Source organism: Saccopteryx bilineata, chromosome X (assembly GCF_036850765.1).
Source record: "Saccopteryx bilineata isolate mSacBil1 chromosome X, mSacBil1_pri_phased_curated, whole genome shotgun sequence".
NCBI lineage: Eukaryota > Metazoa > Chordata > Mammalia > Chiroptera > Emballonuridae > Saccopteryx > Saccopteryx bilineata.
This window is the reverse complement of record NC_089502.1, coordinates 77,103,075-77,175,163: the sequence shown is the minus strand read 5'-3', so window position 1 is coordinate 77,175,163 and position 72,089 is coordinate 77,103,075. Positions and strand designations below refer to the sequence as shown.

Here is a 72,089-nt window from a genome sequence, read left to right as displayed (position 1 = left end):
AGATCTCACTACCCTGGGTTTCTTCTTTGAAGGCCTGGGTTTCTTTGAAGAATTCAACTCCTTGAATTCTGTCACAACGGAAAAGGTAACAGTTTGTACCCTGAAAATTGGTACCATCAAGCAACTGGCAGAAACCCAGGAGAAGCCCCCACAGCCAAGTCCGGAGCAACATCTACACATGACACTGTCCGTCTGAAGGCTGCGTACTGCTCCATCAGTCAGCATGAAATATTTTACGGCTGTGACTCAGAGCCAACAGAGTAAGTGGGGTAGGGCTCAGTCATAGGCACCAAGACCTACAATGAGGTCACAGGAACTACAATGTGTGTGTCAAGGTTGGACTGTGAGGGCAACTGAGGTGTGAGCAGTATAAGGAGCGCCCTGGCATATCTCACACACTTGCTTGGAGGAAAGTGTTCATGCTCTAGAAATCACCTTCACCCTATAAGAAGGCCAAATCTTCCTACCTCTGTCTAGCATCCATACTGCCAGTGGCTCTAGCCAGACTTCTGTATCAGTAGTGTCATTCACTCATTTACTTAAAAGATTTATTAAGCATTTTTTTATGTGCCAAAAACCAAGCTACACCCTAGGAGAGACTGAAAAATGAGTAACTGTCCTCCAACCAAAAGGTTCACTGTCTACTGGGGAGACAGATTCAGATGTGGGTGCTTTAGTACAGGTGGGGAGTAACAAGCATGGGAACCCAGGAGCAACTCTGACTTACAGCTTCCTAACGGAAGCAACAATTGGGCTGTGGTCTAAGAAAAACGGGATGTCCTTAGGGACAGAGAGCTCAGGGAGAAAGCACTGCAGGGCGACAGAACATGAACATTAAGCTTTAGGCGTTCCTCCTCCATGCCTAGAGATCCTCATCAGTGGAGTGGCAGCCTCCCTTGGCCACCAGGCAGCTGCTGAAACGGCACGGGGTTGGTAGGCAGGAAAGGCTGACCCAATGAGACAGACATATCCGAGAGAGAGGGCAAGGCAGGCATGGCCGGCACACTGGGCGGGCTGGGCACTTTCGGGGGCACAGGGATACTTGGTGTGACTGGCTTACCTGGATCTTCAGTTGCACATTTCTTCTTTCTGGGATGCCCCACCACAGGTACGAGCTCTTTGTCAGGATCATTTGGTGGCTGGCAGATATTTTCATCACTATGCCCAGATGACTTGCACTGGAGTGTAGAACACTGTTCCATCTCCTTTTTAATTGGCAAAATCTTTCCCTCTTTAATTACTACAGAACTCTCTGAATTACTGTCATCATCACTGGTGATTATTGGAAATTCTTGGGTCATAGGCTTCTTACCAGTATCAGGTATCACTTTCTGAATCTTATCTGAAATTCAAGAGGCACAATCACATATAAGCAGACTCCTCCCACCCCCACCCCCAACCCTGAGACACTCAACTTCAGATTAGTGAGCAGAAATTAAACAAGCAGGGAACTGTGACATTATGAATCACACTTAAAAATCAGTTATTTCAGCCTGACCAGCCGGTGGCACAGTGGATAGAGCATTGGACTCAGATGCGGAGGACCCAGGATCAAAACCCCAAGGTTGCCAGCTTGAGTACAGGCTCACCAACTTGAATGCGGGGTCACTGGCTTGAGCAAGGAGTCATAAACATGACCCCATGGTTGCTGGCTTCAGCCCAAAGATCACTGGCCTGAAGCCCAAGGTCTCTGGTTTGAGCAAGGGGTCACTGGCTCGGCTCTAGCCTCCACTCAAGGCACATATGAGAAAGTAATCAATGAACAACTAAGGTGCCGCAACTATGAGGTGATGCTTCTCATCTCTCTCCCTTCCTGTCTATCTCTCTCTCTAAAATAAAAAAAAAAGTTAGTTCAATTTCTGTAATTTAAAGGACTGTCCTTTATTTTGAGATTGTGTCCTCACTAAATTTTTGGTGCTCTTAACATTATGAAATTGTGGCAACAGTAGATAGTAGTTGGAGTATATTTCCATCATCAGACACAGTGAAAATTGGCAATTCTATGCTTGTGACCGAAATTTAATTCTGTAACTAGTCCACAAGTGCAAAGCTCTCTGAACCACTGATGTAAGAGTGAGAAGTTGGCCCTGGCCGGTTGGCTCAGTGGTAGAGCGTCGGCTTGGCATGCAGAAGTCCTGGGTTTGATTCCCGGCCAGGGCACACAGGAGAGGTGCCCATCTGCTTCTCCACCCCTCCCTCACTCCTTCCTCTCTTGTCTCTCTCTTCCCCTCCCGCAGTGAGGCTCCATTGGAGCAAAGATGGCCTGGGCGCTGGGGATGGCCCTTCGGCCTCTGCCCCAGGCGCTAGAGTGGCTCTGGTCGCAACAGAGCGACACCCCGGAGGGGCAGAGCGTCGCCCCCTGGTGGGCAGAGCGTCGCCCCCTGGTGGGCGTGCCAGGTGGATCCCGGTCGGGCGCATGCGGGAGTCTGTCTGTCTGTCTCTCCCCATTTCCAGCTTCAGAAAAATACAAAAAAAAAAAAAAAGAGTGAGAAGTTAAGCCATGCGGTCAGTACTGACAGACCTTAGGAACATTTGGGAGGTCACTGACCTCGGTAGAAGGTCCCTTTCCCCTGAAAATGACAGGTGGCATGTCTAACCCCACATGCTCTCTGGAGTTTGTTCAGAGCTCAGCTTCGAGGTTTCTATGATCCTGGATGTAAAAATGACAACCAGAGCATAGGCCAGATGTGAAAACATATCCATGGCACAAAAACGATGCCGTAAAATTGAAGATTTGGGAGAATGTATGTTGAGAAATGCATCTATTATTCAAATTAATTATCAAAGAACTTTAGATATACCAATAAGGAAAGAGAAAGGAATGGGTGTTCCTATGCTAAAAAGTCATTCTTCCTAGAAAATTTCAAGATTTCCAATCTGCAGTTGAAATTTTAAAAACAAAAACAGTAGAAACACTGCTTAATTTTTTTAAAAAAAAGTATCCTGCCCAATGACAAAGGTCACAGGTGAGGTTGGAAATATGTGTTAAAAGCTGCTCAGGCCTTTTTTTTTTCTGTAAAGTTACCAAAATTCATTATAGTAACAAAGGAAACGGCACATGGAGAACAGTACAGAGACAGACAGACAGTCCTCTGGAGCCTTCTTCACCTCCAGGGCTAAAACTGACGCCCAATTCATCTCGGGTACGAGCAACCTGAGTTGAAAGTCCACTTTCAAAAGACTGGATCTACTGATTCAAGGAGTCAGCACCTGGCGGCCTATGGTGGTAAACTGGTTTCTGGCTGTGTCCCTCACGCTCTGCTCTACAGCTAGCTTCCTGGGGGCTCCCTTTGCATTTCAGCACCTGGACACCTCTGTCCTGCTCAGGAGCATATACTCAGAGCGAGAGAAAAGGACAGAGAAAAGCAATTTGAGTGGACAGGTGCTGAAATAAGGAGACTAGGGTTCAAAGCCACCTCTCCTTTCTCTGCCCTGATATCCCAGGTTAGCTAGGAAACTAGCAAATGGTAGCTCTTGAGTAGTTACCTAAGAAGTAGCCAGTACTTTACCTAGGCACCTATGTATCATGCCCTACACCTGTACCAAGCAAACAAAGATGAATAAACTACCATCCCTGTTGCTTAAGAAGCTCCTAGTCTTCCTAAGTTTCATACCCTCTAAGCAGGCTCTGAGCTGGAAGTCAAGCTCCAAGCCCTGCAAGGTGGAAAGGGCCTCTGAATCCAAAGTAAGGATCCGCTGCAGGGAACAGGTTGTGAGAAAAACAGGAATCTCTAGAAAATAGAAATGGAGTCGTGAAAGGTGAAGACAAACAGCTAGATGGACAAAGCACGGATTCCTCTAAAAGTCACTGCCTGCTAGCCGTCGATCATCACCCACCCACGTGTCCACCAGTAAGAAAACAGGGACCCGTGCCTCCCTTACTCCTCTTTCCTCCCCTTTGTCACTTGCGCCCAGAGAGAAGGAAGAGCCACCTTCATTGTCCTCAGTCCCTGTTCCTAACTTGCTTCTCTCTGCGCAGTGCCAGGAGGGTGAGAACCCCACTGAGAGAGAACGCCCAACGGCTTCTCGAAGTGTGCGCTGCACTTACCTTCATGACTGATTTTGGAGCCCTTAGCTTGCTTTTCCTCAAGGGTGTCCTCATCATCAGAGTCCAAAGTAATCACCATGGAGCTGAAGGATGAGAGGGCAACAGCAAAGAGAAGCATGAATGCAACATTTTTTTCATGTCAGAAGCCCACCTTTTCAACACCACACAGGATCACTCGGAAGTTTGTTTGTTTCCTGCACTAACTCTGTTCCCCTTCTTTGGAGCTGCTCAGTCATCATTTCTAAATTTCCATCTTTCTACTCAATCTTTCCATCTGTCTAAACCCTTTCAAAAGGAGGTCCCCGTCAAGTACTGAGAGTGAAATGGGCTGTCAGAGGGTGTGTATTCAAACCATCTGGATGCAGGAGGGAAACCATTCCGGAAAATGTCTAGTTAATCGCCATTTTTCCATATCAACGTTGAGCTCCAGCTGCCTGAGAAAGGGTGAAGGCCACAGAGGGAGGGAGGGAGGCGGCCTCAGAGCAGGGTTTCTCCAGGCACCCAGACAGACAGCTATATGGAAGTCCACCTCAGCAGCACCCGTGCACCACCCAGGGTACTGGTGCTGAGCACAAAGCTGAGGTCCTCATTCTCAGACGGTCCTGGTATTTGGGTCAGTTTCCAGAAGGTTGAAATCTGCCACCTCTCCGTGTTTCCCAAATAGTATACTTTATGACGAGAGCAGACTTGTCTGTACCTGTTACAGAGACAAATCCATTAATCCCTTTCCATCATATTAACTACTTTTCAGCTGCCAAGTCAGTGGCCCTTAAAATTCTCTTTTCTTAGATGCTCATCTTCTTTAGCTATTAGAGAAATGCAAATCAAAACTGCAATGAGATACCACCTCACACCTGTTAGATTAGCTATTATTAACAAGACAGGTAATAACAAATGTTGGAGAGGCTGTGGAGAAAAAGGAACCCTCATACACTGTTGGTGGGAATGTAAAGTAGTACAACCATTATGGAGGAAAGTATGGTGGTTCCTCAAAAAACTGAAAATAGAATTACCTTATGACCCAGCAATCCCTCTACTGGGTATATACCCCCAAAACTCAGAAACATTGATACGTGAAGACACATGCAGCCCCATGTTCATTGCAGCATTGTTCACAGTGGCCAGGACATGGAAACAACCAAAAAAGCCCGTCAATAGATGACTGGATAAAGAAGATGTGGCACATATACACTATGGAATACTACTCAGCCATAAGAAATGATGACATCGGATCATTTACAGCAAAATGGTGGGATCTTGATAACATTATACGAAGTGAAATAAGTAAATCAGAAAAAACCAGGAACTGTATTATTCCATACGTAGGTGGGACATAAAAGTGAAACTGAGAGACATTGATAAGTGTCGTGGTTACGGGGGGAGGGGGGAGAGGGAGAGGGAGAGGGAGAGGGAAAGGGGGAGGGGCACAAAGAAAACTAGATAGAAGGTGACAGAGGACAATCTGACTTTGGGTGATGGGTATGCAACACAAGTGAACGACAAGATAACCTGGCGTTATCTTTGAATATATGTATCCTGATTTATTGATGTCGCCCCATTAAAAATAAAATTATTTTTAAAAAAGGTTATGTATGGATATCAACAACCCTAAAAAAAAAAAATTCTCTTTTCTTGATTTCCAGGATACTGTTCTGTTTTGGTTCTCTTTTGCACCTTTCCATCCACTTCTCACTCACTTCTCTCCCTCAACTCATTCCCAAAGTTTAGCCACAACCCTTTCACACAAATCCGGTCAAATCCTTGGGATTGCATGAGCATTATCTATCTGCCAGCCCAATCCACTCTATCCAGCCCAATTTTGCTTCTGACTTCTAGCTCCTCAATTCCAACTTCCTACCTGGATGTCCTGTGCGTAGGGCCGATTTTGACTCAGCATGCATAGGAACAACCTTCCCAACTGTTGATTGATGGTGTCTGTCCTGAGCACTCAGGCAGCCAGCCTAATACCTGTCTGTAGTCTATTGGTCATTAAATGTGTTAAATAGCAGCCCTGCCTATAAGCCCCTTACTTTCAACATGCCCCAGACCGAGTTCTCACTTTCCTCCCCAAATCTGCCTTTCCTACAGTAAGCAACCCATAGAGAGAAGCACCTGACATGAACCCAAGATCTGTGGGCTCTCCTGGCAGGCCCCTTAAAACAGATTTTCTTTACCTAGTCAAGTAGTGGCAGGAAGAAACCAATATTACTATTTAAAAATTAAGATACTTTTTATTTATCAAATAAGGACTTTATTATGTATAATATTGTAAACCATACTACTTCTAAGGATCTATGATAATCCATTTAAAATGTAAATGACAGTGATAGAAATATCCTGCATCTTTGATCATGATAATGGTTACACTACAGTATACGGTACAGAATATGAACTTTGTCAAAATCCATCAAACTGTACATCTAAAAAGTGTGAATTCTTCTGTATGTAAAACAAATTTCAATAAATGGGTCTTAAGTGTAAATAATAAAACTGATCATTTCCAATAAACAGCTTTATACAATGCAGTATTTGGTTCTAAAAGTTCAGCTGATTTCAACTGCTGACTTTGGATCACATGCTGCAAAAAATAATCAACAGAGATAAATCAGAGCTAGCTCGAGACAATTTTCCCACTTGACAGTGCTATTTGGCGTGGTGGTGGGCAAGGGTGGGACAGGGATTACCAATTCACATTTCTATAGAAATTTAAGGTGTTGATGTAGAAACCAGTCATCTAGCACCGCATTTCAGATTTATTCCAGTAATTATTTTAACAGCTCCTACAGTTTGGCAGCAGGGAAACACCTGTTCATCTACCTCTGGGTAGAGCAGAGAGTTCCTTAACAGGAGTAGTAGTCGATAATGCTAAAAGATACAAGAGGGTCAGACCACACAGGACTTTAACTACTGGGCGAAACAGCTTAATTTTTCTATGACAAGCAATTTAAATAGAGGATTGATATGGCTAAAGCAGAGCCACTTAAAATAGAATAAACTCTTGTACCAATGCAAGAGCAAAAACTGGTCAGGACCTGCATAGTGGAAACCAGAAGTTAGGAGATGGTTCACAGAGACATCTGGAAGAATCTGACATCAGATAATGGGATAGAATTAAGGAACCTAATACTTTGAACCTGGTTGTGAGATCAAGCACCCATTATGACCCTGAACATAGTGTTCACAGAGGAAAAGTGATGTCTATTCTGAAATCTTCTTACCCAGAACACTGTTTCTTAAAAAAACATCAAATTTCACTAATTCTCCTATTACCTCATGTTCTCTTTCTGCTTGTTCTTGCCAGCCACAACTAAATCAGAGGAAAAAAAGAGAACACCAGCCTGACCAGGCAGTGTGGATAGAGCGTCAGACTGGGATGCAGAAGACACAGGTTCGAAACACCGAGGTCGTCAGCTTGAGCGTGGGCTCATCTGGTTTAAGCAGAAGCTCACCAGCTTGGACCCAAGGTTGCTGGCTCGAGCAAGGGGTTACTCGGTCTGCTGAAGGCCCACAGTCAAGGCACATATGAGAAAGCAATCAATGAACAACTAAGGTATCACAACGAAAAACTGATGATTGATGCTTCTCATCTCTCTCCATTCCTGTCTATCTGTTCCTATCTGTACCTCTCTCTGACTCTCTCTCTGTCCCTGTAAAAAACAAAAACAAGGCCCTGGCCGGTTGGCTCAGTGGTAGAGCGTTGGCCTGGCGTGCAGAAGTCCCGGGTTTGATTCCCGGCCAGGGCACACAGGAGAAGCGCCCATCTGCTTCTCCACCCCTCCCCCTCTCCTTCCTCTCTGTCTCTCTCTTCCCCTCCCGCAGCCGAGGCTCCATTGGAGCAAAGATAGCCCGGGCGCTGGGGATGGCTCCTTGGCCTCTGCCCCAGGTGCTAGAGTGGCTCTGGTCGCAACAGAGCAATGCCCCGGAGGGGCAGAGCATTGCCCCCTGGTGGGCAGAGCGTCGTGCTGGGTGGATCCCGGTCGGGCGCATGCGGGAGTCTGTCTGACTGTCTCTCCTCGTTTCCAGCTTCGGAAAAATACAAAAAAACAAACAAACAACCAAAAACAAAAAAAACAACACACACACACACACACACACACACACACAAAGAGAACATCAGAAAGCATGACAAAATCTGCTGACCTATGTTTTTAACTCCCTAAAACCAAAGCCCATAAATTGGGGCTGGTTAAAGTTTATAGTGGACTCTTTCATTTCCCATGAGAGAGAGAGAGGAAATAAAAGTAAGGAGACCCAGCATGAAAAAGGTAAATGGAACCAATTAGAAACGGAGCACCAGGAGCTTCCTGTGCTCTAAGCAGCAAGGGGAGAGTCCCAGGTAAGACAGACCTAGGAGCAGCTCACACCCAGGGGCCCAAATCCCATTTCAGTCACATCTACGCTGATGTGGTTCAGTTACACCGTAAAACATAAATCACTGCTTTGAGTGGGCTCTACTTACAAGACTCAGACTCATCATCGCTGTCCAGAATAATAATGCTACCGAAAAAAATAAGACGTTATTTTAAAGGAAGGCTACTCACATCAAAAGCAACCAAATGTCAAAAATCTCAAACGAAGAGAAGCCCCAACCACAGCTTCTGAAATGCAAACTGGTTTTAAGGACTTATAAAATGAAGATCGCAATAGGGGAGTGAAGCAAAATTCTAAGCAACTCCATCTTTACTGCACAATCAATGCCAGTTGAAGATTATCAGCTCTCAGTGAGAAGCCTGTTTTCCGGCAAATAATTTCTACTTAAAGATATAAAAGTGAATTCTGAGAAAGCTTGAGAGGGTCTGATTATCAGGATCAGTAGGTAAACAGACAAATGCTAGAGTCCATTTCTTGGGAAGCAAGCAAAGGGTGATTTCAAAGCTGCAACTGATCCCTGCCCTGGGCCATGATGTTAGGGCCTCTTGCTTCTTCGCCTCACAATTTGCCAGGGCCCTCGCGCTCCTACCTGCCCTGTGGCAGCCCAAGTTGAGGCCAAAGCACATTCTGGCCCAGGATCCCTCAGCTCACCAGATAGCAGATAAGTTGTACCAATTTATATCCCCACAACTGTATGAAATTGCCTGTTCCCCTACAAATTTCCCAACTCTGCACATGATCAAGTTTTTTAAAATCCTTGCCAATCTGATATATGAAGTCATATCTCATTTAAAAGTTTTCATTTCTTTAAATATAAAAGTGGAATAAGTTTTAATGTCAGTGGGCCATTTGTATTTTTCCCTGTGAACTACCTTCTATATCTTAATTTAAAAAAAAAATTTTTTTTTACAGAGACAGAGAGAGAGTCAGAGAGAGGGATAGATAGGGACAGAAAGGAAGGGAGACAGATGAGAAGCATCAATCATCAGTTTTTCATTGCGACACCTTAGTTGTTCATTGATTGCCTTCAGCAGACCGAGTAGCCCCTTGCTCGAGCCAGCGACCTTGGGTCCAAGCTGCTGAGCTTTTGCTCAAACCAGATGAGCCCTCGTTCAAGCTGGCTACCTCAGGGTCTCGAACCTGGGTCCTGCGCATCCCAGTCTGACACTCTATCCACTGCACCACCGCCTGGTCAGGCCCTTCTATATCTTTTTACCCGTTTTCCATTTCTTTTTTCACCTCTTTTAAGTTATTGATATGTAAATTTTTGTAGATGAAGGAAAATAGCCTTTTATAATGCAAATATTGCTATTTGTCATTTTTATGCTTTTGTTTCGTATTAAACTTAGAAAGACCTTCTCTACTCCAAAATAATTAGAAACAAAATCCATCTACATTCTCTGTATTTTTAATGATTTTTTTTTTTTTTTTTTTTGCATTTCCCTGAAGCCGGAAACGGGGAGAGACAGCCAGACAGACTCCCGCACGCACGCGCCCCACCGGGATCCACCCGGCACACCCACCAGGGGCGATGCTCTGCCCACCAGGGTGCGACGCTCCGCCCCCCCCCCAGGCGCCGCGCTGCCCCACCACGACTAGAGCCACTCCAGCGCCCCAGGCAGAGACCAAGGAGCCATCCCCAGCGCCCGGGCCATCTTCGCTCCAATGGAGCCCCAGCTGCGGGAGGGGAAGAGAGAGACAGAGAGGAAGGAGGGGTGGGGGGTGGAGAAGCAAATGGGCGCCTCTCCCACGTGCCCTGGCCGGGAATCGAACCCGGGTCCCCCGCACGCCAGGCCAACGCTCCACCGCTGAGCCAACCAGCCAGGGCCTCATTTTTTATTTTTAAATATTTTATCCATGTACAATTTGTTCTGGTATAAGAGTAGTGAGGCAAGAATCTAATTCTTTTTTTTTCCAAATGGTCAGCCAATTATCTTCAAATTATTTGCTGATTAATCTATCTTTTCTCCACTGATTTGAAGTATCATTTTATCATGAACTAAATTTTTCATGTATTTGGGTCTATTTCCAGGCTCTGTGTTCTATGGTTTCTACACTCTCCCATATCATACACTTAAATGCTTGTCTGTGAAGGAGGAAAACAGGGCACTCCCAGGAGAAGACTTCCAGGAGGTAAGGTAATTATCCTCAAACGCCTGCTTGTCATGGCAGAAAAAAATACTACAAGTGCATACCTCTAGCGGGCAGCACTATGAATGGGGTGGAATTAACATAAGGAGAGCTTTCAACTTCTTCAGAATGAAAAACATTCTAGAAATTACCCTTTCCACACTCAACAGTGCCACCATGTTACCTAAAGGAGTTGTATTTTCCTGGCCACTAACAGAGATGTTATATAGAGGGCTTACGTATTAAGTAGAAGGCTGGACTCCTATGATTCTAAGATCACTTTTTATAATTCTCATTTTATAACTAACCAAGTTATACACTCTGCAGACTCTAAATACAACAAATACATAATTTTCGAGAAAGTCATTTTGCCAACAGTGTAAGCACTAAACTAAGAGAAAATACAATTTTTCAAATCTCACCAAGCATCTGGAACCTTCAATAGGCCACGCTTTTCTTTGGACATGTCCTCACCTGTAGTCAAAACAAAGATATACTTTTTTTAAAAAGAAAACCAGAAGGCAGAACCAGTAACACTGCATTTATCTTTGGGTAGCTTCTTCACCCTAATTTAAAGTCAAAACCTTGCTCTGTGAAATGAGATGTAAATTTCTTTTATGAAGACTGCCTGGATGGAAAAGACTCTAGACAAGGAGTACCACACCCCTCTCCCACCTTGCCAATCCTCCTCATCCGGACCAATCAGAAAGCACAAAGCATCTGATGTTAAGTCACCTCAACCGCCACGTGTTGTAGAGATGTGCAAGGACGATCATTCATTTGTGAGCCACCAGATAACTTGTCTCCATACCTTAAGCTTTTAGCATGCACTAACCCCAACTCAGTCTCAGGCCGAGTGCTTCTCCCTCCCAATTTCCTAGCCGCCCATACAGGCCCTCCACTCTCCCAACAACTTCATTGCCCTTACTCCTGCCTCACACTTCAAGAAAGTCTACCTACCAGTCCTCAAACCTTCTATCACTGCCCACACCTCCACCCCTCTACTCTTGCTCCCACTGTCTTACACAGACCAGACCACCACACACCCCACACATCTCTAACCATTTATCGCCCCCTTATCTTTCTATCCCATCTCTTCCTGGTCTTATACCAATCTGGCCACACTCCCTCCACCCCTCCATCTTCCTACTCCCGAATTCTGCCCAACCAGTCTTACACTACTCAGGCCTCAACTGCTCCACTCACACTGCCCATGATCCCACCTCTCCTCCTCAGGAGGTCTTACACCTGCAGGTCTGGACTCCTCCACACAGTCTCGCTTCTGCCTTTAGCCAGACTTCCAATTCTCCAGTCACACCCTCTTCATGATCCCCACTTTGGCCTCTCCACCTCCTCAGGTCTTCAACTGCAGGCCTGAAACACTCCCCCAACTCTCACTTCCGGCCTCTAGCCAATCGGGCCTAACTCCTCCCTCACCCTGCACAGGCCCCGACTCTGGATTCTCCTCTGCATGGGCTTTACACTGGCAGACCTAGACCCCTCTCCCCCTCCTGCTTCCTACGTCCAGGCAGTCAGGCCTTCACTCCTTCAGTCACACTGCCCATACTCTGCTCCTGCCTCTCCCCTTTCAGGTCCAACAGTGGCAGTTCTAGGCCCCTTCCCCCACTCCCAACTGCAGCCAATCAGGCCATGATGTTCCTGCTTGACCCGCCCAGCCTGGGCCCAACATTGTCCTCCCCGTTACATGGGCAGAACTGGACCCCTCCCACACCCTCTCCCCACTCTAGTCAATCAGGTCTCAAGTTTCCCACTCAACCCCGCCCTCCAGCACATGCCCCCCCCACCTCTCTGGAGATCTTCATTGGCTGCCTTGGACCCCTCCCCCACTCCACACTTTGTAACTCCAACCAATCAGGCCTAGACTCCTACAGTCAAATGCCCTCACACCCATGACCACTTTCCCGCCTTTCCTCTTCTGGAGGTTCCCAATGGCTGGCTTGGATACCTCCCCCTATCCTGCAGGGCTCTCGCCAATCAGACCTCCAATCCTCCAACCACCGCCCCCCCCAAACCATGCTCCCCCCCACCTTTCTTCGGGAGGTCTCACAGTGGCAGGCCTAGACCCCTCTCCCCCTCCTGCTTCCTACCTCCAGTTAGTCAAGCCTTGACTCCTTCAGTCACACTGCCCATACTTCACTCCCACCTCTCCTCTTCAGGTCCAACAGTGGTAGTTCTAGGCCCCTCCCCCCACCCCCAACTGCAGCCAATCAGGCCACGATGTTCCTGCTTGCCATGCACAGCCCAGGCCCACCATTGTCCTCACGTGTTACATGGGTAGGCCTGGATCCCTCTCCCATACCCTCTTCCCACTCTAGCCAATCAGGTCTCAAGTTTCCCACTCAACCCTGCCCTCCAGCCCGTGGCTCCCCATCACCTCTGGAGGTCTTCATTGGCTGCCTTGGACCCCTCCCCCACTCCACGCTTTGTAACTCCAACCAACCAGGCCTAGACTCTTTCAATCAAATGCCCTCACACCAATGGCCCCTTTCCCGACTCTCCTCTGGAGGTTTTCAATGGCTGGCTTGGACCACTCCCTCTGTCCACAGGGCTCTCGCAGATCAAACTTCAAATCCTCCAACCGCAACCCCAAACCCCCTCCTCACGCCCATGCTCCCTTCCCACTCCCTGCCTCCAGCCAATCAGGCCTTGACTCTTCCACTGAACACCCTGCCCCACCTCTCATACATGCTCCTACATTGCCGCCTCTCCTCCTCTGGAGGTCTTACATGGCAAGCCTAGACCTGTCTCCCACCTCCAGCCAGTCTTGCAAAACTCAGGCCTTGACTCCATCTTACACCCACGCCTTGACTCCATCTTACACCCACGCCTTGCTCCCTACCAGATCAGGCATCGACGCTGCCCAACCTGCCATGACTCCCACCCACTACTCCTGCCTTAACCATCCTGCTGTCCTTCCACAGGTTAGGCATCGACTGACCACCACATGCCATCCTCCTTCCCCCATAACCTCACGCCACCTCCCAGGGCCCTACTCCCTTATGCTCCAACTGCGACCCCCACATCCCGACCCCATCCGCCACCTTTGCTTTGGCAAAGTTAGTATCACTAACAAAACAAAATCCTTCTGAAAGCCCTTTTTTAAAAAAGGAAACAGGCAAAAGATTTTTACCTAAATCTCAGTCCCAAGATTCATGGAAAATGCGTACCCAGGGCATATAGCACTCTTGAATTATTAAGTCTGCTAAACCAGGATGAGCTCTCAAGATTGTTCCCACATCAGTACCCACTTAAGCCCCTTGAAGTCGCCCACCTGCTTCTGCCGCCTCTGCAATGGCCGACTGCCGCTCAGCGCACCAGCTTTTAGAGAGTTCTGGCTAAGTGGGAGGCAGGACCTATCGTGCTCCCGCCCTCCCAGTATCCACCTATCCCAATCCTCCCTGTACTACCCATCTATCACAGTCCTCCCATATCCACTTACCACAGTCTGGTTGCGAGGCAGATTTAAACTTCATGGTTATGAAATGAAATGTACTGCCCAGGCGCATTGTTTCCGGAATTAAGCCTATCACTTCCAGGGGTGTTGCTTATCTGTCCCGAAGGCGCCATTTCCTACAGAGCTCAGGGCCCCCAGCCCATTTCTGTAGTTTGGCAATCCCTAAATTAAGTTTTTGGGTAAAAGGAAAAAAGTGAGCTGAATCCTCCTGAAGTTCCAGCATTGTGAGGGCTTGGATAAGCAAACCCTGTTCTCTGTTCGTTCCTTGAACTGCCAAAACTTATAAGGCTGTTTGCCTGCCCTCCAAAGTACTCGGAGCGAGGAAGGTCGGCACCTAAAGAGCAAAGCAGCAACCCAACAGTGTTTGGCAGCACTGACGTTTCCTTCCAAAACCCTTCAAACCCGAGAGAGAAAGAGTTGGTTACTTGAAGCTTTTTGGCACATGCTCCAAACACAGGGAGAAAGGAAAAAAAACAGGGGAAGCAAATGCTCTCTTGATTGCACCCACTTCTCTGGCAGACATTAGTACAATTCATAACCTAACCACTTGGCCAACCGAATACAAATCGTCCCTGAACTTAAAGATATGAATAATATTGAGTTCGTTTCACACTAGGCATTGTTCCAAGTGTTTTCTGTATATTTAATCCTTTACAGCACTTTAAAAAGTAGGCAGTGTTGGCATGCTCACTTTGGTGACCACATACATGGCTGCAAAGTGGCAGGGCCAGGATTCCAACGCCAGAAGCACTAGTTCTAAAACCAAAACTCTTCCACACCAGACTGGCTGCACATGTACATATTTTGAGTTAATAGGTAATTGGATAAAAGATGCTTATCATATAATATTATCTCTATAACAAACTTACAAGTTTACCTTTCTACAAGCCTCCTCTATAGAAATGGAGGTTATAGAACTGTGTGTCTCAGAGCTTTAGACAAAGAACCTGAACGTTAGCTGTAATGTTAAGAGCCACGTGCTCCAAGTATCGAGTGGTTAGGATTGGAATATAATAAGTCTATCCAGGCCCTGGCTGGCTGGTTCAGTAGTACAGTGTTGGCCCAGCGTATGGATGTTCTGGGTTTAATTCCCGGCCAGGGCACACAGGAGGGGCACCCATCTACTTCTCCACCCCTCCCCCTCTCACTTCTCTCTCTCTCTCTCTTCCTTCTCCTGCCGCCGTGGCTCAATCCAGGCGCTGAGGATGGCTCCCTGGCCTACGCCTCAGGCACTAAAAAAATGGCTCCAGTAGCAAGGGCCCCAGATGGCAGAATATCACCCCCTGGTGGGCATGCGGGGGGGGGGGGTGAATCCCAGTTGGGGCGCATGCGGGAGTCTCTCTGCCTCCCCTCCTGTCACTGAACAATAAAAAAAAGTTTATTCAAGGTACACAAGCAATTCCTTTAAAAATCAATAGATTCTTAGCCCTGGCCAGTTGGCTCGGTGGTAGAGCATCGGCCTAGCGTGCGGAAGTCCCGGGTTAGATTCCTGGCCAGGGCACACAGGAGAAGCGCCCATCTGCTTCTCCACCCCTCCCCCTCTCCTTCCTGTCTCTCTCTTCCCCTTCCACAGCCGAGGCTCCATTGGAGCAAAGATGGGCGCTGGGGATGGCTCTATGGACTCTGCCTCAGGCCCTAGAAAGGCTCTGGTCGACACAGACGCGCCGGATAGGCAGAGCATCGCCCCCTGGTGGGTGTGCCGGGTGGATCCCGATCGGGCGCATGCGGGAGTCTGTCTGACTGCCTCCCCGTTTCCAGCTTCAGGAAAATACAAAAACAAAAACAAAAAACAATAGATTCCTAAAAACCAGCAGAGGGTGGGAGTAAGAATTTTTATGAGTAAGCTATTATTGGACACCTTTCTTCCATCACTATTGTTTAGGAAACAAACTAATCCACATTACAACGTGAGAATCATAACCCACAGAATTCAGTAGGTAAATTACCTGAAATTTTATTGAAAATTTTATTCTCATTTATATCTCTGAGAAAACAGGCAGCTAAGTAGCCTCATCTGGACCCTTCCTCATACCAGTAGTCGAATTCAAGCAGGACATAGAGCAGGAAGGAACAGTCCACATAAAGAATGAGACTACAAGGGTAGTTAAAGCAGAGCAGTCCTAAGCAAAACAGAAACAAGCATGAATGGGTGTGCTGGGAGATGCAGACTTTGTCATCTTAAAGAATCATATGCCAACCCCCCCCACACCACCACCACACTTAGCTGAGAAAACAAAACAGCTCTTGTCACAGCTGCTTTGGGGCAATCTGAGGTTCTGTAGTTTGGACTGTTCTAATGTAGGTTTCATCACTGGATGACCAAATTATTCTGTCCAACATTCAATCTAACAGTCTAATAGAACACAAAAGACATCAGTCATAGTAGAGGCAAATCATTCATTTATTAATTAAAGATCACAAGACAACATCTGATTTCTGTAGCACAATTTAAATGTTTTACTTTTTTGATAAAGCAGAGTACAATAGAAAAAAACAATTAGTTTCCAGTAATATCTATATCTATACTCAGAATTAAGTCTTCCATAGACATTGTACCTGGAAACCAAAGCCTGTTACAATAAGCAAAGCTTTAACCAGAGCGGCTACTTTTCGTGCCAGGAGAAAGTTCATCCCTGTAAGAGGAGTGATGTGCTATGTAAATCGGCTGTCTGGGCACAGCCCAGAGGGCACTAGAACTACATCATCCTACTCCACATTAAGTAGTTTGGTGAATTTCAGACATCAGTTTATCTGCAACCATGCTAGCGACCTTTAATATTTCAATCGGGTAAAAAATAAATTAAGAACTCCCTAAACTGATGTTGCTTGATTTACATTGTTAAAAGATACACATTTCATTAACATGTCATTCTGGCTAAGAATTATATTTGAGATTCCTTGCTCAGATTTTGGTTAACAGTAAGACTTTCAGAAATTCAAGTTATTAACCAATAATTTGTCAGCTAGGATACATTCAGGCATCAGCTGCAACTACAGAACAGGTACACTGCCTCAGTGCTTTGGAAGGACACTATAATCTAGAACACTACTAGCAGACAAAAAAGTTATGTTACTAAATAGCATAAGTGCAGTACAGCAAGACAGAAACATATTCATATGTTGGTTTGTTTAAGCCTCAAGTCCTCAATCCTTTGCTGAAATTCAACAGTTTTATTCCTATGGTTTTTAATACCAAGAACTCAAGCTCCAGGTGGCCTAAAGTCTAATTTGTATTCCAAACCAAATAGTACAGTTCGCTACTACTAAGGCTGAATCCACACAGACTTCAAGACCAAGTCCAGAGACAGTTATTATATAATATCCTAGAAGGGCTGAAAAATAATTATTCATATACATACTTGATCCTTCGGCTTTTTATCTATGACATGTTTTTGATTAAAGTTATTTAATGTATTCACAATAACTTCACTGATCAAATATTTGCATACTTATACTTACCTGGGGTTTCATTTCTGCTGACAGAAATAGGAAGAACAGGACTCACTTAAAAATAAAAAAAAAAAACCTTAGAAAGGAAGGTAAAAATCTTATCACACACTATCACTTCTGGAAGCAGCATAGAGGGGCAATCAAAGTAAAACACTGGTGAAATAGATCAAAACTAGGCCAAAAAGAAAATCAGTATTATCATCATCAACGACAGTACCACAACTGTACCCTTCATAATTAGTAATCATTCCTAAGAATTTTCATTTGGCACCAGATGATGTGTTTTACAGAAACACTCTGGGATGCTTTGAAACAGACTTGGTTTTGTTAGCTGAGTTACAGGAAAAATTTTCAAGTAGGGGGAAGGGAGGGAAAAAAATTCTGAGTCACAATCTAAACCAACAAAGCACTGATATCTCCAAATATTAGGTCAGACACTCAAATGACTGATATAGGCTCAAGTGGTTTATAAAACCTATAAAAAGACTACACCAGCAAAGTTCCCATTAATCTGTAGAGGTCAGAAACTAAAATACGGAGCAACATTTTAGCTTAAAACCTTATCTCAAGAGAATCATATACACTTCACATGAGTAAAAACACCTGAAACCAAATATTTTTAAAAGCTCCAATACCCAAAATATAAAGAAAAAATTCAGATGACTCAATCAAGCCATGGAATCACAAAATGGCTGGACAATCTAGCTCTCCCTTCCACATCAACCATCCCATGGAAGACCAAGAGAGAGCAGACCTTCCACACCTATGTACCACCTGGTTGCTGCAAAATTCTATGAAGATTCCTTGTAGAACAGCAGTTTTCCATCTCCTGTGTCTCTCCCTATCATGCACGAAGCAACTCTGGCTGTGCTGTTCTATTATCATTATTTGTCACCCATCTGCAATGTGATATTACTCAGATAAGTAAAAAGTACATGATTTCGTTCCTTCTCCTCCCAAAGGTTGAGGCTCAGGCAGAAGGGTAATTCTCCTATGCACACAGTTAGCATTTAGGCCGACTCAGTGACTTCAACAGGCTTAATCATGTGATCGGGTTTGTTGCCAGCTGCATAATGCTCCCACATCTGTAGATAGAGCCGCTCTAGTTCCATTGTGTATTGTTTGGTGTTGAACAGAGGGCTAGATATTCTCTGCTTCCAGACTTTGCCACGAACTTTCTTCAAGCTGAGTAATTTTAAGAGAGAGAGCGCCAAGATTACAAGGAGAGCAGAAACTCAGAACCCACCCCCCCTAAATACCTAGTCATCTTTGGTGAGACACATGACAAGACTTCACCTTACCTCAATGCTTTTTTAAAAAGGGAAGACTCATACCTAACACACACTAAAACTTATAATCGAGTTCACATCGTCTGAAAAAATTTAATTCTTTCTTAAACAAGGATATTCAAGAGACACCATGGATTCTCCATTTCCTCTCATTTCTGCTTTTAAAATATGACACATCTATTCCTACGTATTACTGGTTAGAATGTAAACTGCTTACCCTTTTGGTAAGCCTTTAGTTATGTATATATTAAGAACCTTAAAATGATCATTAACTCTCTGACAATAAAAAATATATTTTTTAAATCTATTCAAAAAATAATCAGAGATGCAGATACACCTGGCCAAGCCAAGATGTTTCCTGAAGCACAATTTACAATAGCTAAGGCACATACATAAGATAGAATATTCAGTTTACTAATACAAAATCATATGGAATGTAAAGTGTAATTGGAAAAAACATTTTTTTTTTTTTTTTAAGAACGAACAGCCTGACCAGGAGGTGGCACAGTGGAAAATGTCGGCCTGAGCTGCTGAGGACCCAGGTTTGAAACCCCAAGGTCGCTGGCTTAAGCACAGGTTTGCCAGCTTGAACACGGGGTTGCTGACATGATCCCATGGTCGCTGGCTTGAGCAAGGGGTCACCGGCCCAGCTGGAGCCCCTGGTCAAGGCACTTATAAGAAGCAATCAATGAACAACTAAAGTGATGCAAATACAAGTTGATGCTTCTCATCTCTCTCTCTCTTTCTAGGGGGAAAAAAAGGCACATAATTTGCCCAAAGTCACAAGCTTTTAAGTGGAAGAGTTAGACTCACACCTAGGCAATCTGACTCAAAGAGGGTGTTTTCTTTAAAATTCTATATAATATGCTACCTCTTAGAAAAACACAAGGAAAAAAAATACAAAGAAAAGCCTCAGTTAAGGGATAAACACTTTCATTGTATAGATAAAGCATCATTTATCTAAGTAGGGCCCCTCTAACTCCCACCCACTGGGGGCAGTTATATTATGCTTTCTTCCCCTTACACCATAGTGAAGATGTGGCATTAAATGGGCAAAAGCTCTGGTTTGTTTTGTTTTTTAAGGATCTTCCAACTTTGAGGAAGGCTTGTACCAATTAACTCAATGAATGTATGCTCCCTCGTCATAGGTATCATATTAAAATTTTTTTGTTTTATATGTAAATAATGGGTATGCCTCAATGCTACTTTAATTTACTTTTCTACTACAGAGGTTGAAACTTTGTCTTGTTAACCATTTGTATTTCTACTTCAGTAAGTTGTCTGGTCACTTTCTTTTATATTTTCCTATTAAGCAATTTAAAATATAAATGTGCTACAGTTTTTATATAGCCAGGCTATTAATATTTGACATAAAAAGGATTTTTTCCTCATATTTGCCTTTTAAGGAATTTTGCCTCACTTTCATTGAGCCATTTACTCATTACATAGTAAAACCTATCAATCACTTCATTTATGAAAGTTTAGAAAGTTCTTCTCCCATCCAGAGATCATATACAACCAATTCACTTACTTTATATTATCCTTATTTTATTATTTCATTTTATATCACCTCTAGTCTCTCTAAACTTTCCCGATTCCCTTCACTTTATCATCTGTTTTGTTCATGGAAAAGTTTACTTACTATTCTAGATCAGTTCCCAGTTTCACAGCTATATCTTCATATTCTTGTCTATTTTTAGCAATAAGCTCAAGACATCCTAAACAGGTGAGCTGGGAAGCTGCAACTCGAGAAGCAAGAGTCTCTCCTGTAATAAGAAAGATACCAATTGCTCATCTGAGAATGCAAATAGTACATGGTTATTAATGTTATTTATGTTAAGTATCTACACAATGCAGATGAAGAAAATGGAATCAAGTGCTAAGAACAAGTCTCATTTTTTTTTTTATCATCCTCCCCTAAATGTTACTTCTAGTATACACAATTTCACCTGGAATTACCTCCCTCATGAAGATTCTAAGAAGAATAAGGAAGATTCCAATGATTTACCAGCAACTTACCTGGCATAGTCACCATGGGAGTCCCGGCCCACAGGACATCCATTCCTGTGGTGTGCCCATTACAGAGTGGAGTGTCCAGGCAGACATCAGCCAGCTGGCCTCTCCTGACATGCTCCTCTTTAGGAGCAACAGGTGAAAAAATGATACGGTTCTGGGGAAGGCCCATGTTTTGAGCATACTGTTGAATATTAGGTTCTCCGACTGCTGGAAACCGCAACAGCCACAGCACACTGTTGGGAACACGCTTCAGAATCTAAAGCAGGTGAAATAATAATAGTTAACAGCAGCTTTGCCCTCCTCAAGAAAGGTCCCTGCAGATCTCTAATCATCTGACCACACTCTATTTTTTTCCCCCAGACAGCAGTCCAGTGAGAACAGGGTTTCCTTCAAATTGATGAATTAGACTGAACTAAAGGTTCCCATTCTGCTAAGCTGTCCCCAAAGAGAGTTGAAAGAGATTGATATGCAACACAAAACAAGATACTAACTGGCAAAATCTGAGGCAGGCAATCATTTTGTAGGAGATAGCAATTTTCTGTGTCATGTTTTAAATTCGCCCCCCCTGACACAACAAAGAGTCACACTTGCCTAACTTGATCTGCCTGGTCTAGATCAGGTGTCAGCAGATTGTATTTTTTTAATTTGTAAAGGTCCAGAGAGCAAGTGTTTTTGGCTTTGCAACCACATGGAACTCTGTCCTAACTTTAGGCCACAGATAATATGTGAAGTAGGTATGGCACTGTGTCAATAAAATTTTAATTGCAAAAGCAGGATGTGGGCTGAATTTGACCCACAGGCCAGTCTGCCAACACCTGATTTAAATCTACACCTACTCAATACACCTCACAAGTTCACCAGCCCTTCTCCGAAAATCACAGGAACAGAGGAATTTCAGAATTCGGAATATTTCAGATTTTTAAAAAGTTGCACAGAGGATGTATATTACATTACACCCTCAGCAGCAATTCCCTGTAAACAAACACATTAGTATCTCTGCATCGAGATATAGGAATATTCACACTAAATGGAATAAACAAAAGACTATAAATAGAGGACTTCTTGTAATTTGCTGCCAAATAAACTGTCCACAGAAGTATAACAAAACTTTTCAGTTTATCAGATTTTTTTGAATCTTGGGAAGTGAGGATTAAGGAGAGTCAACCTGTGCACATCGGCTCCCTCTTCTATAACCTATTCTCTCGAAAGGGGAAAAAAATTAGACACTAATCAGGAAAGAAATCAACCAAGAATCATCTCTATTTTAACTCTGGAATTAAGAACAAATTATGGAGCGTCGGCCTGGGGCTCTAAAGGACCAGGTTTGAAACTCTAAAGGTGGCCAGCTTAAGCACAGGCTCATCAGCTTGAGCGTGGGGTCACCAGCTTGAGTGTGGGATCACTGAGATAATACCAAGGTTGCAGGCTTGAGCCCAAGGTACCTGACTTGAGCAAATGGACACTGGCTCAACTGGAGCTCCCCAGTCAAGGCACATATGAGAAAGTAATCAATGAACAAGTAAAGTGACGCAACTACAAGTTTATGCTTCTCATCTCTCTCTCTTCCTGTCTCTCTCTCTCTCAAAAAAAAAAAAAAAGAGAGAGAGAAAGAAAAACGTTACGGATACTAAAGATCAGCACCTGCAAAGATCCTATTTATGCAAACTGGTCTGATGAACTGACTGAAAGGTAAGGGCACAAATTGCTTCCTTCCTGGTTATAACTCTACAGTTATAAGAATGTTAAACATGCATGAATAAGCATGCCAATTTTGCTATTAGTTTAGATCATGGGTTGGCAAACTACAGCCTGTGAGCCAAATCTCGCCATGTTGCCTGTTTTCTGCAAATCCTATTTTATTGAAACATACCTACACTCATTCATTTACATAACACGGTGTTTTCCTGTTCCAATGGCAGAATTGAATAGATATGACAGAGTATGTACTGCAAAACTGAAAATTTTAACCATCTGGCCCTTCAAAAAAAGTTTGCTGAGTGGAAAGGGCCAAATACATGATGCTGAAATGATTTGACTTTGGGTGATGGACACACAACACAATGAACTGTTCAAATGCTAGAGAGGTATTTACCTGAAACCTACGTGATCCTATGAACCAATGTTACCCCATTAAATTTAATTTCCAAATAAAATGTTTTTATAAGTTTGCTGATCCCTGGTTTGAATACATAAATTTTAAAAGGTTCATAAAGGTGTTATTTAGACACTGGATGGAGAAATCAAAAATAGCTGAGCACTGGCCAGGTGGCTCAGTTGGTTAGAGTATCGTCCCAAAGCACAGAGGTTACAGGTTCTATCACCATTCAGAACACATACAGGGACAGATTAATGCTCCTCTCTCTCTCTCTCCATTCCTCTCTCATTAAAATCAATAAAATTAAAATTTAAAAACTAGCTTATTTATAGTTACAACTTTTTGAAGATTCAAAATGAGCACAACAGACTTCCGTTCAAGATAGAAGAGTTGGTAAATTCTGGTATTTCCTCCTCCTAAAACCACATCAAAATTACAGCTAAATTTTAGAACTATCATTGAGAAGCACCTGAAGACTAGCTGAACAGAATTCTTATAACTAAGGATGTAAAGAAGTCAGACTGTGGCCGGTAAAAGGGGCAGAGACGTAGACCAGGCAGGACCCACACCTATGGTGTGGCAATGAAGGTTAAAAAATAGTAGGGGTATCTTGGCTGTGGAGGCCCCCATGAGGAGCTAAGGGGACCAAGCCCACACTGGGCTCCGCAGCCCAGAACACCAGTGATGAAAAGCTCCCACATCTCACTGTGAAAACCAGGGGGACTGTGTCCCAGATAAGACAGAGGGCTGCAGGAAACTGAGACAGGCTGCTCTTAGAGCGCGGGAACAAGAAATTCGCCCACTCTGAGCTCCAGGGCAAGGGCAGCAGCTCGAAAAGGACCGGGGGACATCTGAGGAGGAAATAAACAGACTATCTTCAGGGTGAAGGCTGGAGAGGCAGTGGTCCGGGCAACTCTCCGCAGGAATGAAAGCACTGGCAGGTACCACTGTTCCTGTGTTGAGCTCTCCGCTCTCCTCCCATCCAGCAGGTCCCCAGTGGAGGCTGGCATCAAATCTGTACACTCCTCCAGCCTGCTGAACACTGTTAATCCTGCCCTGGTGACTCCCTGAGAGCCTGCCCAGCCAGGTCTCGTCACCAGGCCAGAGCCGCTTCCAGAGGTTCTGCCTCAGGAGCACGCATGCTGCAAACTCACTCAAAGGACCACAGTTTCCACGTGAGTGGTGGCTGTCCTGGGCTAGTGCTATCGACTTTCACAAAGGTCCGCAAAACCCACACTAGCGATAGTGGCTCTAGGCTCATGCAACAGACTCTCCAAAGGTCTCAAGCCCCATACAAGCGGCAACTGGTCGCAGCATAAATTATAACTCCTGCCAAGCAGCTCCAAACCCTACAAAAATGGTAGCTATACTCGGCCTGAACCAGAGACCCTCCAAGGAGGTTCCCGTTGCCAACATACCCAGTGGCCAGCTTCAAAGTATACCAAAACCCCACCAAACCAGTTCCACAACTGATACATCCAAAAGGCAAACTCAGCTGGAAGAAAAGTCCTGCTAAAGCAACTCCTGTTCTGAGGCATCAGCTCCAAGACAACAGCTCATCCAGAGAGGGCACAAGCATTCTTCATAGCCAGAAAGACTGAGGGTCAACTCTACCTACTGACACACCAGCACAAACTCAGTCCTAACCACGATAGGAGGGGACACACAACCCATACAGGGGATGCCTGCAGGACTCACCTTAGCTGACTAGAAGACTATGCCACTGAGCCCCAAAAGACATTTCCTATATAAGGCCACTCTCTGTCAAGACCAGAAGAAAGAAGTGATCTACCTACCACATAGAAACAAACACAGAGAGGCAGTCAAAATGAGAAGACAAAGAAATATGTCCCAAATGAAAACAAACCAAACCCTCCCCCCAAAAAATACAATGCTCAACACCAGAAAAAGAACTAAACAAACTGGAAGCAAGCAATCTATTCACATACAGAGTTCAAAACACTGGTTATAAGGATGCTCAAAGAACTGATGAGAAGAACAGATAAACTTCGGTGAGAATGTACATATGGAGATAGATAAAAAAGAATCAGTCAGAAATAAGGACCACAAGAGCTTGAATGAATACATTAGATAGAATAAACAGCACATTAGGTGAAGCAGAGGACTGAATCAGCAATTTAGATGACAAGGTAGTAGAAAATACCTAATTGGAACACCAAAATAAAAAAGAATTTTAAAAATGAGGATAGTTCAAGGGACCTCCTGGACAACACCAAGTGTACCAATGTTTGTATAACTGGGGTACCAGAACGAGAGAGAGAAAGCAAGGGACTAAAAACCTACTGAAGAAACAATGACTGAAAAATTTTCTAACCTGAAGGAAAAAGACATACAAGTCTAGGAAGCAGAAACAAACAAGATGAACCCAAAGAGGCCCACACTAAGATGCATCATAATTAAAACACCAAAGGTTAAATATAAAAATCTTAAAAGAAGCAAAATAAAAATCAGTAACCTAGAAGGAAGCTCCCATAAGACAGCTGATTTCTCAACAGAAACATTTCAGGCCAGAAGGGATTGGCATGAACTATTCAAAGTGATGAAAGGCAAGGACCTACAACCAAGGCTACTTTACCCAGCAAGGCTATCATTTAAACGTGAAGGAAAAATAAAGATTCCCAAACAAGATAAAGCTAAAGAAATCATTACTACCAACCAAGTATTACAAGAATTAAAAGGTCTTCATTAAAAAGAAAACAGAGGAACATAGTTATAAAGAATAAAACAGCAATAAATGCATACCTATTGACAACCACTTTAAATAGTAGACACTAAAACAAAGGCTACAGTAAAAGAAAAAGAAGGACACCATATAATGATAAAGGGAAAAATCCAACAAGAATATAACCCTGGTAAACATTTATGCACCTAAATATGGAAAGCAAACCTTGATGGACAAAAGGGAGAGATTGACAGCAATACAATCAAAGCAGGGGATTCTAACATCACACTGTCATCAATGGATAGATCCTCCAGACAGAAAACCAACCAGCAAACAGTGGTCTTAAATGACACACTACATCAGCTGGATTTAATTGATATCTTCAGAGCATTTTACCCCAAAGCAGAAGAACATATATTCTTTTCAAGTGCACATGCAACATTTTCTAAGATAGACCACATGTCAGGGCACAAAACAAGTCTCAATAAATTTAAGAAGACTGAAATCATACGAAGCATCTTCTCTGACCATATGGCATGAAACTAGAAGTCAACTACAATAGAAAAACTGAAAAAACATTCAAACACTAGGAGGCTAAATAACATGTAACTAAACAATGAATGGGTTAACAATGAGATCAAGAAGAAATCAAAAGGTATGTTGAAACAAACAAAAATGAGAGCACAACAACCGAAAATCTACAGGACATAGTAAAAAAGCAGTCTTCAGAAGGAAATTCATAGCATTTCAAGCCTTATCGCAGGAAACAAGAAAAATCCCAAATAATCTAACTTTACACTGAAAGGAACTAGAAAAAGAACAAATAAAACTCAGAGTACAAAAAAGAAATAACTAAAGATCAGAGAAGAAATAATAAAAAAGATCAATGAAACCAACAGCTGGTTATGAAACCAACAGCTGGTTCTTTGAAATATAAACAAGATTGGCAAACTTTTAACCAGGTTCATAAAAAAAAAGAAAAGAAAACAATGGGAAAAAAAACCCAGGACTTAAATAAATAAAATCAGAAATGAAAAGAAGACAACTGCCACAGAGAGATACAAAGCATTATAAGAATATATTATGAACAACTATATACCAACAAATTAGACACTCTGGATGAAATGAATAAATTCCTAAAAACATACAATCTTCCAAAAACAGAATCAAGATTAGAAAACCTGAATAGACTAATCATAACTAAGCAAACTGAAGCAGCAATCAAAAACTCCCAACAAAATCCAGGACATGATGACTTCAAAGGACAATTTTACCAAACATTCAAAGAAGAATTAACACCTATCCTTCTCAAACTATTCCAAACAATTCAAGAGGAGGAAAGATTCCCAAGCTTGTTTTATGAGGTTGTGGTATTATCGTAATTTCAAAACCAGGTCAAGACATTACAAAGAAAGATACTAAAACCTTCAACAAAATATTAGTAAACCAGATATAGCAATACATTAAAAAGATCAGCCTGACCTGTGGTGGCACAATAGATAGAACCTTGATCTGGAAGGTTGCAGTCACCTGTTCAAAACCCTGGGCTTGCCCAGTCAAGGCACATATGAGAAGCAACTGCAACAAGTTGATGTTTCCTGCTCCTCTCCTCCTTTCTCTATCTGCTCTAAAATCAATAAATAAATCTTAAAAACAATAAAAACTAATCATATACCATGATCAAGTGGAATATATTCAGGGATGCAAGGTTGGTATATTTGCAAATCAATAACAGAATGATACATTACACAAGCAAAATGAAGAATAAAAATCACAAGATCGTATCAATAAACACAGAAAAGGCATTTGCTAAAATCCTGCCTTGCCTGTGTTGGTGTGGTGGATAAAACATCAACCAGGAATGCTGAGGTTGCCGGTTCAAAACCTTTAGCTTACCCAGTCAAGGCACATATGACAAGCAACAAACAACTAAAGTGAAGCAACTATGAGTTGATACTTTTTGCTCCCCTCGACCTCTCTCTGTAAAATTAGTAAATAAAATCTTAAGAAAAAAAAAAGACACTACAAAAAAAATTATGGGCCAATATCCCTGATAAACATAGATGTAAAAATTGACAAAATATTAGCAACTGAATTCAATAATACACTAAAAATATCAGTCTGTGATCAAGTAAGATTTATTCTCAGCATACAAGGTCGGCTCAGTACAACAAATCAATTAATGAAAGATAAAAATCCTATGATCATAGCAAAGGCCCTAGATACCACTGCAAAGAAGACATACAGATGGCCAATACACATATGAAAAGATGCTCAACATCACTAATCATTGGGGGAAATGCAAATTAAAACCAAAATCATGCCCTGGCCAGTTGGCTCAGCAGTAGAAAGTTGGCCTGGCATGTGTTAAGTTCCAGGTTCAATTCCCAGTTAGGGCACACAGGAGAAAGAACCATCTACTTTCCACCCCTCTCCCTCCTCCCTCCCACTCTCTCCTTCTCCTACATCCATGGCTCATATGGCTAGAGCAAGTTGGCCCCAGGCGCTGAGGATGGCTCCATGGCCTTGGCCTCAGGCACTAAAATAGCTCAGTTGCTGAGCAACAGAGCAGGACCCAGATGGGCAGATCATTATCCCACTGAGGGCTTGCTGAGTAGACCCCAGTAAGGGTTCTAGCAGGAGTCTGTTTCTCTGCCTCCCCACATCCCAAATAATTTTAAAAACTACACAGACACAATCAGATATCAGCTCATACCCATCAGAATGGCAATCGTCAATAAATCAACAAACAAGTGCTGGCAATGATTTGGAGAAAAAGAGAACTCATGCACCGTTGGTAGGATTACAAACTAGTGCAGCCATTATAAAAAACAGTATGGAGTTTCCTCAAGAAATTTAAAATAGAACTACAATATGAAACAGCCATTCCATTTCTGGGTATTTACTAAAAAAATCAAAAACATTAACTTGAAAATATAATGTACCCATATGTTCAGTGCAATATTGTTAACAATAGCTATGATATGGAAGCAACCTAAGCATCCATCAATAGATGACTGGATAAAGATGTGATACACATATAAAATGGAATATTACTCAGCCATAAAAAAGGAACGAGGCTGTGGCCAGGTAACTCAATTGGTCAGAGCACTGTCCAAATACGCCAAGGTTGGAGGTTTGATCCCTGGTCAGGGTGCATACAAGAATCAACCTGAACATGTAAATAAGTAGAACAACAAATCAATGTCTTCTCTCTCTCTCTCTCTCTCTCTCTCTCTCTCTCTCTCCCCCTTCCTCTAAGAAAATCAAGCAATAAATAAAAATTAACTTAAAGGACACACTAGATCAACTGGATTTAAATGATATCTTTAGAACATACATTCTTTTCAAGTGCTCATGGTACATTCTCTAGGATAGACCACATGTTAGGGCACAAAAAGGGTCTCGACAAATTTAAGAAGACTGAAATCATATCAAGCATATTCTCTGATCACAATGTCATGAAACTGAGTGACATCAGAGAAATGGCGCCGTGAGAAGCGATACCAATAAATCTCCCCAAAATTTCAACAAGTTCTTCAACCAGAGACAGAAATATCTATCCTTGGAGCGTCTAGAAGTACCACACATTGTACACAAAGGTATGATTGAGCAAAAAATTGACTAAATATATAATCAACCCCAAAGGAAATAAGACGGAGAAAGGAACACTCCGTCTTCCTCATTAACCTAAGCTAGGGCTGCTTTCACTTGGAATTGAGATAGAGCTAAGGGTGCAGAGGAAGCTAGGCGGCAGCACAGATGTCCAAGCAAGGCTTCAGCACAGACCTCCAAGCCGAGGAAAGACTGTGCCTGTGGCAACCCAGCCAACGCAAGCTAACACCCGCGCAGGACCCTGACAAAGACAGGCAGGTAGTGGCCGCCATTAGCTCCGATATCGTGGTCAGTGAGCGTGGATAGTGTGTGAGGTTCCTCCTGGCGCACTGGGAGTGGGTGCCTGTGTTACCAGACAGAGGAGCAGAGTCAGAGGCCTTTGCGTGGGCTGGGACCAGAGTCTCAGTATGGTTCCTGCACCCTGAACAAGCAGTGTGTGGGGAGTGCGCGAAAGCGAACTTCCCTACGCCAGAACTTCTCCAGGTGGGCGGGATGCCTCACCCCGGGCAAGTGGTCAGGCGCACGGATAGTGTGCAAGAGGTTTCTCCTAGAGCCCCAGGAGTGGGTGCCCATGTTCCCAGACAGAGGGGCACAGTCAGAGGCCTTCGCATGGACTATGACCAGAGTCTCGGTGTGGTTATTGCACCCTGAACAGTGGCGAGCGGGGAGTGGGCGAAAGCGAACTTCCCTATGCCTGAACTTCTCCAGGTGGGCGAGGCGCCTCACCCAGCCATTTAAGCTAACAGACCTGTGAAAGGATTAGCTTAACCCAGTCTGCCCACCTCCCAACTGACCTATGCGGCTCTAACAGACAAAATCTCTCTCAGTTCAGCGATCTAAGACAAGAGGCATGATATTTTTTAGTACCTCTTGCTATGCACGTAGGGGTGGAGGCAACTTCTGATTGGCAGAGCTTTCATACTCAGGGATGTACGTTAAAAAGAGGGATTCAGCAGCTTGTAATACCTCCTGTTTTGCAAACAGCGACTAGGGCATCTTCTACCCAGCCAAAACAGGTTACAAAGTGCAAAAAGCCTGGGCAAAGTGGTCCCACAGAGTGCTGAGGCATACTGGACATATCTGGAGGCGCATAGAAAAGCACCTTGAGAGCAACTGGCTCCCAGCCCTGCCTGATTATACTAGTGGCTCTGACTGACAGAGCTTTACCCAGAGCCCTGCGCTGAGTGGGAATAGAGGGGGGATTTACCAGCTCTTTGAGCCTCTTACTATCCAGGCAGAGGCAGCAGCAACCCCATAGCTGGATCATCAGGCTGCTAATTCAGGAAGAAAAGACTAGGAGAGAGGCTCCGGGAAAACGGACTCTTTCATTGTCGGAGCCTGCAAATGCTAACAAGCCTCGACTGCCAACGAGACTGAAGCCTAATATATGACATCGCCATAGAGACTTATCAACTGCAAATCTCTACCTAAGCGTGCCACAGGGGCTGAGCCTAGGGTACAGAGTCACCGACCAGGAAGAGGGAGAGGAAAGAAAAAGGAAGAAGACAGCCTCTCAAAATCAAGAAAAATCCACAGACTTTATAACCTTCTCCATTTTTTTTTGTTTGTTTGTTTGTTTCTCTCATCTTCTTGTCTTGATTATTTTCTTCTTCTTCCACTTTGGTCATTTTATTCTCTGCCCGTCTTATTCTTTCTTCTTCTTGAACTACACTACCTATTAAGTATTACATTTCCCATTTTCTTTCTTTTCTTCTTCCTTTCTCTCTATGAGGGTTGCACTCCAAAACCCTTAACTCTCTCTCTCTTTTTGTTCTTTTTTTCTTTTTGTTTTTTTCTCTTTCTTTTTTCTCCCTCTATATTAGTTTCTTCTTTTCTCCTTTACTTTTCCTCTCATTCAATCCTCAACAAACAAATTATTTTATTTGGGACTCAAATTTTTCTTTGTGGCGTTTTGCGTGCTTTTTACTTCACTTTTGAACTCATAAGCATTCCTCCCAACCCTGGCTCTCCATTTTGTCTAGTTTTTGCTCCACTAAATATAATAGTAACTTTCTAATTTTTTACCCTTTTTCCTGTTTCCCTCTTATCCCTCTCCTTATATCTCTTAGTCGACCATCACTTACAAGCAAATCATTTTATTCTTGACCCCAATTTTTTCCTTTTTTGCATTTTGTGGGTCCATACCTCCTTTTTTGCCCCGTTATCACTTCTCCCTAACTCAGACCCTCCATTATAGGTAGTTTTTGTTCCATTTAGCAAAATATAATTCACAATTCATCACAATTTTTTCTCAAGAGGAGGCGAGAGGAGAAAAAAAAGGGAAATAATAAATTTTCTCTTTTTTTTTACTTTTTATTTTTTATTAATTCTCATTAGTATTATCAACAAAACCACCCTCAGATGCCATTAAGGAAAAAGAAATCAAATATCATGGATACAAAAGACAGAGATGTAGCACAGATAGATGAGGGAAAATCTATGGGGTTAAGAAAACTCAGTGTTCTGTTTGCTTCTTGAATTTGAGGCTTTAGTTCTTTCCACAGCCTTGGGAAGTTCTCATCTATTATTTGTTTGAATATGTTCTCCATTCCATTTTCTCTCTCTTCTCCCTCTGATATACCTATTATTCTTATGTTATTCTTTTTGATGGGAGTCAGACAATTCCTGTAGGGCTTTCTCATTTTTTTTAAATTTTTGAGTCTCTCTCTTCTTCTCTATGTTGTGCCTAAACTTGCTTATCTTCTATGTCACTAATACTACCTTCTATCTGGCCTGTTCGATTAGCTAAGCTTGTTACCTCGTTTTTCAGTGCATGAATTGAGTTTTTCATCTCTCTTTGATTTGTTTTTATAGTTTCAATTTCCTTGGTAATATATTCTTTGTGTTCATTGAGTTGTTTTCTGAACTTCCTAAATTGCCTTTCTGTGTTTTCTTGTATATCTCTCAGTATTTTTAGGATTTCTATTTTAAATTCTCTGTCATTTAGCTCCAAGATTTCCAATATATTAAATTTTTTCTCCATAGACTTTTCCTCATCTATCTATGCTACATCTCTGTCTTTTGTACCCATGATATTTGATTTCTTTTTCCTTAATGGCATCTGAGGGTGGTTTTGTTGATAATACTAATGAGAATTAATAAAAAATAAAAAGTAAAAAAAAAATTTATTATTTCCCTTTCTTTTCTCCTCTCCTCTCACCTCCTCCTTGAGAAAAAACTGTGATGAATTGTGAATTATATTTTGCTAAATGGAACAAAAACTACCTATAATGGAGGGTCTGAGTTAGGGAGAAGTGATAAAGGGGCAAAAAAGGAGGTATGGACCCACAAAATGCAAAAAAGGAAAAAATTGGGGTCAAGAATAAAATGATTTGCTTGTAAGTGATGGTTGACTAAGAGATATAAGGAGAGGGATAAGAGGGAAACAGGAAAAAGGGTAAAAAATTAGAAAGTTACTATTATATTAAGTGGAGCAAAAACTAGACAAAATGGAGAGCCAGGGTTGGGAGGAATGCTTATGAGTTCAAAAGTGAAGTAAAAAGCACGCAAAATGCCACAAAGAAATGGAACAAAAAATCATCAGATTTATATGGAACTATAAAAAACTCCAAATAGCCAAAGCAATCCTAAAGAAATGAATAAAAAGTAAAAAAAAACAATGTCATGAAACTAGAAATAAACCACAACAGAAAAACTGAAAAATACTCAAAACACATGGAAACTAAATAGCATTTTATTAAATAATGAATGGGTTAACAATGAGATCAAAAAAAGAAATTTAAAAATTCCTAGAAACGAATGATAATGACCATACAACAACTCAAAATTTATGGGACACATCAAAAGCAGTACTGAGAGGGAAGTTCATAACATTACAGGCATACCTTAGAAGCTAGAAAAAGATCAAATAAACAACTTAGCACTGCATCTAAAGGAACTAGAAAAAGAACAGCAAGTAAAGCCCAAAAGTAGTAAAAGGAAGGAAATAATAAAAATGAGAGTGGAAATAAATGACAGAGGCTAAAAAAAATACCAAGTATCAATGAAACCAAGAGCTGGTTCTTTGAAAAGGTAGACAAGATCGATGAACCTTTAACCAGACTCACCAAGAAAAAAAAGAGAGAGCACTCAAATAAATAAAATTAGAAATAAGAGTGGAGAAATAACAACTGACACAACAGAAATACAAAGGTCTGTAAGGAAATATTATGAAGAACTGTATGCCAAAAGATTAGACAACCTAGGTGAAATGGACAAATTCCCTGAAACATAATCTTTCAAAAATCAATCTGGAAGAATCAAAAAACCTAAATAGACCAATTACAACAAAAGAGATCAGAAAGCTCCCAACAAAGAAAAGTCCTGAGCCTGATAGCTTCATAAGTGAATTCTACCAAATATTCAAAGAAGTAACTCCTATCCTTCTCAAGCTAATTAAAAAAATTCAAGAGGAAGGAAGACTTCCAAGATTCTTTTATGAGGTGAGCATAATTCTGATTCCAAAACCAGGCAAAGACAACACAAAGAAAAAAAATTATAGGCCAATAACACTGATGAATTTAGATGCCAAAATCCTCAACAAAATATTAGTAAACTGGATCCAGCAATATAAGAAAAAAAATCATACATCATGATCAAGTGGGATTTATTCTGGGGAGGCAAGGCTGGTACAATATTTGTAAATCAATCAATGTGATTGATCACATAAACAAAAGGAAAGAGAAAAACCACATGATAATTTCAATAGATGCAGGAAAAGCATTTGATAAAATCCAGCACCCATTCATGATCAAAACTCTCAGCAGCCTGACCAGGTGGTGGCGCAGTAGATAGAGCATCAGACTGGGACACGGAGGACCCAGGTTCGAGATCCCGAGGTCTACACCTTTAGCGCAAGCTCATCGGGTTTGAGCAAGACTCACCGGCTTGAGCCCAAGGTCGCTGGCTTGAAATAAGGGTCACTCAGTCTACTGTAGCCTCCCAGTCAAGGCACATATGAGAAATCAATCAATGAACAAACAGCTGGGGAACCGCAATGAAGAACTGATGTTTCTCATCTCTCTCCCTTCCTGTCTGTCCCTATCTGTCCCTCTTTCTGGCTCTCTCTGTCTCTGAAACAAAAAACAAACTCTCAGCAAAGTGGGAATACAGGGAACATACTTCAACATGATAAAGGCCATCTATGACAAACCCACAGCCAACATCATACTCAATGGGCAAAAATTAAAAGCAATCCCCTTAAGATCAGGAACAATTCAAGAAAAGGGGTGCCCCTTTTCACCACTGTTATTCAACATAGTTCTGGAAGTCCTAGCCATAGCAATCAAACAACAAGAAGAAATAAAAGGCATCCAAATTGAAAAGAAGTCGTAAAACTATCATTATTTGTAGATGATACATTATATATATAAGGTCTACCGGAAAGTTCTGTCCGTTTTTTGAATAAAACAAAATACAAATTTTTCTTACCATCAATAAACTTTATTAAATAATATAATTGCCATTATTATTAATGATTTCTTGTCAGCGTGAGGGCAATTTGTTTATTCCATTTTTGAAAAATGTTTTATCTTTTGATGTGAAAAATTGAAACACTGCTTGTTTGATATCTTCCTTTTTGAATTTTTTGCCCTTCAAAAAATTTTATAAGGACAAAAACAAGTGATAGTCGGAGGGTGCTAAGTCCGGGGAATATGGTGGATGCGACAGACATGCTTCTGTAGCATTTCTTCCTTGTTGAAATTCGTAAAAATTACAGTGGCGTAAATGAACTTTATCAGTAGCCATGGGTACACTATCGGTTCACACATAAGACTAACGTGAATCAATCAATCAATTTATTTTAGTTAATTTGCTACGTCAGTATGTATACATTAAGTGATAAAAAAAGAGAGGCACACATGCGCCAAATAAACATGTGCTTACGTGTTGAAACTTGTTGTGAAAGAAACGGACAGAACTTTCCGGTAGACCTTATAGAAAACCCTAAAGTCTCAGTCAAAAAACTACTGGACCTGATCAAGGAATTCAGAAAGGTGACAGGATATAAAATTAATACTCAGAAATCAAGAGGCATTTTTATACACCAACAATGTACTGTCAGAAAGAGAAATTAAGGAAACAATCCCCTTCACTATTGCAAACAAAAAAATAAAGTACCTAGAAGTAAATTTAACCAAGGAGATTAAAGACTTATACTTGGAAAATTATAAAACATTGATAAAACATATCAAGGAAGATACAAACAAGTGGAAGCATATACCGTGTTCATGGATAGGAAGAATAAACCATTAAAATGTCCATATTACCCAAAGCAATTTATAAATTCAATGCAATACCAATGACATACTTCAAAGACATAGAACACATATTCCAAAACTTTATATGGAACCAAAAGAGAACACGAATAGCCTCAGCAATCTTGAAAAGGAAGAATCAAGTGAGAGGTATCACACTTCCTGATATCAAATTATACTACAAGGCCATTGTACTCAAAACAGCCTGGTACTGGCATAAGAACAGGCATATAGATCATGGAACAGAACAGAGAACCCAGAAATAAACCCACACCTTTATGGACAACTGATATTTAATAAAGGAGGTAAGAGCATAAAATAGAGTAAAGACAGCCTCTTCAACAAATGGTGTTGGGAAAATTGAAAAGCTACCTGCAAAAAAGTGAAACTAGACCACCAACTTAACACCATTACAAAAATAAACTCAAAATGGATAAAAGACTTAAATGTAAGCCGTGAAACCATAAGCATCTTAGAAGAAAATATAGGCAGTAAGCTCTCCGACATCTCTCGCAGCAATATATCTGCCAATTTATCTCCACGGGCAAGTGAAATACAAGACAGGATAAACAAATGGGACTATATCAAACTAATAAGCTTTTGCACAAGTAAAGATAATAACAGAATAAAAAGACAAACTACACAACGGGATAACATATTCGACAATACATCTGATAAGGGGTAAATAACCAAAATTTATAAAGAACTTGTGAAACTCAATACCAGGAAGATAAACAATCCAATCAAAAAGTGGGCAAAAGAAATGAACAGACACTTCTCCAAAGAGGACACAGAGATGACCAATAGGCATATGAAAAAATGGTCAACAATACTAATCACTAGAGAAATGCAAATTAAAATCACAATGAGATATCACCTCACATCTGTCAGAATGGTGCTCATCAACAAAACAACACAGAATAAGTGCTGGCGAGGATGTGGAGAAAAGGGAACCCTCCTACACTGCTGGTGGGAATGCAGACTGATGCAGCCACTGTGGAAAACAGTACGGAGATTCCTCAAAAAATTAAAAATGGAACTGTCTTTTGACCCAGCCATCCCACTTTTAGGAATATATCCCAAGAAGACCATTATCACTGACTCAAAAAGAGAAATGCACCCCCATGTTTCTGGCATTGTTCACAATAGCGAAGATGTGGAATCAGCCCAACTGTCCGTCAGTGGACAAGTAGATTAAAAAGCAGTGGTACATATATGCAATGGAATACTATGGGGCCACGAAAAAGAAGGAAATCTTCCCTTTTGTGACAACATGGATGGACCTGGAAACTATTAAGTGAAATAAGCCAGGCAGAAAAAGAAAAATATCATATGACCTCACTCATTTGAGGAATCCAATGAACAATGTGAACTGAGGAACGGAACTGAGACAGAGGAGGGATCAAAGGGACCAGAGGAAAAGAGGACAGAGGGAAAGGGGATGATAGGATGGGATAAACCTGAAGGGAAGGGGAGAGGGGGATAAGGGAGATGTTGAGGGGAATACAGGGAAGGGGGGATGCATTCGGGGCAACACTAGAATCTATGTAAACACAATAAATTAAAATGAATAAAAAAATAAAAATAAAAATTAAGAGGAATGAAATCTTACCATTTGTGACACCATGGCTAGACCTAGTTGCTAAGTGAGATGATTGGAAGGCAGTTGGGGGAATTGGTGAGAAAGTTGTGAAAGGAATTAAGTGCAAATTGCCAGCTACAAAATAGTCATGGGCTAGAAATAGAAAGCACAGCACACAGAATGTAGGTCAGTATCGTAGTAACTACGTACGCTGTGAAACAAGTACTAGACCAATCAGGGCACTCATTTTTAAGGTATATAAATGTCTAACCACTATGTTGTAAATCTGAAATATAACATCATACGTCAACTGTAATTGGAAAATAATTTTAAAGAAAGAAGAAATGTGCACAGCAGCTTACGAATGGGGGTGGAAGGCAGCCTCAAGCAAGACGACCTGTATACTGCATCCTTACCAGTCTCTAGACACTAATAACAAGTCTGTATATACTCACATTTGCCCACATCTGCAGAGTAGAAGGGTCAATTTTATATAGCTGATTAAAGTTACAATACACAACGGCATCTTCTGGTAACCCATACTGAGAACGCGTGGTTACAATAACGGTACGAGGGACCTCCTCTCCAGTGGCGGCCTTATTGTTAATCTAGAGCAAGAAAAAGAAGATGATGGTTCAAGTCAAAGTGAAGAATCCTTAAGATGCAAAACGGTATAAAACCCTTAAGTGTCATGTCAGTGAGTGATTACCCTTAGCTCTTTGTATATATATTTTAATGTAATAATGACAATATAAATGGGTCTCAAATTTAAAATCACAAAAAGAGAAAATATTCATGACATATTAAGTTAAAAAGGAAAAAATGACAGCATTATCTTAATTTGGGGGTTGGGGAACACTGCACTATGAAACTTCTCACTCTGGTCAAAGTTTATCTTCAAAATCGTATGAATCCAATAGCAAAGTTTTGCTCAATCTTTTATTCATGAATGAAAAAAAATGTCCTCTTTTCTAAATCACACATACCCTTCAAGGCTAAACAATTCAATTATTCTTTCAAACATTCTCTACTGTCTCTCCACACATTGAGCATCACTATTATTGAACATCTATGTATCCAATTACAATCTTATCTTGTAATTCCCACATCTGAGTACTACCTCATTGTTATGTACCTTATTCTTTTTATGTAAGACCACTTCATACATACAGGCATTGTGTTTGACACTCAAAATTCTCTGTCACTGTGCATTTTAAGAAATATATGTATACAATATATATTCTGTGACAGAGACAGAGAGAGGAACAGATAGGGACAGACAGACAGGAAGGGAGAGGGATGAGAAGCATCAATTCTGCATTGCAGCACCTTAGTTGTTCATTCATTGCTTTCTCATATGTGCCTTGACCAGGGGGTTACAGCAGAGCAAGTAACCCTTTGCTCAAGCCAGCAACCTTTGGCTCAAGCCAGCGACCCCACACTCAAGCCGGATGAGCTCGCACTCAAGCCGGCGACCTCAGGGTTTCAAACCTGGGTCCTCTGCGTCCCAGTCCAATGCTCTATCCAATACATCACCTTCTGGTCAGCAAAAACTATATTTTTTATATAAAGCATGCCTGCTCTATTGTTTCAAATGCCAAGTAATCAGAGGGGAAAAGAACATGAGTCTTTTTAGCCCACAACTCAACAGTGAGCAATTATTATTAACTCCTTTACCTCCTATTAAGGAGCTGGCCTGTGAGCATAGAGTTCATTTTGAGCACCCTTAGTATATAATGTACAAATAAAATTTCCAGCTGCTAAGAGGTCAAAGATATATTTGCCTTATGATCTCTTGACAGAGCTACATAATCACTTATTCCACTATGCATATAGTACATTTATTGAGCACATATTATATTATTGTGGCTAAAACACACATCCTCAATTCAGTGGAAAATAAAAACTAGGGAATTATAATGTGTTGTGCTTTATTTTAAGATATATCCCTGTAATACAAGTATTACAGAAGTAACAGTACACAATGGTATCAGGGAAATCCAAATTAAAAACACAGTGAGGTATCACCTCACACCTGTCAGAATGGCTATCGTCAATAACTCAACAAGTGCTGGAGAGGATGTGGAGAAAAGGGAGCCCTCGTGCACTGCTGGTGGGAATGCAGACTGGTGCAGCCACAGTGGAAAACAGTATCAGGATCCTCCAAATATTAAAAATAGAACTATCATATGACCTAGCATTCTCTTCTGGATATTTATCCTAAGAAATATAACAATAAGGAGGAACAGATTCTTGGGAGGAGCTCCCTGAACTGAAAATCTTAGAGATGAGTAAGCATTAACTAAGGGAAGGTTGAATTAGTCACAGAACTAAGTTTATCATTGTTAAGAGTAAAGCTGACCCTGGCCAGTTAGGTCAGGGGATAGAGCATCGCCCAGCATGGGGATGTCCTGGATTTGATCTCTAGTCAGGGCACACATAAAAAGCAACCATCTGCTTCTCTTCAGCCCTCCTTCTTCCTCTTCTCTCTCTCTTCCCCTCTCGAGCATAGGCCCCAGGCACTGAGGATAACTTGGTTACTTTGAGCATCATCCCCAGACAGGGGTTCCTGGGTGGAATCCGATCAGGGTGCATGCAGGAGTGTGTCTATCTCCCCTCCTCTCACTTAAAGACAAAAAAGAGTAAAGCCACAGCAGAGAGTAACAAGATATAAACACAGTGGACTCTCACTTATGTAACCTGCTGGCTGATTCCAGACTTAAAATCAGACAAACCTGTACAGAAGGCCAATTTCCACTAGACTCATTCCCTCATCTATAAAACAGGGATCCTTTAGGCTTACCTGCTAGTTATTTTGAGATTTCAAGGAGATGAATGTATACTTGGTGGTACATATTATGCTCTATTATTCTCTTCTCACCTGGGTAGTTGCCAGTCCGTTGCTAATACTGAATCCGTTAATTGTTATCTGAATTTGGCCTCTGTTAATCATTTCAATAACTGCTTCTGCAATAGTATTCATAGGAATGACGGGCATGTTAAGAGCTGTATTACTGCTGTCTGCATTGTCTCCTCCATCAGGACATTTCATCTTTAAAAAATGGCACAAAATGCATCATTAGGGAAAAGATTCCAAATGTAAATAACTTTATTTCAATGACAATATTGACCAGGTTCTGACCTTAACAATTTTCACATCTGGTAAACTATCAAGAAATGCTTTGAGGTCGATGCCGTTCAGAACAATCCGATTGTCATAAATGTGCCCATTGGACTTAAAATCGATGACTGCTTTTTTCTAATTGGGAAAAAAAATTTTCAGTCATGTCTTTTAGGGTGCACAGGGACAATAGCAAGAAAAGAAATGACTACAGTTCTTTGCAGTGTTTTCCTACCCACCTTGAGATGAGGAAACATATTCGCATGATCACCAATAAAGAAAGTATGCGGCATATAAGCCAGTTTCTCAGAATACTGCTCAGCAACTTCAGCTGGTGAAGTTTCCTGATCAGTGATGATATAATCCATGAAGAGTGCCCCACTAGTCCCAGGATATCCCAGCCACATTGCCTGAAAGAAAAAGAAAGAAAATAAAAACAGACCAAAAACAGAATAAGAACCTTTATCCAGAGTCCAAAATTAAATAAGCAAACAAGGAGAACTGACTTTTGTTAGCTAAGAGAGCAATAAAATCGTATTTTAGACTAACAGAAGTGCTGAAATGTTTTCCCAATTCAAGACAAGACAGAACAACTATTTATACCCAACTATGGGATGCACGTTTCCACTTACATGTACTGTGGGTACTGTGTTCTACACTCAAAATGCTCTGTTGCTGTTCATTTCCAGAACTATATACTTTATTTCCTTAAGTCAGGTATGTCTGCTCTATTGTTCCCAACACCAGGTAACCCAAGGGGAAAAAAAGCACATCACTGCCTTTTTAGCCCAATAGACATTGTAATTTTTTTTATAAGAGAAAGTTTATTTAGAAAGTCACAGAGGTAGAAGAAATGGGCTTTAGGAAACAAAACAAGTTACATAAACATAAGAAGGGGAGCTTCAGAGAAGGAGAAAGAGAGAATCGAACCTGGGGGGAGGGGTGGGGGGAGGGATGGGTGTGCTCCCCGGGAGAGAGCCAATTATTTATTTTAATTATTTTTTGGCATCCCTAGCAGCATGTGTATGAGAGTTTCAGTCCCTCTCATTTGTTACAGCCATTCTAATATCATGATGAACATTTTTTATGTGCTAATTTTCCATGCATGTATCTCCGTGAAATTGTTCAAACCTTTGGCACATTTTTTTAAAAATGGGTGGTTTGTTTTCTTGTTGAGCTTTTTCTTTATTTTATTAGTTTTTAGAGAGACAGAGAAGGGAGGGAGGAGGCAGTGAAGGAGAGGAAGGGGAGGGAGAGAGAGAAAGGAAGGGGAGGGAGAGAGAGAAAGGGAGGGAGTAAGAGAGAAAAACAATGATTTGTTGTTCTACCTATTTATGCATTCATAGGCTGATTCTTCTAAGTGCCCTGACGAGGGACTAAACCTGCAACCTTGGCACACCAGGACAATGCTCTAAGCATCTGAGCTACCCAGTCAGAGATGTGAGTGATTACTAAGTCCTTTACCTGAATTGGAGCTGGCCTGAGAGCAAAGAGTTCATTTCGAGCACCCTTGGTATAACCATTCATATTTACAAGGATGTGTATACCATCCTGATGGATGCGATCAGCCGCTTTTCCATTGCACGGAATCTATGGAATAAAAAAAAAAACTCATATATAACCTCAGACTAATTCAATTAGTTTAAATGGCATTAAACAGAAATCAGATCCACAGATGCAAAACTGGTAAGAACACAAATTATATTAATGCAGGATAAAATTATGGTTGTCATTAAAATGGACCCAAAGCATTACAGAAACATAATATATCTGACCCTTGAGCAACACGGGTTTGAACAGTTGGGTACTCTTATACACAGGTTTTTTTCCAATAAACAAGAGGAAAGTTTTTTTAGAGATTTGTGACAACTTGGAAAAACTTACAGACAAATCACAGCCTAGAACTACTGAAAAACATTAAGAAAAAGTTAGTTATGCTGTGAATGTGTAAAATACATATAGATGCTAGTCGTTTATTACTTACTACCATAAAAAGTACACAAATCTATTGTAAAAGTTAAAAGTCATCAAAACTTACACACCTATACATCATACAAGACTCCATCTGCAGTTGAGAGAAATGTAGACAAAGATGTGGTATTAAATAACTGCATAGAATTAACTGCAGTACATACTGTACTACTATAATGATTTCATAGTCACCTCCCATTGTTCTTGTGAGCTCACTGTTGAGTGCTGTGTGATGCTAATCATCTCTGCGTGAGCAGCTCACCTCCCCAAGTCAACTGCATACAGCAGTCCAAAGTGACCTCTTACAGTTCTCGTGTACTTTTCATCATGTTTAGTGCAATACAGTAAACCTTGAGTAACACCATGGGACCCATAGAAAGTGCCACTAGTGATGCTGAAAATACTCCCAAGAAGCAGAGAAAAGTCATGACACTACAAGAAAAAGTTAAATTGTTTGGTATGTGCCACACAGACTGAGGTCTAGAGCAAGACTGCCTGCCATTTTGAGATAAATGAATACAACATAAGGACCATTATAAAAAAGAAAGAAAATTCATGAAGTATCTTTGCAGCAATGCCAGCAGGCTCAAAAACCTTGCACTTTGGTGAAGTATCTTTCTATCTCATATTGAAAAAGCCGCTTTTATGTGGGTGCCCGACTGCTGTAAGAAAAACATACTTATAGACTCGAATATGATTTGAGAAAAAGCAAAGTCATTATATGACAACTTGAAGCAAAAGAAAGGTTAAGGATCTAAAGTTGAACATTTTAAGACTAGCAAAGGATGGTTTGATTTTAGAAAGCGGTTTGGTTTAAACATGTCAAGACAACAGAAGTAGCTTCTGTCAACCAAGAGTCAGCAGACAAGTTCCCAGACACCATTAAAATCATGCGGAGGAAGGACATGTGCCCCAACAGGTTTTTAATGCAGATAAAAGTACACTATTGGGGGGGGTGCCACAAAGGACATTTATCAGTAAGGAAGAGAAGTGAGCACCAGGACTTAAGGCAGGACGGGACAGGCTAACTTCCGTGCAAATGCAGCTGTGCTCACGATCAGGACCGCCCTTCTCTATACAGCTGCTCACCCCCCTCCACACCCCCAGCCCTGCAAGAAAAAGATAAACACCGGCTCGGCTGCCAGTCTTGGTTTTATAACAGGAAGACCTGAACAATGGAACCCTAAGTACCCTGTCAGTAAGGACTGCCTGTTAGGTTCTTTTGATATTGGACAATGCCCCTGGCCCACCCAGAACCCCACGAGTTTGACACCAAAGGAGTCAAAATGGATTACTTGCCTCATACACAATGTCTCTAATTCAGCCTCTAAATAAAAGATTAATAAGGGCCTTTAAGGTTCATTACACATGGTACCCTATGGAAAGATTTGCCATTGTTATAGAAAAGCTGAGAAAGCCATCAAGCCTGAAACAATAAATTCCTGCCAGAGAAAACTGTGTCCAGTTGTTGTGCATGACTCCACAGGACTCACAACAGAGCCAAGAAAGGGATTGTGGACGTTGGCAAAAAAGACTGGGGCAGAGGGGGCAGTCTGAAGGGTTTGAAGATAAGGGTCTTAGAGAAACTGAACCGCCCTGGCCGGTTAGCTCAGCGGTAGAGCGTCGGCCTAGTGTGCGGAGGACCCGGGTTCGATTCCCGGCCAGGGCACACAGGAGAAGCGCCCATTTGCTTCTCCACCCCTCCGCCGCGCTTTCCTCTCTGTCTCTCTCTTCCCCTCCCGCAGCCAAGGCTCCATTGGAGCAAAGATGGCCCGGGCGCTGGGGATGGCTCTGTGGCCTCTACCTCAGGCGCTAGAGTGGCTCTGGTCGCAACATGGCGACGCCCAGGATGGGCAGAGCATCGCCCCCTGGTGGGCAGAGCGTCGTGCCGGGTGGATCCCGGTCGGGCGCATGCGGGAGTCTGTCTGACTGTCTCTCCCCGTTTCCAGCTTCATAAAAATGAAAAAAAAAAAAAAGCAAAGAAACTGAACCACTAGCAGGCACCACATCAGAGGAATGAACAGAAGCTGACCTGTGGAGACCAGTGCTTCCAGGCCAGTGCCAGACAACATGGATGACGATCCAGAAGCAGTCCAGAAGACAAGCCGGCACCAGGCACTCAGGCAGAAGGGTTCCGACTATTCAAGATTGCTTTTGACTTCTTTTAAGACACGAGCCTTTCTAAAACATGGGCACTAAGACTAAAGCAAACAGTGGAAGGAGGCTGGTACCACTGTTTAAAATGTCTTTCGAGAAAGGAAAAAACAGAAACTGCAGGCAGAATTTAGAAATGTATTTCTGAAACATTACGATTATGCCTGCCTCTCCTGCCACCCCTTCCACTTCTACCATCAGAGACAACAAAACCAATCCACCCTCTCTCCGCCTACTCAATGTGACTATGAGGATGACTCACATCCACTCACTAGTAAATTATCTTGCTGTACAGTTAATGATGGCAAGAACTGGATGAGACATTTTTGTGTCATCATGATCGCCTATGTATTCATCAGTGTAGCACATCGTGTGCAAGACTTGTACGGAAATGGACAGCCTATCCTTAAACAGGGACAAGGTGAGAACTAGTTAACATTGAGAACGTATTAGTTCTCTTATTATTACATAACTTTACTTTCAAAGAATTACATTACCGTACAGTATGCCTACCAGCCTATAATCACAATTTAAGTGGGTTTTTTTTTAAAAAATGTAACAATGTTCCCAATACTATTATGAATATGACTAACACTGCGAGCCACAAAAATTTTATGACTCAGTCATGAATGTATAGGCTAGGCTATCACAAAGCAATTGTATGGATGCTTCTTCATCAGCAATACATGAATCATTGCACCTGTAAATAAATGTGTTTCTTTTTCACATTCTCTTCTCATTTTTGATGTCCAACACATAAAACAGTGTTTTGCATCATATAAAACAATACTAATGTAGGTACTGGCAGATGATTCATTTTGTAAACAGACAATGTTACAGAATTGATAACTACAGTTAAAGACTATAAATGGATTTTCTCTCCATTATGACTTAACATTTTCTTTTCTCTAGCTTACTTTATTGAAAGAATACAGTATATAAAACATATGACATACAAAATATGTTAATTGACTTTTTCTGTATAATAAGGCTTCCAGTCAAGAGTAGGCTATTAGTATTTAAGCTTTTGGGGACTCAAAAGTTACACATGGGTTTTCAACTGCACAAGGGTCGACATCCCTATGTTGTTCAAGGGACAATCGTACAGAGGGTTTGATTTCCAGTCAGGGTACAAAAGGAGAAGCGACCATCTGCTTCACCCCCCTTTCTCTCTCTTCCCATTCTGCAGCCATGGCTCTATTGGCTTGAGCGAGTTGGCCTCGGGCACTGAGGATAGCTCCATGGCCTCGACCTCAGGAGCTGGAAAAATGGCTCCGATTGCAACAGAGCAAGGGCCCCAGATGAGTAGAGCATCACCCCTAGTGGGGCATCTGTTATAGGGTATACATGATGGTGAATGGTGGGTGAAAAGTATTGGCAAACAAGGTTGTAGTCAAACTTAGGTTGTGAATGCCATGCTTTAAAGTTTTGACTTCAGTGAATGAGCAGTGAGCCCTTGAATACCTCAGAGGCAGAGGGCAGTATGTATGATTCCCAGTCACAAAGAGTCCAGCCTTACATCAAAAATGGTCAGGTATACTGGCGAAGCAACAGCTACATTGCAAAAGGTGCTAGTACCTATTATGTATTAAGTGACAAGTCTCACACTCTGCCTGCTAAGACCTCAAAGACTCATATATGAATTACTAGATATACTTACCATACATTGCATATCCCTATTAGTCACCAAAGTGGCCAACAGAGTCTATAAAAAAAATAACTCTATACCTCAGCAAATTAATTCCCTCACAGGTTTCAATCAATTTTTCATAAAGCTTATGCTCCAGGAGGAAAGAGCAAGTATAGAAATAAAAGTAATAAAAGGCCAAGTCCCATGAAAATAAAAGAACCATTTTTAAATGACCTATTTATTCTGCAAGCCACTATTTGTTCCATTTATTCAGTTCATATTAACTATCTACTGTCACAGTGCTGGCTCTATCGCCATAAAAATGTATATCTAAGCACAAGGATACCATTTTTATGTCATTTGCAACCTCAGCAAAATCCAGGCCGATTATAAATGTAAACAATCAAGGAAATAAGATTGAAACAATTGCCCATAAGCAGTAACTGAGGTTAAATGCCCGTCCTGAAAAATGCAAGCTATATGCCAATAGTTTTACTATTTGCTTAAAACAAAAAGTTGGAAGTGTAACCGCTTCACCCACCTGAGAAAGATCAATAAAATGATTGGCTTCCGCCATCACCTTGACTCGGAAGTTTGTGCCATCATCTGGGCTCAGGGCGTAACAGAATACCTAAAAGGCAGCACACAGTGCATTTCATAACCTTGGCTCACGTTTCCAAAAAGACACTGAGTGTGACACCTAATTGCAACAATAAAGCCACTGCTGTGGGTTTGATTTGTTTTATAAACAAAAACAGTGACTCCAGGGAAACATTAATCTTACCTCGAACTTATCAGGATTGTGCATGCCTGGAATAGACTGCATAAGGTGAGAAGTAGGATGATTCCCAAAGTCAGAACTCACATATCCTACACGCAGTCGACCATCGCTGAGCTTCAAGTCCTTTGGATGTTCATATGGTGGCTTATGAAGGACATTGATCTAGCAATGGAACCCAATGCTTGTTAGTCAGGTTGAGTCTAGACGTCAATTTTCATCTGGAAAAAAATGACTCTAAAAACACACCACCAAACCTGCACCTCACTCCTGTTGGGAACAGTTTGCCCAAAATACTTCATTTAATTCATAGGCAGGTCAATGCAGCCTTAGGAGTTTATATGATATGCTTCATACTTTCACCTCTTCCCTCAGATAACAGCCCAAACAAATCTAAAACTCGTAGGAAGGAGGCAGTGTAGAAAGAGCATGACAAACTGCATGTTAGAAAATTCTGTAGGAAAGCATTAAGAAAATGAAGAATTACTCCTCGCAGCCCAATATATTCTGCCAAGCAAATTCCCAGCTTTGATCAAGTATGTAGAGCTCTAATTCTCAAAAGTGAGTATAAACTATCAACACTTTATTAAACATTATGGTTTTGTTTTCATTTTTATTGAATTTATTGGGGTGACACTGGTTAATAAAATGACATAGATGTCAAGTGTGCACACGTCATCTGTCCACTGTACTGTGTGCTCACCACCCCAAATCAGGTCTCCTTCCCTCACCATTTATCCCCTCCATACCCTCTTCTCCCTCCCCCCACCCCGTTACCCTCTAGGGATCACCATACTGTTGTCTGTCTATGAGTATGGCTGTTTTTACTTAACCCCTTCACCTTTTTTACCCAGCCCACCAAATCCCTCGACCTTATGGGACAGACTGGGCTCTAGCTGAAACAGGACACAATGGAAGGAGCTTCTGGGACGGGGCTGACCAAGTTTCATCTCTCGACTTGAGCTGCGCTCTACTTATGTTAACTCACCAAGCAACACATGCGATTCATGTAGTTTCTGTACTTGTTTTACTTTATGACAAAAAGATGAAAACAGAAGACTCGCACCTTATCCAAGCAGAGGTTCCCATGCCTCTCAGCAATAGCCTTTCTGAACCCGTGAGAAAGAGGATACAGCATACTATGATGAGGATGCACAGAAGGCAGCCTATTCTTCTCTAACTGGTCGGCCACAATGCTGACCAACTTCTTCATTCGCTCATCATAGTCTGTCCAATCACAGACAATCTAGAGGAGGCAAAAAGAAAAGAAGAAGTTACGTAGGATTTTTAAATTTTATGTCCTTGGCCTCAAGTAATGTCAATCAGATAATCAATTAAAGAAAGACTGTCTTGGCCCTGGTCAGTGGATAGCGTTGGCCCAACACAGACATTCTAGATTCAATTCCTAGTCAGGGCACACAAAAGAAGCTTCTCTCCCCCTCCACCTCCCTCTTTTCTTCCTGTTCCCCTCACAGCCAGTGGCTTGAATGGTTCGAGTGTTGGCCGGCACTGAGGCTAGCTCAGTTGGTCTAAGCATCAGTCTCAGGTGCTAAAAATAGCTTGACTGATTCGAGCATCAATCCAAGACAGGAGTTGCTGGGTGGATCCCAGTCAGGGCTCATGCAGAAGTAGGTGTCACTATCTCCCCTCCTCTCTTTGTACCGGCTGCATGACTCCATGGACAGTGTCATCCTGGCCTGCCAAGGTCACAGGCTCAATCCCCTGTTGGGGCACATATGAGGCAACCAAGAAGTGCACAACTAGGCCCTGGCCAGTTGGCTCAGCGGTAGAGCGTCGGCCTGGCGTGCGGGGGACCCAGGTTCGATTCCCGGCCAGGGCACATAGGAGAAGCGCCCATTTGCTTCTCCACACCCCTCCCCATTCCTCTCTGTCTCTCTCTTCCCCTCCCGCAGCCAAGGCTCCATTGGAGCAAAAGATGGCCCGGGCGCTGGGGATGGCTCCTTGGCCTCTGCCTCAGACGCTAGAGTGGCTATGGTAGCAGCAGAGCGACGCCCCAGAGGGGCAGAGCATCGCCCCCTGGTGGGCAGAGCTTCACCCCTGGTGGGCGTGCCGGGTGGATCCCGGTCAGGTGCATGTGGGAGTCTGTCTGACTGTCTCTCCCCGTTTCCAGCTTCAGAAAAATACAAAAAAAGAAGTGCACAACTAAATGGAACAACTAAGTGAACAGCAAATTGAAGCTTTTCTCTCTCTCTCTCTCTCTCCCTCCCTTCCTCCCTCTCAAATCAATGGAAAATAAATGTCTTCAGGCAGGTTTTGATTAACACAGCACGTAACAATGCAAAAGTGGTTACAACATGGAGAGCCAATCACTGCCCTGTTATTCTTTACCTGTAGGCAATGCGCCAAGTTGCAATAAGCATCAGGGAAATCAGGTTTAAGTTTCAGAGCAGTACGGTAAGAAGCTATTGCTTCTGGAATATTCCCTGAATCCTGGAAATAAAAGAGAATGGAATTGTTAAAATTGTTCCTAAACTCCAACATGAAATGCTGAGAGGCACAGATTACAATGAGCAGGAGTACCTTGTGAATAGAAGCCAGATTGCTGTGGGCGTCTGCAAACGCAGGGTTAATCTGAATGGCGCGGGTGTAGCACTGCAAGGCTCCCTGGACGTCCTGCATCTCCTTCAGTGTGTTCCCCATGTTCGAGTAGGCATCGGCAAAGGTGGGACTGATTCTGAAGGAGAGGGTGACGATTTTATTGACCGGGCACAAAAACCTTTAAGCCCTGAAAGTCATTTTAGCACATGGCCAATGCCAAATATTTCAAAAGTTAAAAAGTTAAAAAGAAGAAGGCTCTGAGTCTCTTACCGAATAGCCTCCTTATAATGCATCAAAGCTTCCTGAAGTTTTCCCTGCTGCTGCAGAACACTTGCTAAATTTGAATGGGCAGCAGCAAACTCTGGGAAGACCTGTAGAGTCAAGAAAATTGAGGTTCAAAAAACCTGCTAAAGCAGTTGTGATGACCTACCACAAGCACTTTGCTCAAGTACTATTACATCTCTACACTGCTCTCCACCTTCTCCAAGCCTACTCATCCTTCAAGGCTGAGAAGCTTAAATTCTACCTCTTCCTTTACCTTATACCTCTCTTTGTTTCAAAACGTAATGAGACAGACCTTTCTTCATCTTCGTTTATGCTGATCTAAATTACAGCATCTTTCCCTTTGGAAATCTCTCGCTTCCAAACTCCCACCACACCTACGAACCACCATTACAGCCACCAGGTACTGAAATTAATAATTATTGGTAACTTCTCTTGAACTGTAGTTTACTGCTCAATATTTCTGTGCAGATCTCATCTACCCATAAAATAATAAACTCAATGCAGGGATTTTCTTAAATGTAACATAGGACCTCACTCGTACCTTAGCTATTCAATTACTGTTTCGATGAATGAGTCAATCACTATTATTACTAAAGAGGTGCTTAACATGACAAACTTAACTGGTCTCCTTCTGCTATCACATAGATAAAATACCCAGCCGCACCACCCTCAACATACTTCCAATGCTTTACGATACAAGCGAACTGCCTCTTCAATGTTTCCCTGTTCTCGTTTGATATTGGCTAGGTTATTCAGTGAGTCTGCATGGGTGGGACACAGCCGGAGAGCTGTATTGTAACAATCTTCTGCTTCAGCGACCTAAAAAACAAAGCAAACTATTCAAAACCAATACAGAAGAATCACAGCACCACCGCTGCTAGTATTGTAACAATTGCTTAGTTAAGCCGAATCACTAGTAAGATTCCCAAAACTAGTTGTTTTTGCTATTCTTCCTCTCAACCAAAACTCCGAAGGAAAACAATTTACCACCTCAATACTTAATACAACATGCACAAAGAAAAAGACTTTTTCAACCATACCAGGTAACAAAGAAATAGACCAAATAAAAGCCCTTACACTGCCCTTCTCTTTGAGAGCATTGGCTAGGTTGCAGTAAGCATCAGGGAAATGTGGTTGCAGTTCAATAGCTCGCCTGTAGGTGTCTATTGCCAGATCTATTAGGCCTTGCTCATAGTATACACAAGCCAGGTTGCCGTGCACCACTGCATGATTTGGACTCAAGCTTAGAGCACGAAGGTAAGCTGCCACAGCTCTGGAATAAAAACACACACACACAGAATGTGACTTTCAATGGATGCTTTGTTACAATTAATTCATGCTATGCTATACCTAAGTATAACAATTATTGTAATTAGTTACAATTAATTCATGCTCTAGGATAATCAACCTCGAATCAAAATTGCACCTTTATAAAATATATTATTTACACTGAAATGTTTTCTATTCCCACATGAGAAATAGGCTTTCCTTTGACAACAACAAAAAAAGTTAATAGGATTAACTTAGCTTTCTGAATCAGATCAAAGGAATTAAGTTAGTCTAAAAAATAATCATTTCAACATTTTTATATAAGTAAAATTTCAGTTAAAGTCCAAAAGAAGGATAATGGCTTTTTGAAAAGCCAACAATAAATTCAGGCAACAATACCTATAAATAAAAGGTAATAAAGCAGACCTGATTAGGGAAAAGCAACACATCTATACTAGGAAAGGAAAATATATTTCAATGGGCCATAGTCATAATTTCAGTCTAAGCTCTCAATTATCAATACAACAAAGACTCAAGAAAATTATCAAATAGAACATTTGCTCACCTGTCAAAAATCCGTGCCTCTTTCAATACATTTCCTAAATTGATATACGCATCCAGAAAATTGGGATCAAGGGTGACAGCCTGAAAGTTACAAGACAGTTACTTAGAGCTAGTTAGGATTTCAGATCAACTTCCCAATTATAATTTTTTATTGAGATCATTTTAGACCTCCAATTACATTTTCTAGAACATTAAATCTTACTGCTTTCATCTTTAAAACCCAAATATTTTAGTGCCTACTCATTATTCACTATTCACAAATATCAATCAAAATAAATTCTCATGTAATATAAGAGCAAAATGTGTCCTGAAGGGAAAAAGCTTTAATTTCATTGAGCTGAATCCTTCTAATAGTTGGCCTCATTTTATTAACAATTAATCAGCCCAATTCTTCTAAAAAATAATGGCAGGAAGAAGTAGCAAACTCTAATTGAAAAATACACATACCTCAATAACTACAACTATATACTCAGTAAGACCTTAGTAAGCTACGTGGTTATTTGTGTACTCAGTAAGATACATGACTTCAAGGAGAAACTAACCATTAAATGGTTTCATCCAGACAGTTCTGCAGTTGTCATAAAATATGCCAGATATATCTAGAGCAGTGATTCTCAACCCTGGCACTGAATTAAGAATTCACCTCCTAAAAGGTGCCTGGGCTTCATCACAGGCCAGTTAAATCAGACCCTCTGAAGATGGGGTCAGGACATCCATATCTTTTATAAGCTCCTCGTATGCAAGCAAGGTAGGCAATCACTGAGCAAGAGAGGTGTAATAACTGCAAATCTTAACTGAAAACTGAAAAGGTAAAGGTAGTAAGTAACTGTGAATACATTAAAGATTCATAAAGAACACTTCTTCTTCACGTAGATGGCAACTCTATAGTCAAGACAGTGTGATGAACTTAACTTAGATTGTATAAAGTGAGAGCTGTCCACCCCCAAACCGTCTTAACTTTTTATTATGAACAAGTTCGAACATACACAAAAGCAGAACATAATAAACCCTCCGGGGTCTCCATTATACAGCTTCAACAATTAATCATGTTCCATCTTACTTGGTCCCTATTCAAACCTAACTCCCCTCTTCCCACTCTGAAGCTAACCCCAAACATATCAGTCCATCTAAAAGTATTTCAAAATGTAGTTCTGGGACTAGACAGAATACTTTTTCCTCCCAACATAACCGCAATACCAATATCATACCTACAAAACTGATAGCAATTCCTTAATATCAAATACCCATTCAGTGGTACAATTCCTTAACAATTTTGATTCAGGATCCAAGTAAGACGCATCTGATTTGTCAACATGACTTTCTCAGTTTCTTTTAATCTTTTAAATTAAAGGTTTAATTTAGCCTGCCCTGTAGTGGTGCAGTGGATAAAGCATTGACCTAAAAAGCGGAGATCGCCAGATCGGAACCCTGGGCTTGCCTGGTCAAGGCACATACCACAAGCAACCAATCAACAGCTAAGAGTGAAGCAGTAACTTCACGTTCCCCCCCAGCTCCTCTCCATGTAAAATCAATAATTTTTTTTTAAAAAGGTTTAATTTAAATCTCCATTTTTATTCCTGTAACTTGTTGAAGAAATCAGATCACTGTCCTATACAGCATCCCATGGATTGAATTTTGCTGATCGCATCCCTACAGTGTCGTTTAACATGTTTCGCCATTCCATGTATTTCCTGGTAGTTAGAACTACAAGCTTAATCAGATTTTTCTCAATTTTGCAAGACTACTTCCCTGGTGGAATTGTTTACTTCTATTACAAGGTAACAATGTCTGATTGTCTCTTTCTGTACCACTGATGAATTCCTAAATGTATCCCATGCTCAAGCTGGTGAGCCTGTGCTCAAGCAAGGGACCTTGGGATTTTGAACCTAGGACCTCAGTGTCCCAGGTTGATGCTCCATCTGCTGCGCCACCACCAGTCATGATAAATGTGGTGATACTTTATATCATCCCTTCTTCAATTATTAGCTGGAATACTTCTATAAAAAGTTCCCCCTACCAACTACTGTGTTTCCCTGAGATCCGGTTCATACAAGGGAGGAAGGACATATGCTTTATTCTTCCCTTTTCAACCAGTTTTCAAAATAAGTTGCTCCTTATCTTCCAAAGGTGACCAATGAATTCCTTCTGAGTATAATTATCAATTCATAGATTTAAATGAGTTTCAATATTTCAGTTATTTTTTCTACTGATGCTCAAGTCTCATCTTCAGCCAATGGAAGCCTCTTCCAGTTGCCTCTTTTTTGACACAAAATAGTATATCAAAGCTTCCTTCTTGACTGGTGGTGGCGCAGTAGATGGAGCATCAACCTGGGACACTGAGGTCCTAGGTTCAAAATCCCAAGGTCCCTTGCTTGAGCACAGGCTCACCAGCTTGAGCATGGGATCACTGAGATGACCACATGGTCGCTGGTTTAAGCCCAATGTCCATGATTTGAGCAAGGGGTCACTGGCTGGGCTATAGCCCCCCGGTTAAGGCACATATGAGAAGTAGTCAATGAACAACTAAAGTAGTGCAATTACAAGTTGATGCTTCTCATATCTCTCCCTTCCTGTCTGTTTCCCTCTGTCTCCTCCTCTCTCAAGGCACTCCAGATTAATTTTGTACATGCTGTGCTCCAGATCTGGAATGAGCCTTTTCACCAAGAAGCTCTGCTTCTTTACAGTAAAACTGCCTGTTGTTTTTTTATTACTAAAATATATTTTCAACACAAAACTGGAAACTGCCATACACCACCCAGACAAAGCTATAATACTCTCAGAGAAACAAAGATACTGTGTGACTGGTTAAGGCCCAGTATTTAGTTCTAGTAAAACATCTTGCACACAAGCACTTCATAAATACCAATCATTCATTTAACGACTAACCTTTTCAAAGTGATGAATTGCAAGCCAAATTTCCCCTTGTGCATTGAAAACACAGCCAAGATTACTCCAAGCTACTGCAAAGTTCGGTTGAGTCTCAATTGCTTTCAAATAACATGCCTTTAGAGGGGTTAATGAAAGAAGAAGATGGGAGGGGAAGAAGGTGAAGGGAAAGGGGAAAATTTGTAAAGGGGAAAAAAAAGATTGGGGGAGGGGGAAGAAGTTGATATCATTATTCCTTCTCTGAACAGCCAAAAGTGACCCTGCAGCATAGGCTCGCTTGCGCCAAAACTAATGCGCTGCCACAGCTGGCTGCTCCTGCGCCTGCGCCACCAGAACCCAGGTGCAAACCACCATGTTCAGTTATGCCGATCAATGACTAACCCTGAGACGTCAGTCAGTCCCTTAAGACTACGCTAGACCTCTCTTACCTAAATACCTAAGCATTCGTTATATTTTCAAGGGTCACTTAAGGCCAAGTTTGCCCACCCCACCCACCAAGCCCAGTTTCCCAAAGTGTGTTCTCCAAGGTGTTACTACTAGGTACCACTGGAAAAAAAGGATTTCATGATCAAATACACTTGAAAAACAGCTTTCTTTACTATAGGATTCCCTAACCCTTTGATAGTTTATACAGGGCTCCCTGATCTCAGTTGACCATGGACCTCTTCTTTCATTGGGCATTTTATTTTATTAGAATACTATGAAACACATTTTAGGAAATGCTGCTCTAAACAATAATGATCCTCTCTAACAGCAAAACTATGCTACTGAGTAGAAAAATGCTTTTCTGCCAAGTCAGATATAAACCTAGGGTGTAAGTTACAGCCTTGCGATGTCCCTATCCCCAAGGGGACCGAAACTGAAACCTCATATGACAGGATTGCACCTAGGTTGAGGTCCCTGTAATGCGAGCGCAAACATCGCTTGCGCAATCTAACAGCATCGCGCTGCGCAATCGCTGCGGACTGCTGCGCTACAAAGAACACCCCTAGACGCAGCAAACGGCCAACCAGATCCATTAATCTACTAGACAGGCCCATAGAGAATATTTGTTTAATGAGATTAGTTGGACTTGAGGTATGTTAAAACCCAATTATATCCAAGAAGGCTACAGAATAGGACTGAGGGAGCCAGTCAATCAGATTACTCATCTAGTCAACCGTTCACAGGGGCTCATTCGCAAGCGTCACGCATTAACGCTGCGCAGCCTTTGCGCTACTGCAGGGTCACAGCGCATCATCAGAAGAGCAGAATGCTGCAATCCAAACAAAGAAGAAAAAAGGAAAAAAATGAACAACAAGAAGAGTTAGAAGCTTTTACTAGTAAATTATCTAATAATTTTTAATATCAATTAACTTTTACTTATCTTTGACAGATTGTGGCTATAGTTTAAAACATTCTCTTACATAACTTGCTTGTAAATAAAATTATTTTAAGCTGTTTCTGAAGCCACAAGACAGAAGATTCAGGCATGGAGGCAAATTGTTTGGCTGTGGCAGTTACAAACCCGTTACCATATTTCTCATCATGTGACTTTTCGGTGCGTTCCTTGCTGGAAGAGGAGGAGGTGTGTGTCTGCCCTAGATCCAGGCCTCGAGCTCCCTTCAGCGAGGCACCTTACGCATGGAATAGGAGCTTTCACCCACCTGAAACCTTCTAAATACAATATCAATGGTGAAAAACCAAAAACAAGAGAGAAAATAAAAACAAGATCATTAGTAAAAGTTCAACAAAGCAATTGAAATTCTTTGGATGTCTATTACATATGGGAATGAGGAAAGTCTCAAGTCTGTAACATGGGAAACATGCAGAAGGGAGAGGGTTAATCAGGGCTATTGCATACAGCAGGGATTTTTGCTGGAAGAAAGGCTCTTCATTTTCTACAAAGACAACTTCAATTTGCTTCCATCTACTAGGAATATGCTGGCTTGAATTTTCAAATGCACTGATTACAAAAGAAATACATTGCATTTCACTCAAGAGTATTTTCTTGTTCACTAGTTCTCACAAAAACAGAATAACATTTTTCAAACTAGGTGTCTCCAGAGCTCTGAAATAAAGAAGTCAGCAACCTAAGGCAGGCGCAATGTCTCAGCCTAAACCGATCTCTAAAGCTGCAGTGAAGTGCAATCCATGTTAGCTGTCCGCTTGGTGGGGTGACAATTAATAGGAGCTTATCATACATTTGTTCTACAAGTTACCAATTGGATTCATCAGCTAAGATTGAATTCAATTACAATTCATTCACTGGAAACCTACACAAGGTTAATCCAAAGTTTCAGCAGAATTTATGAGCTATGCACTTGAAACTAGTGCCTTTGAACATGAGATGGTGCTGAGAAGCTTTCTCCCTCCCTGGATAAAGCAGTCAAACAGACAGCTACGCTGCGCATACACTCCACGCATTAGCATGCGCGTGGGGCTCAGAGCAACAGGTGGGAGTTTCAGAAGCATTCTGCTTTCTCCCCACTCCTCACCCCTGCAGCGCGGTTGCGTAAGGTGGCTTGTAACAAGACAATTTCATTGATGAATTTCATTTAAAATTATAGCAAATGCTTTAATAACCCAACCTGATGTTCAAATTCATTATTTGGAAACACAGAATGCTAAAAGCCACCTTTCCACTTTGGCAAGTTTTCTTTCGATCAGTCCATTTCCCAAACAAACCAGCTTTGTCCTATTTTTTTTAAGGAGGTGGGGTAGGGAGGAGTAAAAGAAAGAAGAAAAGAAGGTAGACAACTAGGACTGGAAAAGAGAAAAGAGGAACTTGGAAAAGGGAGTGGGGACAAGAAGGGGCAGGATGTTCCAATTATTAATTTGCAATCACTTTAACAGCCTTTCTTCCACTGTCAAAAGGGTGAGGAAGATGAAGGGAGGAAGGTTAAATAAGAATTTAAATGCCAGTATTACAGGGTAACATTTGGATGAAGTTCTTCTCCACTTACAAGCCACAAAGGACTTAGAAGAGCAGCATTTTCAATGGCACCTGCATCATAAGGAGTCTTGAGCCAAATCACAGGCGCTCTGCTTGTCACCAGCAGGCAAGCCTCAGATTTGAAGGAATGTTATTTATTCCCACACAAGATCATGTTGGAGCCCATTGTTACAAAGATGATATAGCTCAGCAGAAAGGCTCCCAAATGTTCAGGTTCTTGCTTTACCCCCAGATTTAGAACAGAAATGCCAAAGCCTGGCCCTGCTCTAGTCTGAGGCGATTCATGCTGTCAGTTCTCCTCAGTTTCTTAGGACTGTTTTGTGAAGACAGCGCAATGGAGAGTTGAAGACTTGGCAGAAAGTACAAGTTTTCCTAACACTGATGTTTAAATGTGTTCTAGCAAACACCTACCTTGGCTTCTTCCAAGCGACCCAGGGCTTTGAGCAGATTCCCCAGGTCACTGCGAACACAGTACAAATCCTAGAAACACAGAGATACTGTTGTTAATTCCACTCTTTCTCAACCCCAAATACCGTGAAGTAGCATTTATGCACCTAGCTTCCTGTCGTTTTATTCTGTCAACTGAAGCTACTGCTTCACAAATCAAAGTACAGATTCCAAAATGTTCTAAACATTTGGTAAGTAAGCCTGACCTGAACTGGCAGAAACTTACTTACAGAATTATTGATCCCACTTACTGTGAATAGTCATGCCTTTTGCTACAGAAATATAGAAGGTGCTGCTCCCAGACCCACCTAGGAGTTTTATATACTGTATTACCTTTCTAAAACCCTAAAAATTCAGAATTTCCAAATGCATTTGATCCCAACAGTTTCAGATAAAAGACTATGGGCCTTACTACAGCTTCTCACCTCCCCAAATGTCAGTCATGTTAAAAAAAAAATCAAGCCCTGGCCAAGTGGTTCAGTGTATAAAGCATCGTCCCGGCACGCCAAAGTTGCAGGTTCAATTCCCAGTTAGGTCACATAAGAGAAGCACATGGAACAACTAAGTGGAACAGCAAGTTGATGCTTCTGTCCTTCTTTCTCTCTCTTTTCCTCCCTCCCTCCCTCCCTCCCTCTCTCAAACCAATGGAAAAATTTTTTTTTAAATCAAACGTTGTTCAACTATTTTGTTCATGGTTATAATGAATCACTTCTATATCAAGGACCAAAATATTTCCATAGTAAAAAATAAAAAAAGAAGTATTTAGCTATAATTAGCTATCAGCAAACCTATCCCGAGGCTGCCAGGCATATTTAGAAACCTTGACTTCATTTCACTGTTAGAAAGAAGGATTACCATCCAACCAAAGCTTCAATCCGGGCACCTGCCACTAGACTACTCATTAGTATTAAGTGCCATTCGAGTTGAGTAGGTGAATAATGAAAAGCAGTTGGCACTGCTTTTTTATTAGCAGCACAACTGTGTTGCTAGTCATCTGACTCACCCGTCCCCGTCCCCATCCCTGTCCCTCAGTATGATGAGACACATCACCAGACAAGTGAGTCTAAATTTTTATATATCCTTGTTTGCCTTTGTCATTCAAATCATCAGTCAGCAAGCAGAGACCCTAACAAGAGGGAGTGGGTTTATCATTCCAAACTGTTCCATGGATAAAAGAGCCTTAAAATTAAGTCCTACAAAGTAGAATTTTGTCAACTGTGCCAAAGTAGCATCACATATATTATTCTATGTGCAACTATATTAGAATCAGGTGAATAATTTTACTGATAAACACTTCTGTGACTGTGTATTATCCTCCGTCAGGTGAACCAAAAGTCAGCCAGCAAAGAAAAGTTTGCTACATAACATCCTTAGGCTTGGCCATACTGGGTCAGTTCACTAATCTGCTCCATTTGTCCATCAAGCAATGACTGATGTTTTGGGAGAGAATGGTTGTCTTCAGTGACCTCAAGCATAAAAGGCTATTACTAATTCTCAAAAAACATCATAGATATCACTGTTCTTATTCCAGGCCTAAGCACTCTTTAACCTTATACTCTCAGAAGTAACAAATTCTCACATTCTATAATTTTCCTATCTACTTTGTATGATTATTTTCCCTAAACTTTAAAAGTTCCCATTTTGTTTTTGTAAACCATGTCTGAAAAATCTAATCTGTTCCTTCTACACCTGATTACTGTGGGTATACAAAGCTTTGGACTTTTACCAATTCCTGTCTTTTCTGAGCCATAATACTCAGAAGTCTTGCAATAATTCTTCAACAATGACCCTAATGGGCTATAAACATCATAGCCAACTGTTGCATAATTTTACCCTCTAGTTTCTATAAACTCTTGGATGACTGCCATCCAACTCCTGACAGTGTATATATCTATATTTAGTTATATTATCTAGACTCATTACAGCATACTAAATCAAGTTAGCACAATGACCATAGTTAAAAAAAGATTTTCTTCAAGATCACTATAAGATAATTGGTAAGGCAGTTTTAGAAAAAGGTAAAACATATCATATTAAATATAACAGTGAAATCTGATTCTCCAACTTAAGGGTCCAAACTTTATGCATGAACAGTTCATTTCTAGAAAAGTCAAGGATACGACTATTCACTGAAAAGTTCAAAACCTAAGACATCAATTGTTTCATTTGTCAAATCCAAATAACGTCTCCTAAGTGAATACATTTCTCAAACCCAGCCCATTCTATCCATTCCCAGGATAATATCTTTTTTTTCTTTTGTATTTTTCTGAAGTTGGAAATGGGGAGGCCGTCAGACAGACTCCCGCATGCACCCGACCGGGATCCACCCGGCATGCCCACCAGGGGGCGATGCTCTGCCCATCTGGGGCATTGCTCTGTTGCAACCAAAGCCATTCTAGTGCCTGAGGCAGAGGCCGTATAGCCATCCTCAGCGCCCAGACCAACCTTGCTCCAATGGAGTCTTGGCTGCGGGAAGAGGAAGAGAGAGACAGAGAAGAAGAAGGGGGGGAGGGGGGAGAAGCAGATGGGTGCTTCTCCTGTGTGCCCTGGCCGGGAATCGAACCCAGTACTCCTGCACACCAGGCCGACACTCTACCACTGAGCCAACCAGCCAGGGCCCAGGATAATATCTTTTATGCAAACTTTTATTAAATTCAATAATATGCCTGGAACTGTAAGGAAAAGAAATTACTAGAATCCTTAGCCTAGAGGAGATTACAAACTATGTGGAAAGACAAGGCACATACTGTACATATTTGTTTTTTGTGGCAGAGAAACAGATGGGGACAGACAGACAAGAAGGGAGAGAGATGAGAAGCATCAATTCTTCATTGCAGCTCCTTAGTTGTTCATTAATTGCTTTCTCATATGTGCCTGGACGGGGGGGGGGGGGGGGGCTCCAGCTGAGCCAGTGACCCCTTGCTCAAACCAGAAGGCACATACATATTAAATGCTCACATAGTGGGAACGAGTTTTACAGAAGCAAATGAACTCAAAAAAAAAAAAAAAGAAAAAAGAAAAAAAATTAAGCTGGGCCTTAAAGGATAATTAGGACATTAATAGATGTAGGAGGACATTGTAGACAATAGTATGAATAAGAGGAAAAGTAGTATGAATAAGAGGAGATGGAAATGAGTAAGAATTTCCTGTATATTCACCCCTCCTAAGATTGACTCTATTTCCTGCGTCTCCGCCAAGGACCCCCAACCCCATCCTAACCCCACCATCTATATATACAAACCCACATGAAGTAACATCAGGCTGATAAAAACATACAGTTCTCTTTTTAATTTTATTTAGAAAATTAAATTTAATGGAATAACATTAATCAGTAAGAGTACATAGGTTTCAGGTAAATATTTTTATAGTATTTGAACTGTTTATTATGTTCTGTGTCCATCACCTAAAGTAAAATCATTTTCCATCATCCTATATTTGTCCCTCTTTACTCCCCTCCCCACAACCCCCTTCCCCTGCTAACCACTTCACTTGCACTTTTAAAAAAAAACTTTTTCAAATTGAGGTGATAATTTAATAAGCTCCATATGGAGACAACTTCGCAAATTCCGATGGGTATTCGAAGAGCTTTACAAAGCAAGTACTGAAAAGATTCATCATGAGTACCAGGGAAAAGGGCTGAGGGTCCATACGTCCAAGCCTCTACGGTCCGCAGGGATGAATCTAAACTATGTAGACTAGATAGCTCTCTAACTGCTACAGAGCCTGAAAAAAAAACATATACCCAGATGGAAAAACTCCAAAAACGGGTAAATGAATCTGTCAGTCCTTTGCCAAAATCTGGGTGGCAGCCCAATTCCTGTGGTATTAACAACTGCCTACAGTTCTCAACTGCCTCTCAAATTAAATTCAAACTCCTCAGTCTTTCTATTCTTTCTAAATCTTCCAATTGACTCTCCTATACTATACTTACTTCTCGTTACTACTTGACTCACGACTTCAGCCAAGGAAGTCTACTTGCTATTTACCTTCCTACAGAATGCTTAAGTTATAAGCACCCACTCAAGAAGATCTCCTGATTAATACTCTAACAATTATCATCCAAGGAACTTACATTTTTTATCCTTTATGGGTCAGATCCTGTTTCTTATTATAATCCACAACACATCCCCCCCAACACATATCCCCAATTCCTAACAAAGCACTGCATACAGTAAGCTCTCAAATATTTAAATGTGACACTAGCACAGCAAATTTAAACAGCAGAGCAGAAAGGAATGGAAATATATGATTTTCTCCAGCGTAGCTGTGTAAGTGAGGCAGGGACATTAACAATTAGCATGACAGTAACATGTGATAGTCAGGATACAGTGGTAGCTTGGTGCCATGCATCCGCAATCAAATCAGAAGCACTAGTTCAACAACGAATAGACTCAGGAGCTTTTTAAAAAGGACAATCCTATTCACAATTCATAAAAGGGATTGCCAGGTATGGGCACCTCTAGTGAGCCATCATGTGAAAAATTACCAGTTACAATAGCACCATCAAATACAATGGACTGAAATTTTAGTGAAATCATTAAATCATCCCGCGTTACGAGAGATAATTCAGGATGTAAACATGTGAAACAGCTGTCTTAAAAGTAATTTCTATAATCAAGTCACAGAATAACTTCTAAAATGATATAACATTAACTTAAAAAGGTAAACACTACTGCAAACAGGTTACCAAGAACACTACCTTACCATTTTACTTTTTCACCACTGCAAAACCAAAAGAAGCCAAGTCCCTTCCAATATTTTTCACAGAATGACTATGATTGAGGCCAGTAACGCACTGCCGGCAAGAGCACACTGTAGGAACAGACTCAAGGTTCTTTTTTTTTTTTAATTTTTTGGGGGGTTTTTTGTATCTTTCTGAAGCTGGAAATGGGGAGAGACAGTCAGACAGACTCCCGCATGCGCCCGACCGGGATCCACCCGGCATGCCCACCAGGGGCGACGCTCTGCCCACCAGGGGGCGATGCTCTGCCCCTCCGGGGCGTCGCTCTGCCCACCAGGGGGCGATGCTCTGCCCCTCCGGGGCGTCGCTCTGCCACGACCAGAGCCACTCTAGCACCTGGGGCAGAGGCCAAGGAGCCATTCCCAGCGCCCGGGCCATCTTTGCTCCAATGGAGCCTTGGCTGCGGAACAGGAAGAGAAAGACAGAGAGGAAGGAGGCAGGGGTGGAGAAGCAAATGGGCGCTTCTCCTATGTGCCCTGGCCGGGAATCAAACCCGGGTCCCCCGCACGCCAGGCCGACGCTCTACCGCTGAGCCAACCGGCCAGGGCCCAGACTCAAGGTTCTGTTGGTGCTGAACTGACAAATGCATTTGACAGCAAATCCAGTGAAGACTAGATATCCTGAAATACTTTAAAATATAATCAGATATAGTGATAGTTAAGTGAAATCAAGGTAGGTTGCACAATCCCTTTTTCATTCCTACTAGTAACGACAGAGGAATGAAGTAGCCCCTTCTACTAGTGGAAACAGAACCAGATAGGGAGCACAGCTGCCATGAAGAGGTTCGATGCTGAAAAGCACAGTTCTGTCTCCCACTTCAGTTCTCTCTCCTCGTTTTACTTTTCGGGTCTAGTATGCTGTGGGAAGCAACGACCGCTCTGCCACACATGGGAGGGAACCAGAAACCTGAGCCAAGGGGATCAGAGTTCAAGATGTTTAGAGCCACAGCTGTGTACAAGGGCACAAGTGAGCTTACATCCAATCAACAAGTGCAGGGTGAAAACAACCTTGATTAAAAAAGGGCAACAACCTAATTGTGACAACTAGGTGCACAAGTAAGCCCTGACCCTTGGTAAGAACCGGCCGAGCCCCTGGAGCAGCACGTACAGCAGGGTTCTCTCAAGCTTTTTGTGGGTGGGTAGCTCGCCAAACATTACCAAATGCGCTCCAATTTACATCAACATGCATTGAGTAGCTCTGAAAGAATACATGAGAAATTGGTTGCCTCCAAGAAGGGTAGTTGGAAGACTTTATACTGTATCCATACGAAAAGCAATGAATTAAAAAATGTTTAATTTTATACTCTTGAAATTAGCTGTAGAAATAATAGATGCCATGAGAAACAAAATTATTTCAGATCTCTGTGCAAACTACTAGACCAAGCTTCAGTTTCTAACCTATGAAATTAAGGGAAGGCAGGATATGATTGGTGCTTTCCAAACGGTGCTCAAGAGTTGCTTGAAGGGTGCGTGTGCCCTCTCTGGGCACGTGATCACCTTGTTATCTTTTATTTCTTCTCTCTTGAATGTTTGTTTTCAAGATATTCATTTCAGGCTCAGGTTTTAATATCCCTTTCACCATTACTAGCTATATAGTCCCCAAAAATTTAATAACCCATGAGTCTCATTTTTTTAAATAGCTAAAACTGAAAATACCACCTGCCTGACCTGTGTGACCCTGTGGATAGACTGCCAATCTGGAACAATGAGGCTGCCTGTTCAAAACCTCGTGCTTGCCCAGTTAAGGCACATACAACAAGCAATCAATGAACAACTGAAGTGAAGCAACTACAACTTGATGCTTCTCATTTCACTCTCTCCCCTTCCTCTCTAAATAAATAAATAAATAAATAAATAAATAAATAAATAAGATTAACTTATTTATTTAAAAGAGGTAGGGAGAGAGAGACAAAAACATTGAGCTCCTCCTGTATGTGCCCTGACTGGGGAATCGAACCAGCAACCTCTGAGCTCCAGAATGATGCTCCAATCAACGGAGCTTTCCAGCCAGGGCTTTTCTTTGTTTTATTGTCTGAGTTTTAAGAGAAACAGAGAAAGGGAGGGAGAGAGAGGGGGAGGGATAAGGGAAGCATTCATTTGTTGTCCCACTCAGTAGTGCATTCAATTGTTGCTTCCCATGTGTGCCCTGACCTGGGATCGAACCCACAACCTTGTCATTTTGGGATGACACTCTTAACCAACTGAGCTAACCAGCCAGAGCCCAAAAAAATCTTTAAAAAAAAGAATACCACCTATTTTGAACACTTATTGTGAGCATTATGAAAGACCAACGTCTGCCGGACCTGTGGTGGTGCAGTGGATAAAACGTCGACCTGGAATACTGAGGTCACCAGTTTGAACCCCCAGGCTCTTGCCTGGTCAATGCATATATGGGAGTTGATGCTTCCTGCTCCTCCCCACTCCCTACCTTCTCTTTCTTTCTCTCTCTCTCTCTCTCTCTCCTCACTAAAATAAATTAAAAAATAAAAAGTATTTTTTTCAAATAAAAATAAAAAGATCAATGTCTGCTGACTGAAGCAACTGGCACAGTGTTTTGAGCACAAAGTAGACTTTCAATAAATGGGAGCTATAAATAGTTCATTACACTTCCAGGGTTGCTGCAAAACTAAATGTTGACAATGTAGCTAGGAAATGTATTCTTACATTTTTCTGGATTCCTTCCATCCCTCTCTTTTGCAGGGGTCTCCAAACTTTTTACACAGGGGGCCAGTTCACTGTTGGGAGGGCCGCCACATACAGTGCTCCTCTCACTGACCACCAATGAAAGAGGTGCCCTTCTGGAAGTGAGGCGGGGGGGGGGGGGGGGGGGGATAAATGGCCTCAGGGGGCCGCATGCTAGTTTGGGGATGCCTGCTTTACAGTATACCTTTAAGTTTGTATCTATCTACTCTCCCTAACCCATCAAACGTTCTGAGGACAGGTGTTGCTCCCGTGCACCTTTCAGAGGCCCTAACACAATCAGAACCTCAATGTCTGCCAGCTGGGCCTCACTTGTTCCCCAGAAAACATCTGCAACTTCAACCCCAAAAATTCAAGAACTCTTCAAAAGCCTGAATACTATTTTCACCTGAACTCTACCTCTAATTATGTTGAAGGAAAAAATAAGGATATTGAGGAAAAAATTCTGCAGCCTAGTTTTCATGCCACTGATCAATATATTGGCATCTTGTTTCCACTATTTTACGTTACAGATTAAGGACTTTCATCAACTTTTCCTTGAAAACCAATTAACTGTTGCAAACACCTATCAGACTTTATCCAAATGTAATTAGAACAGCCCCAAAGAACAGTATCATGTGTTCTGTACTTTTTACAAGCACTATAAAAATAGTTTCTTGCAATAAGGACAATTTTTATGCTTTCGAATATGACTTTCTAGATAAAATAAATTTTAAAACAAGATGCAGACATGATCAAAGCAATTCCACCATTTTAAGTAGACAAACATTTGTAAACTCTTGACTTTATTCCATGTAAAAAGCTATTTTAGTGTCTGAGCTATCAAACTATGTTTCTTTCTGCACTTTTGTGAAGGGAAAATAATAACCATTAAAATTGTACTCACAGGATTGTACTGAAGAGCAGAGACATAAGCTTGTACTGCCCCTTCCATGTCACCTGCTGCTACCAATGCGGCTGCCAGGTTAATATAACCATCGATGAAATCTGGCTTGAGACGCAATGCATGCCGGTAATGCTCAATTGCTTCCTGCAACTGTCCTCTTTCCTTGTATACATTGCCCAAATTCGAATAGGCTTCGGCCAGAAGGGGGTTCTGTTTAATCGCCAGAGTGCTAAAGTGAGCAGATCTAGAAAAGGTAATGTGTTGATACAGGGGCACACATGTTAGAGAAAAAAGGGACAGCCCACACACAACTCAAACAGTTTTTGAAGACCCTGTGCTATTGCTAATTATATAACAATAACACTATGTTTTAACTAATACACAGGAAAAAATTTGGAAATCAAAGCTTTTCAAAAGTGGAGGTATTCCAGATTTCAAATTGGAATACTCTTTTTCCTTATGAGATAAAATTCTTACTGGAGACTTATTACCAAACTTCCGCTCTGTAAACCATGATTATTAAGATCAAGAATGAAAATGCTACATGCATGAGTCTACGCTCACTTTCCATTCGTCGCTAAGACTTAATGACGCATGTCTTTAAATAGACCAGAATGACAATTTATTAAAAGGATAAAAGCACAGAATCTTCCCTTTTGGTTAATTCCACTGCTTAGCTAAAAGCAGCAAATTACAGCAATTTAATGATGGTCTTTGCAACTAGAACTGCATGTGCACCTCGTACCACAGCATATACACCATCATTTCTCAGTACTCTGTCCTTCAAGATGACGTGTCTTACAAACATGAGACTGGATGCCCAAATGTATGCTACAAATATTTATTACCTGAACAGAGTTAAGAAAACAGCAAACTTAGATTAGGTGGAAAAATCTAGAAAAGGTCCTAGTCACACTGATAGTATAACCACCTCAGGAGGAGGGAGAAAAACTGGCAGCTGGGCACGTCACAAGTGAACAAGACAGCAGATGTGCATTGGTGGCTCAGTTGAAACCCAGTATAGGAAACATTTCAAGTTCAAATATTTAACTATCATTTTTCAAGCTCAGCACGCAGAGGCAGCAATCACCAGACGGTACCCCCACATCTCCTACCTGTCCAGCCTTCGACACTGGAAGTGTATAGACGAAAGTAATAAAAGCACACCAGTATTGTCTGGCTCTTGTCTCCAGAGCTGCATGCAGTGTCTCTCAGCTGCCTCAAAATCTCCTGCCTGATATTCTCGATGTGCCAACTCAGCTAACCCTTGGAAGGAAAGCATACGTTTCGTTGGTTCTGGAGAATCATCAAAACATTTGAGGGAAGGAGGGGGAAAACAAAAAGTTAGAAATGCAAACAAAAAAATGTAAAAATATGGTCTATTAAACTTAAAGATGAAAATGCTTGAAACTATGTAAAGCACTAGAGTGTTCTGCACATTATTTGTACCCCCAAGTTAACATCAGGTGCAGAATTTGCATTTTTAGAATTGATCCATTAAGTTTCTTTCCCAGACTAGATAAAAATATTTGCTTCCAAATAAGATTACATTATACAACCACGAATACTTTGTATTTTACAGTTATAAACCAGAGGTACCATGTAAAGATTCAGTAAACATTTTCAGTTAACATATAGAAACAAAATATAAAACGTGATTTGCAAGGTCACCAAGGTTTAATAATGTCAGAATATAACCCACTGGCAAACTTAATAGTTTGTCCAAGGTTTTAGGTTGAATTTCTGGGGGTGGTAGGTTAGATTTCCAGGTTGTACTAGTAACAATCTATCTCTTAACCTGGTGGAGACACAAGATGTGTTTTCAATTCAAAATTATTTTGTTGTTTTTGTATACTTCACAACTTCATTTGTTTAAGTTAAGGGCAACACTAGAATCATGCATAAGGGAAAAGAACTAAAAGTCAAGGTGCTATTTTTAAAACAGCTGATAAACAAGATGAATTCATCTGTCAAGAGCCAAAATGTTTAAAGGGGTCACTAAACATGTTAAATAAAGACCCAAAATTATATTGTTCCTCTACCATCCCAAATTCACAATGAAACCAATTAGCTAAATCCCAACCACGCTGGTTTAACTCTGGCATTTTCCAAAAAGCTCTGACACTGACTAAAGGTTTAAGATATCACAAACAATCCTCTATAAACCAAGCAGTTACCTATGACTGCAATGATTTCTTAAAAGAATGGGAATACTCTAAAATATAAAACCATTGAATAAAGTGCAACAGAATGAATAATCAATGAAAGCACTTTGCTGTGTCTAAATGACTTAACTCAAATACATCAAGGATACAGCTAAAGCCCACAGGGTGTAAAAAATCAACAACACCTAAATCTCAGGTGTAATACTTAAACAATATTACATTACTGTAATGTCACCAGACGGCTGCAATGGGAAACCATGTACAAGTTACTTAAATTCTACCAAGGTCACAGTGACCAGCTCAAATTTGAGCCAAGCTCCCCAATCATTAGACCTGGCAAGTGATCTGTATACTCAGGAAAGCAAATAAATTTCCTGAACAGAATACACAGCTGACCCCTAACTTAAGAGCAGAAAGACTTGCATCCAAATCTGAGGGAGGCATATCTCTAATAGAAACTAGAAAATTACATTTTAGACAAATTTCTAGAACTTCTTAGCTCATTTCAACACATTACTTTATCAACTTTTCAAAGCCACTTATCTGTTTTAACACTTGAAATGACAACTCCCTCAAATAAAATAACACACATTAAAAAGGGCAAGCTAGTACAAACCGTAAATCTCAAAAATCCCTGGGAAAGAGGGCAACACTGATTATTAATCCCACTACCTGTAATCATGGATAAAATACGACTGAAGATTCACCTATTACTTACTGCGCAATGTCCAAAAATAGTAAATAAAACCCTGGACAGATCTCAACTGAGAAACAACAACAAAAAAGAACCTCACGGGAAACCTTAGAACTGCAGCTCAATCCCCGCCGCCTCAAATAGCCTAAATAGGGAAAGGCAGCTGAAGGACGCTCCAATAATTTGGTTGTTTTCTTTATTTTTAGTACCAAATGCTCTCGACTGAATTGTGTAAAAGGGCAACTGCCTTGCACTTGTGCAACCAACACTCCAGTTGCTTTACAAACTCTTCAAGCAGGGATGAAAACTTAAAAAGAAAATACACGCCCTAGGAATAAAGAGACACTGAGCTCAAGAATGGGGATGGAAGACCCAGAGGCGGCGGCGGAGGAATACAAGGAGAAAGTAACACAAAGCAAGAATTCGGCCCGAGGGTGGTCACCGCCAAAGCCCCAGCACGAGGGTGGTTTCGCCCCGAGGATAGGAAGTGGACCACCGGGCAGGCACCACCGCTAAGGAAAGGGTGTGGTTCCCCGCGGGAGGGAGGGAAGGAGGGAGGGAGAGCCGGCTGGGAAATCCAGACTGGGGCAGCGGGTGTTGGGCACTGGCAGAAGGAGCCCCTGGAAATTTCCAATATCGGAGCCACCGGGGCGCAGGAACAGCAGCGAGGCACTGCCCAGCGGGGGGCCGCTCGCCAGCCCGTCTTCTCGAGATGACTCGGAGCACATGGAGGAGCCTTTGCTCATCCCTGGGTGATGCCAAGTGCGGGGATGACCGCGTCGGCACGGGACGATCCCATCGGCATGGCACCCCCACCCTGCATTGACAGAGGACCCTGCCGGGCAAAGGAGAAAGGGCTGAATGGGAAGGGGGAGGGCCGGGGAGCCGACCTGGGGGCGAAGGAGGGCGAAAGGACAGGATTTCAACGCAGTACGTTCTGAGACAATCTAAGCGTGCACGGTAACAAGCGTCCCGAGAGCGCGCCAAGCTAGGACATTGGTGAGATGAAAATGCAAGAACAGAAGCCAAAAGCAAAGAAGCGAGAGGAAATGCTGGTGAGCAGACGACAGCGGAAAACCTGATCAGGTGCCTGTGGACGACGCAAAGCTCAGCGGTGCACTGATGTCATGGGGTGGTCGGAGGGAAGGTAGGGGTGATGACGGCGCGAGACCCGCGACGGGGCATCTGCAAGGTGGAAGGGACACCGTACCTGTGCTGTCGGCCACGTTGCCCACGGAAGACGCCATCTGGAGCTTCTAGAGGGAGGGCGAGGTGGGGGTGACTCAGTCCAGCTGCACCGCCACTACCAGCGAGAACGTTTCTGCAGGCAGCAGTGAGAGAGCGGCCACCGGGCCGGTGCTCTGGCAGGCTGGAGCGGCGGCAGCACTTCCAGGTTTCGAACCTCAGGAACTCTGGTTGGCCATCTACCTCTCACGGTCTTGAAATGGCGGCGACGGCTCCTCCGCCAAAACAACACGAACCGGAACTACTTTCTATTACAATCAAGTACCAGCGCGGAAGGAGCACAGAATCAGTTCCATTTCGAAATGCGTAGAAGCTTTCGAGTACCCTTCCGCGCTGGGCCCATTGCGACAAACGGGATTGCGTCCAGGGCGCAATGGAGTGGCCCTGTCAACCCGGCTCCGGGTTAGGGCACTGTTTGGGGCGGGAGCAGCCAACTTTTTTTTTTTTTTAACAGGGAGGCGAAAGGTTAAAAAGAAACCTACACACGTGACCGATACATTTTTGCCAAAGTGGTATCGTCTCTTACCTAGCCAAGAATGTAGACGTTAACATAAATGCGAAAGGCGTCTATAAAAGTTTAATCAACTTTATTCCTATAAAAAACGGCTGCTTACAAGGCTGATGAGGCAATTCTGAGCATGCAAATGTAAAACGGTTATATTTCAAAAACTGAACTCTTCGAAACCATGGGAAGCATGTTCCAATTTTAACACGTCTTAATTCTGACTTCAGCCATGGATTTAAGCACTTTGATGAAAAGGACTAGTCCTTTCACAGGGCCAGATGAATCCAAACAGCTCATATCTTGGCCATTCAGCCCGAAACTTCCAAATCGTTTTGGTATTCAGACACTTCTGCCCATTGTATTAGAGCAAAAGCTTCCTAACGCACGAACATGCTGCAAATTTGCATTCCAAAGGCAACCATTAAAATGTTAAAGGTGATTCGTATTTGTTAAAATCCAGGACTTTCTCCTGAGTCATCACTTCAAGTCCACCAAAGACCTTTACAAATCCTCACAATCGAAAATTTCTTTTAGCTCAAGGCAGTGCAGCAATCAAATGAATTCACTTGCGAGTCTACCTAAACCACGCCTCTAGATTGAATCGGAGTTGCCTCCGCTTCCTTGAACACATTAGCTTTTATGATCCTTCTTCAGTTTCGGGTCCACTCTGTAGACATTTTGTCACATTAGTGTTTATACCTCATCTCTTGGTCCAGAAAGATTTAAGGTAGCTTGTCACATCAGCAAAAAATTATAAACCAAGGGAGGCAACAAGTTGCATCTCTCAGAGCCTTTTAATTTCAAAAAGTCCTTATCTAGGAAAACAGGTCGGTAACTATTCAACACGTGTATACTACCTAGCCACGTGACCACATTAAAAAAAATATATACCAGGTCCTTAAGTTGTTTCCATTTCTTTGAGACAGTTTCACAAACTGTTAATTACGAAAATGAGCACAGAGAAAAATCATATTTATATTGTTTTCCATCACATCCACTACACATACCCTCCTGGAAATCGGGCACCAACCTCTTCTCTTAATTTTATTTAACTGGTAAAGTATCCCCCCCACAAATGCCCCATCTGTGGTGAATAAACTTGGCTCTTCTTTTAGAACAGACTTCTCAGATTCCATTGGCAGATGTTTAGGCCGTACTGATTAGTGGGTGCTAGCTAATTAAGTTAAACTGTTGTTGCTGTTCTTGTTGTTAAATGCCAGGTCTTGTTCCCAGGCAGGCAGGTATTTTGGCCACCCATACTTGTGGTCCTTGTCCTGAGAGGAGAGCAGGCGGATGTATGACACATTTTGCTGCTTGGAAAACTGCACGGTGTGGCTCACAGTTTAATAAGGGAAAGCGCCCGTTGGAGTCTCAAGAACCAACTCCAGGTTCCTTCCAGGAATAGCACCTGGAGCGTTTAATTTGAAGGACTTACTCATTGGCCAAATACACCTTCTTTGGCCGATCAAGTAACAGTTTTATCTCTGTGTGCGAGGCACTGCGGGGGACACAGCAATCAACACGGAAATCTTTGCCCTCCAGGA

The 72,089-nt window shown here is 41.9% G+C and overlaps 2 protein-coding genes across 4 annotated transcripts in view; both read right to left on the bottom strand.

Annotated features, from left to right (window-relative positions):
* The window catches only part of GCNA (germ cell nuclear acidic peptidase), a 7,698-nt gene extending 6,486 nt beyond the window's left edge, over positions 1–1,212 (bottom strand). The window contains exons 1-2 of the mRNA XM_066249922.1: positions 1,061–1,212; positions 1–68 (exon numbers count right to left, since the gene is read on the bottom strand). The exon at positions 1–68 is cut by the window's left edge and continues 17 nt beyond it. Of these exons, the coding sequence (XP_066106019.1) occupies positions 1–68; positions 1,061–1,202 (210 nt within the window). The 5' untranslated portion in view covers positions 1,203–1,212. The remainder of the gene's footprint in view (positions 69–1,060) is intronic.
* A 15,194-nt stretch (positions 1,213–16,406) lies between these two features.
* On the bottom strand, positions 16,407–70,264 carry OGT (O-linked N-acetylglucosamine (GlcNAc) transferase). Of its 3 annotated transcripts, none has more exons than XM_066250369.1 (22): positions 70,006–70,264; positions 67,052–67,232; positions 65,937–66,180; positions 57,575–57,643; positions 54,229–54,345; positions 51,344–51,423; positions 50,587–50,782; positions 50,188–50,328; positions 49,495–49,595; positions 49,207–49,360; positions 49,015–49,116; positions 47,732–47,911; positions 46,672–46,830; positions 46,429–46,518; positions 41,597–41,722; positions 40,372–40,542; positions 40,154–40,270; positions 39,893–40,063; positions 37,467–37,619; positions 20,783–21,035; positions 20,406–20,529; positions 16,407–18,659 (listed from the first exon to the last, which is right to left on the bottom strand). In XM_066250369.1, the coding sequence occupies exons 1-22, from the start codon at positions 70,040–70,042 to the stop codon at positions 18,485–18,487; spliced, it is 3,141 nt and encodes a 1,046-aa protein (XP_066106466.1). In that variant the 5' UTR covers positions 70,043–70,264; the 3' UTR covers positions 16,407–18,484. The 3 variants fall into 3 exon arrangements, with proteins under 3 accessions (XP_066106466.1, XP_066106467.1, XP_066106468.1); XM_066250370.1 differs by having other exon boundaries at positions 67,052–67,202; XM_066250371.1 differs by lacking the exon at positions 70,006–70,264 and adding an exon at positions 69,874–69,937 and having other exon boundaries at positions 67,052–67,202.
* Between the last annotated feature and the right edge of the window lie 1,825 nt (positions 70,265–72,089).

What these genes read in the sequence shown, in the direction of transcription:
- OGT (XM_066250369.1), bottom strand. Translation starts at nt 70,042, where the DNA reads ATGGCGTCTTCCGTGGGCAACGTGGCCGACAGCACAG. An exon ending in CTCTGCAGATGTGGGCAAAT is followed by an intron (nt 21,036 to 37,466) that starts GTGAGTATATAC and finishes CACCTGCTTTAG; the next exon opens with ATTCTGAAGCGTGTTCCCAA. An exon ending in TCCCATGGTGACTATGCCAG is followed by an intron (nt 20,530 to 20,782) that starts GTAAGTTGCTGG and finishes TTCTTATTACAG; the next exon opens with GAGAGACTCTTGCTTCTCGA.